The 61,762-nt window shown below is 40.6% G+C and overlaps 1 protein-coding gene and 1 pseudogene across 1 annotated transcript; both read left to right on the top strand.

Annotated features, from left to right (window-relative positions):
* Positions 1–1,048: 1,048 nt before the first annotated feature.
* LOC100730255 (male-specific lethal 3 homolog) lies at positions 1,049–21,120 on the top strand (annotated as a pseudogene).
* An 11,869-nt stretch (positions 21,121–32,989) lies between these two features.
* Positions 32,990–53,435, top strand: LOC100729980 (carcinoembryonic antigen-related cell adhesion molecule 21-like). Its single transcript, XM_063252828.1, has 11 exons — positions 32,990–33,076; positions 34,296–34,389; positions 34,476–34,605; positions 34,891–34,979; positions 35,928–36,287; positions 44,545–44,820; positions 50,596–50,726; positions 50,980–51,037; positions 51,495–51,547; positions 52,185–52,216; positions 53,151–53,435. Exons 2-7 carry the CDS (start codon positions 34,299–34,301, stop codon positions 50,721–50,723), a joined length of 1,074 nt encoding a protein of 357 aa, XP_063108898.1. The 5' UTR covers positions 32,990–33,076; positions 34,296–34,298; the 3' UTR covers positions 50,724–50,726; positions 50,980–51,037; positions 51,495–51,547; positions 52,185–52,216; positions 53,151–53,435.
* Positions 53,436–61,762: the final 8,327 nt, after the last annotated feature.

Here is a 61,762-nt window from a genome sequence, read left to right as displayed (position 1 = left end):
AGGTTGAATCCCCCAAGGGAGTTCTGGGGGTTCCTAAATCCAAGGCCGAGTTTCTGTTTGGGATGTAGAAACCCAACTAGGCATTCAGTCCTTGGATTTTTGTGTGCTCTGAGAAGGTATAATTTACTATCAGGAGACAGGTGACAGAAATGGCTGTAGGGCATAGAAAGGGGCCAAGTTGAGTGGTGAGTAGTGAGGGGGACTTGCCCTGTATCTCTGGTGCCACCAGCTTTGTCTCTGACCAGATGTTTCAGGAGAATCTGAAGTTCTAGGTGGGCAGATATGACCCACATGTCCAGGGGAGGAAGGAGTGTGGTGGGGGAGGTAACCGGCTTTGGGCAATATTATCTTTTAGGGCAGATTTCAGGGACAGAACTGCTCTCTACAAGTTTCTGCTGAGTTGTGCACCATATCCTCCCTGATAGAGTTGCTTGGTCTCTCTTGTCTACTTTGGTTACCTGTTCTCTTATCTCATGAGTGATGCCAGGAAAGAGGGGGCCAGGCAGAGAAACCTTGTTGGGCAGGGTCCTCAGAGTTTCAGGAAGTAGTGGTTGGTACAAAAAGGCATAAGAGAAGTACCTAGAAGTGTCTCTTGGGGTTAGGAATGGCAATCAGCCTGCATCTGCTCCCAAGCCTAAGCTAAATTCACTTTTCAGAAACTATTTCCCTGAGTATGCTAATGTCGCCCCCTGGAGGTCATGAGAGGACTCACATCAGTGTGAAGGGCTGCAGCAGGGCAGCTGACCAGGATCCAGCTGGCACTCACTAGATATTAAAAGACTCTTCTTCCCCTATTAAGCTCTTTTGATGCACTTGTCAGAGATCAAGTGAGCAACTGTCAGGGATTATTCTCACAATCAATCTGGATCCTTCGTAAATCTTTATGCAAGACCCATGTCATTTTATTACTACTGCAGTAAGTTATTAAAGAGGAAACGGTGAATAGCTAATGTTGTTTTCTGTATAAGACACATAGATGCCTCTGAGTTGCATTTTTGTTGAAATCCATAGAAAGATTGATTGATTTGTAAAATAATGAGGTCCCCATATGCGCCTGGTCTGGAACTCCTGGTGTCAGGTAATTGCCCCCCGCCCCAGCAGGCTGCTGGGCATCAGTGAGTCGGAGCCAGGCTGGGTTTTGCCCTCCAGGGTCATTTGGCAGTGTCTGGAGACAGCTGTGAGTGTCACACCGGAATGAGGGAGTGCTCCTGGCACTTACTGGGCAGAATCCCCAGATGCTGCTAAATACTCCACAAGGTACAGGCAACCCCACAAGGATGAGCAGCCCCAAATGTCAGTGGAAATTGAATCCTGCCCTGCACCCTCCCCCTGCCTACCTAGATCCTCCCCTCACCCCGTTTCTTCCCATTCTTCCCCTTGCCCTCCTACCCCAGCCCCACCCCCCTCATCTCACTTGCACCCTCTGCATCTGCCCTTTGTCCAAGCTCAGCTTCACCTCTCCCCTCCCTGGTCCCTTTGTGTCTGTGGAAGGATGCATCCACTAGAGGGTGAAATGCTCTTTTCTAAACTCCTGTTAAGCTAGCCTTCTCAGGGCCAAAGGCAGCTACACAGTCCCAGTTCTCACAAAAGCTTCGGGCACCAGGGACCCAGGGAGGAAACTCCCTGAAGGAGGTGGTGGCATGGACTGGTGGAGCAGGTCGAATGCCAGGATGTGCATCATTGTGGAAGAAAAGGCTCTTGGCACAAAGACTCAACTCCCAGGACAATGGCTATGAGCTGCTTTCCCTAAAGGCTGTCTCATTAGCACCTGTGGCTTTGGACTTGGCAGGGCTGCTATGGACTCACCCAGTCTGTACCTTCTGCAGATTCTTCCAGGCACGGTGTCTCCCATCACTGAAAGAATCAGGAGTAACGTGGCAGTCACTGTGGCAGGTCTCCTCATGGCCTCTGGGGCAACTCTGCAACACACAGTTCACACTCAGGAAAGGACTTCCCTAATGTGAGCTTGGCTTGCACTCAGGAGATGGAGATGCAGCCTGATTTCCATCCCTTGCCCCAGAAACCCTGCTAGGAACCTTCTATAGCCTGCCTACTCCTTCCTGCATGTGACTCATGGGCTAATGGGGTTCAGTGACCACACTAGCATGAGTGAGACAGTTGAGAGAGGCCATACACAAAGGACATATGCAGGCCTAGCCTGCAGTTTAGTCCATGCACTTAGAGAGCAAAGGTGTCCCTGAAACCTTACCCCAAAGGTGGCATTGCCCATAACCAATTGATCTACCACCTGCATCTTTTCCTGTCTCTAAATCATTAGACCAAAGGGTTTACATTGTATGGATAATAAGTGTTTGAAGAGGAAGGATTTTCTTTCATTTCTTTTGAGACAGAGTTGCAGTATACAGTTCAGGATGGCCTCAAACTCACAGCAATTCTCCTGCATCAGCCTCCAACTTGCTGGCCAGCATGCCATCACAGGCATGCCCCACCGTGCTGGGTCACAGAGGATGTGTTCTGTATATTTTTCTTTTATACTTTTATTTGGTTGTACTGGATGTTGAACCCAGAGCTTTTGCATTGAGCTTTATCACCAGATCGCTCTAAATTTTGAAACAGTTTCACTTAATTTCTTAGATTCATTGAACTTTTCAGAGTGCGGGGGAATATACATATGTCTCTGAGATCCACCAGTTTATTGTGTATTATGTACATGAAATCCTTAATATATGTAAGAATATATGATATATATATATAATATATAATATGTAATTTCCAAATATTTTCTTCCATTTTGTAAGTGGCTTTTGGCTTTCTTGACCATAACCTTTATTACATAAAAATAACCATGTTTACATAATAAATTGGATCTATTTTTCATATCTTTATTCATGTATTTAATTTTTAGTTTTATCTTAATTCCCTTTGTCATCCTATTTCCCTCTTCTTTCTCTCACTTTCTGTCTCTTGATTCCCTTCCCTTGGACAAAGTTCCTTCTCCATACTTCTTATTTATCTATCATTTATTTTGCTCCTTACTCATAATTTGTGAAATTGTTATGTGAAAAAACATATGGTATTTAAATTTCCATGTGATATATTTTATTTAACATTGTGGTCTCAAGGTATATCCATTTTTCTACAAAGGACAAAAGATTATCTTTATTGCAGAATAGTGCTCCATAGCAGGTAAATACCACATTTCCTTATCCATTTGTTTGTTGGTAAACATGCAGGCCGTTTCCAAGATTTAGCTATTATAAATTGTGCTGCTATACACATGTGTAAGCGTATGTCAGTATACGATGATGTCTTTAACTCTTTTGGGAAGATACCTAGAAGGCCATACTGGGTTGTATGGAATTTCTAATTTTAGTTTTTGAAGAATCTCCCTACAGATTTCCCTAGTGGTTGTACAGTTCCACCAATGATGTGGAAGGGTTCCATTTTCCCTGCTGCCTCACCTGCACTGGTTATTATTTGATTTCTTGATGATGACCTCTCTTTTTAGAGATAGGCTGCCTTGAACTCATAACCATCCTCTTGCCTCAGCCTTCCAAATGCTGAATTATAGGCAGGTCACCATTTGGTTTATGTCTAGATGTCCCCCCAACATCTCATGTGGTTATAGAGTTTTGCAGTGGTAGCCAAGTCCAGAGTGCTTGACTGATTTATGGTTCAAGGCTAGGATTAAGGGTGGGCGATTGCTGGATCAGCCTACTGATTGGATTGGCACTGTCCTAATCCCAGTAGACTGGATACTACATAAAGGACACAAAGAGGCTTATGACTCCCCTTGTCTTCTGCTGCAAAAAAATGTTGCTCCTCTGTCATGTTGGAGCCAGTCAATTATGGACTGAATCATCTACAAACTGCAAGCTAAATAAAGCCATTGTCCTTTAATATTGGGTATCAAGTATTTTGTCTCAGCAGAGAGAGAGAGAGAGCAACTAAGACACACAACCAGCTTCATTGTTGTTTTAATTTACATTTTTCCAGTGGTGAGTGTTGTTGAACCTTTCTTCATGTATTCATTGTCTAGTTGTACCTGTTTTTTTCAAAAAGTGTCTATTCATTTTGCTTGCCAATTTTTTTGATTGGGACTTTTATTTTGGCTGACCTAAATGTTTTTGTTCTTTGTATACTCTCAGTATTAGTCCTTCATCTGAAGAATAGCTGGCAAAATTCTTTTTCCATTTTGTATGTTGTCTTTTCCCTCTGTGGTTGTTTCTTTTTTCATGCAGAAGGTTTTAATTTGATATGATACCATCCCTTGATTCTTGGTAGTACTTCCTGTACAACCAGGGCTCTGTTCAGAAAGGCCTTGCCTATGTCTATGAATTCAACAGTTTTACTTACTTTATTCCCAAGCAGTGTAATGTTTCTGTTTTTACACTGAGTTCTTTGACTCATTTTGATTTTATTTCAGGACATGTTGAGAGATATGGACCTAGATGCACTCTTCTGCATTTGAATGGCCGGTGTTCCCAGCACCATTTATTAAAGAGAATGTCTTTTTTCAGGGTATGTTTTTGGTCTCTTTGTCAAAGGTCATGTAGATTAATAAGTCTGGGGGTGTCTGCATGTGCTGTTCTATTCCACAAATGCACATGTGTATTTTTGTGCCAAAACCATACTGCTTTTATCACTGTAGCTTTGCAATACAACTTTAGACTTGAGACTGTGATGCCACACACTTTTTTTTGTTTCCCAGCATTGATTTTGCTGTTCTGGGTCTCTACTAATTCTATAAGAATTTTTAGAATTCTGAAGAATACTGTTTGTATTTTGATTGACTTTATATTGAATCTGTTTATTAATTTTGGAAATATAACCATTTTTATTCTATTGGTTCTGCATATGCACAAAAAGCAGGTTTTTTTTCATTTTCTGATATCCTCTCATTTCCTCTTTCAGAATATCATAGTTTTAGTAGGGGTGTTTCACATTCTTAGTTAGGTGAATTTCTAAATATTTCCCTTTTTGTGCAATTGCGAAGGGAATTTTTTTTCTAATTTCAAGAGTGGGTTCATTATTAGCTATAAGAACATTTGATTTTTGTGTGTTGATTTTTTATCATGCTACATTGCTGAACTTGGTTATCAATTCCAGGATTCTCCTGGTAGATTGTTTTTTGGTTTTCTATGTAGAAGATTGTGTCATCTGCAAACAACGATAATTTGGCTTCTTGCTCTCTTGTACATATCTCTTTTATTTTTTTCTTGCCTACTTGTTCTTCTTATTGATTCTTAATTTTATTTTATTCATAAATGTATATAGCACCTAAAGTTTACATTCATCATGGGGATAAGCTACATGTACATAACACAACTTGTTTCTCTTTCTCATCCCTTTTCTTTTACACCCACCTCCATTTCTCCATCTCTAAATCTGCTTTCACCATTTTTATTCTTGTTGGTGTTAGTGTTAGCTCATGTTTATTACATATAATGTGTAGGTTTCCTGTGGGTACTTGGTACCTGCACAAGGCATATCTTAATTCTTCTTACATCCTCTTCCCCTTCCTCTCCCACTCACCCCTTATCCTTGGTCTCCTGGATGCCTTCCCGTTTGCAGGAGATCTAGCCCCTTGTTTTCTTCTATCCATCTTTTCTTCTGCTCTTGGTTTGTATTTTGCCTTACTCACATGAGAGATACCATATTTTATTAAACCATTTTAAATACCTTTTAAATAAAACACGATATATTTTGCTCAACATTGTATTTTCCAGTTGCACCCATTTTCCTACAGATGTCTTGAATTTATTTTTCTTTAAAGATAAGTAGTTTTCCAGTACATACAGACACCACATTTAAGTTATTCATTCATCTGATGAACTGCTCTAGCTTGTAATGCTTTGAGTACCACATTGAACAGAAGTGGTGTTAGTGGCTGCCTTTTCTTGTTCCTGAATTCACAGGGAAAATTCATAGTTTTTCCATATTGCAGATGGTATTGGCAGTAGATTTGTCATAACTGGCTTTCATCAGATTGAGATAAGATCCTTCTTTACTTATGATTGTGTCTTGAAAGAATGTTTGATTTAGTCAAAGTCCTATTCTACATCTATTGAGAAGATCATGTGATTTTCTTCCTTGCTTCTTTATGGTTATTGTTTTGGACTTTTCGTTATTGTTATTTGTCTCCTTTGTTTCTTGTTTTTCTTGTACTGTATTTTGTTTTGTTTTCCCCTCTAATACAGAAAGGATAGATGTACATGTTTAGGCTTATGCATGCCTAGATCTTCTCCTAAAAACTTTAAAACAATTGATTTTACTACACGTGATGGTATTAACGGCTACTTAGAACAAAATGAGATCTTGTGGTAGCCATTGCTGATTTCCTATCATCTTGTTTTGAAATCCAATACTGCTTTTCTTCTTTGTTGTGATTGGTTTTAGTGTGTTTTTTATTATTTGATTTCATTATGTGTGAAGATATGGACAGCTATTTTAGGGAGAACAAAAGACATTACAGTAGCCATTGTTAATTTTCCTATTGTCTGATTTTAAAACCCTGTAATACTTTCATCCTTTTGTTTTGATCAGTTTTATACTTTTGTCTGAATTTATTGTGTCTGAAGATATAGACAACTACGTTGAAGAAAACAAGAGACATGGTAGCCACTGTTGACTTTCTTTTGTCTTGCTGTGCAATCCTGTGATGCTTGCATTGTTTCGCTCTGATCTGCATGTTTTGTTTTATTCTCTTTAAAATAAAATGAAAATTTTTAAATTTAAAAAAGAGGGAAGTATATAGCAGTAAATGCCGATATCAGCAAAATAGAGCAAGGATGTATAAAAAAACTTAATGTTAAACCAAAACCTTGTAAAAAAGAGAAGAGCAGGCTAAAACAAAAGGCCATATGAGGAAGACAATGATAAAGATCAGAGTAGAAATTAACACACTGAATACTAAAAAAAATACAAAGAATCAGTGAACTGAACAGTTGGTTCTTTGAAAAATTGAATAAAATTGACAAATCGTTGGCTAACCTTCTCAAAAAAAAAGGAAAGACTCAAAACCACACAATTAGATATGAAAAAAGTAAAATCTCAACACACTTGGCAGAAATTCAGAAAATCACCTATACCTACTTTGATAACTTGTATTCTAACAAGATGAAAAATGCAGAAGAAATGGACAGATTCCTAGATACTTATGAATTATCAAAGCTACATCAAGAAGATATAAAAATCCTAAATAACCCAATATCAATAAATGAAATCAAAGATATCATTAAAAACCTATCAACCAAAAACAGCCCTGGTCCTCACAGATTCACTGCTCAGTTCTACAAGAAATTTAGTGATGATTTAAAATCACTACTTCTCAAACTCTTGAATGAAACTGAAAGGGAAGCAGCAATCCCAAATTCATTCCTGGAAGCAAGCATTACTCTGAATCCAAAACCAGAGAAAGACCCCAGTATGAAAGAGAATTACAGGCCAGTCTCCCTAATGAATATTGAAGAAAAAACCCTCAATAAGATACTAGCAAATAGACTGCAGCAAATCATCAAGAAGACTGTACACCATGATCAAATGAGATTCACCCCAGGATGCAAGGATAGTTCAACATATGTAAATCCAAAATGTAACACACCATATTAACAGAGCAAAAACAAAACAAAACAAAACAAAACAAAAAAAACAAAACAAAAAAACAAAAAACCATGTGGTTATCTCAACAGATGTAGAAAAAGCTTTTGACAAAGTACAGCACTCATTCATGATAAAAACACTACAGAAAACTGGAATAAATGGCCTTTATCTAAATCTGATGTCACCTGACAAACCAAAAGCCAACATCATATATAATGAACAAAAACAGTAAGCTTTTACTCTAAACTCAGGAACAAGACAAGGATGTCCACTATCTCCTCTCTTATTCAACATAATCCTGGAAACTATAGCAGGAGAAATTAGAGAAGAAAAACAAAAAGAATAAAGGTAGGAAAGGAAGAATTTAAACTATCATTGTTTGCAGATGACATGACACTCTACATAGAAGACCAAAAAACTCCATCAAAGACTTCTAGATTTAATAAGCAAATTCAGTAATGCAACTGGTTACAAAGTCAACACTCAAAAATCAATAGTTTCCTGTACACAAATAACAAACTCATTGAGAGACAAATCATGGAAACAATACCTGTTAGATAAAAAATTGAAATACCTAGAAATTGATCTAACAAAGAATGTAAAAGACCTCTACACTGAAGCCTGCAATACTCTGAAAAAGGAGGTTGAAGAGTATGTTAGAAAATGGAGAGATATTTGATTCTCTTGAATAGGAAGAACCAACATAGTGAAAATGGCCACTCTTTCTTTTTTTCTTTCTTTCTTTCTTTCTTTCTTTCTTTCTTTCTTTCTTTCTTTCTTTCTTTTTAATTTTGTCTTTTTCCTTTTTATCGGTAAGAGGGATCGAACTCACAACTGCCTGCTTGCAAGGCAGGCGCTTATGCCGCTGAGCTAAATCCCCAGTCCCACACACTTTCAAAACTGTTATACAGATTCAGTACAATCCCAATCAAAATTCCAATAGCATAGCTCACAGAGTTAGAGAAAACAATCCTAAAATTCATTTGGACTGAGAAGAGCCCTAGAATAGCAAAGGCAATCCTAGGCAACAATGACAAGATAGGGGACAGCACAATCCCTGATTTGAAATTATACTATAAAGTTATTGTGGCAAAACTGTCACACTGGCAAATAAAACAGACTCAAAGATCAACAGAACAGGTTACAAGATTCAGAGATAACCTCAGGTACACTAAGATACCTTATGTTTGAGAAAGATTTCAAACACATTGAATAGAAGAAAGCCTTGTTGGTAAATAGAGCTGGAAAAACTGTGGGCTTAATTGAGTCATGCCCAGTGACCTCCAAGTAGCTAGCAGGGGCCAGCTCAGTCCTGGGAGCAAAAAGTGGGCCAGATGACTTCCAACACATGAGGGAAGCTTTTCCAGCACATGCTGGAAACCCAGGAATATAGGCAAATGACAAAATGGAAGAGCAAAATGCCATCTAAAACTTCCAGCGCAACTCTAGCAAGGCTAGGAAACATGGACATAGAAGAAAACATAAGTCTTACACCTGCAATTCCTGAAATGATAACAACTGAAGTAAATAAACAGCTCCAAGAAGCTATAAAGGAACTCAGATCAGAAATAACCTCCCAGGTAAAAGAAGAAATGATAAGTGTAATGAAAGAAATGCTGAACACATCTAAAGAAGATATAGTTAAAAAATTAGAGTAACAGTGCAAAAAGATGGAAATCCTGAATGAACAGTATAAGAAACAAATAGAATGCATGAAGCAGATTCAGAGAGATATACAGGAAATCAAAAATTCCATTGAAAGTTGGCAAAAGCTCCTCAATGAAAGTGAAGATAGACCTCAAAGACAAGATTGCAGCTAGTGAACAGGAAAGGAAAGATCTTTTAAAAACAACAAGGAAACAGGAAATAGCAATTCAAGATGCAAGATGATGCAAAGAAAAACAAAATAAGATTGATAGGGATAAACAAAAAAAGATGACAACACAAATGATATCAAGAGACTATTTCACGTTCACTTGGAGAACTGCTGAGCTGCCGACGGATGGGCGGGCCCACACTATCAGCCTAGCCCAGCCTATTTAGCTGCCGCGCCTGGCCATAGGTCTGCAGAGGAGGAGCTGGGCAGATCTGGGGTGCACTCACCAGCCTCTCTGCGTGTCTGGAGGACTCTGGATATCTCCGCCCAGACTGGCGGAGTTCCCCCAGGCTTCCAGGTGCAGTGAAGGGGAGAGGTGGGTTTGAGGCTTCCACATCAGCCTCCCCATTCCGGCTTCACTTGGAGAACTGCTGAGCTCTGGATAGGTGGGCTGGCCCACACTACCAGCCTAGCCCAGCCTGTTTAGCTGCCGCGCCTGGCCATTCGTCTGCAGAGGAGGAGCTGGGCAGATTTGGGGTGCCTGCATCGGCCTCTCCATGTGTCTGGAGGACTGTGGATATCTCTGCAACCAGGGAGGGTCCACAGGTTCCTGAGGCACTGCGGCCTGTGGTGAGTACCCTAACCCGGCTGCGATTGAAGAACTGTGGAGCTTCCAAGGGGCAGGTGGGCGCACAGTGTCCCTGAGGCCCAGCTTGTCTGGAACTGCGGAGTTCTGAGCAGGCAGAGGAGGGCCACTGGTTCTGTAGGCCCAATGGCTTGGGGTAGCGCAGTGCCAGAGTCTCAGTAGCTCCAAACATAGAAGGGGATTTTCAACAGATCCTGAGGAAGCTTTCAAATAACACTTGAAACACAGAAATATAGGAAAATGACAAAACGAAAGACCAAATTACAACCTCAAACCTCCAGCCCATCTCAAGAAACCCTAGGAGCGATGTATATAAAAGAAAATATATCCCATCCACCTCATATATTGGACACAATAGCCACTGAAATTGACAAGCAAATCCAGGAAGCTTTAAAGAAATTCAAACTCGAAATAATCTCCGAGATAAAAGAAGAAATGATAAAATAAATGAAAGAGATTCTGAATATATCTAAACAAAACACAGATAAAAAATTGGAGGAACTAAACAAAAAGATAGAATCCCTAGACGAGCAATATAAGAAACAAACAGAATACATAATGCAGATGCACAGAGATATACAGGAAATAAAAAACTCCACTGAAAGTTGTAAAAACCGCCTTAATGAAAGTAAAGATAGAATTTCAGACCTTGAAGACAGAATTGCAGCTAGTGAACAGGAAAGGAAAGATCTTTTAAAAATAACAAGGAATCAGGAAACAACAATTCAACAATTACAACACAATGCAAAGAAAAATAACATAAGAATGATAGGGATTAATGAAAAAGAAGGAGACAACATAAAGGATGTCAAGAGGATATTTAGAGAAGTAATAGATGAAAATTTCCCAAGCATGAGATCAGAAACCGACATCAGGATCAGTGAAGCATATACAACTCCAAACAGTCATAACCAAAATAAAACTACACCCAGACATATAATAATCACCATCCCAGAAATCCAACACAAGAATAGATTATTAAAAGCTGTTAGAGAGAAAAGACAGATCACTTATAAAGGAAAACCTATCAGAATCACAGCAGACTTCTCAGCACAAACAATAAAGTCAAGAAGAGCATGGAGTAAAGTATTCCAGAACCTAAAGCAAAATGATTTCCAACCTAGACTGATGTATCCTGAAAAACTATCATTCAAAATTGATGGTGAAATATGATACTTCCATGACAAAGAACAGCTGAAGAACTTCATGAACACAAAACCAACCCTGCAAAAAATATTGAAAGACAGTTTAGATACACAAAGGAGAAAACCACTAAGCAAAGCAGATAATTAAACAGAACACAAAGATAAAGAGGCAACAGCAGAGAGATAACATGTCAACAATAAACCAGCATTAAACAGTAATAACCACTAATGTAAATGGTCTCAATGCACCAATCAAAAGAAACAGACTAGCAGAATGGATCAAGAAACAAAATCCAACCATATTCTGTTTACAGGAGACCCATCTAACCCAGAAGGATACTCACAGACTGAAAGTCAAAGGATGGAAAACAATACTTCATGCAGCATGAATCCAAAAAAAGGCAGGAGTAGCCATTCTGTTTGCAGACAACGTGAACTTTAAACCAACAATGACCATAAAGGACAAAGAAGGTCAGTACATACTCGTTAGGCGAAAACTCCAAGAGGAAGAGATAACTATCATCTTAAATATATATGTACCAAACTCCAGAGCACCCAGTTATATAAAACAACTATTAACAGAAATGAAAACTCAAATTATCAGTAACACAATTGTAACAGGGGACCTTAATGCACCATTGACACCACGGGACAGATCAATCAGACAAAAAATGAGCAAAGAAATAACAGAACTGAATCACACCTGCGAACAAATGGATTTGATAGACATATACAGAATGTTCCACCCAACAACATCAGAATACACATTTTTCTCAGCAGTACATGGGTCACTCTCTAAAACAGACCATATATTAGCTCACAGAACATATTTAAACAAATGCAAAAGAGTTGAAATCATCCCTTGCATGTTATCGGATCATAGCGCTCTGAAATTAGAAATTAATGATAAAAGATACTGCAAAAATCCCGCAAACACATGGAAAGTGAGTAACACACTCTTGAGTAATCAGTGGGTCACAGAAGAAATTAAAGAAGAAATTAAACAATACCTAAAAGAAAATGAAAATGCAGATACAACTTACCGGAATTTGTGGGATGCAATGAAAGCCATCCTCAGAGGAAAATTTATTGCACTGAGTTCCCACATCAGGAAAACAGAACAAATACAAATAAATAACTTGATACTACACCTCAAACAACTAGAAACAGAAGAGCAAGTCAAGCCCAAAGCCAAAAGAAGAGAGGAAATTGTAAAAATCATAGCAGAAATAAATGCAATAGAGACTAAGAAAACAATCCAAAGAATCAATGAATCAAAGAGTTGGTTCTTTGAAAGAATAAATAAAATAGAAAAGCCCCTAGCCAACCTTATTTTAAAAAAGGGAAGAAAAAGCTCAAATTCATGCAATAAGAAATGAAAAAGGTGAAATCACTACAGACCCAATAGAAATACAGAAGATCATCAACACCTATTTTGAAATCCTCTACTCTCAAAACTTTGATAACACAGAAGAAATAGACAGATTCTTAGAAGCATATGAAGTACCAAAGCTAGACCAAGAGGATGTAAAACTATTGAATAACCCAATCTCTGTTAATGAAATTGAAAATGTAATTAAGTCCTTACCCACCAAGAAGAGCCCAGGCCCAGATGGATTCACTGCATAATTCTACAAGAAATACAAAGAAGACCTAATGCCGACACTCCTCAAACTATTCAATGAAATTGAAAGGGAAGCAATCCTTCCTAAGTCATTCCTGGAAGCAATATTACTCTAGTACCAAAACCTGAGAAAGACCCAACTAAAAAAGAGAACTATAGACCGATCTAATGAACACAGATGCAAAAATCCTCCATAAAATATTGGCAAATAGGATGCAGCAAATCATCAAGAAGATTATACACCATGACCAAGTGGGATTCATCCCAGGAATGCAAGGATGGTTCAACATATGTAAATCAATAAATGTAATCCACCATATCAATAAAGCCAAAAGTCAGAATCACATGATCATTTCTATAGATGCAGAAAAAGCCTTCGATAAGGTCCAACATTTATTCATGATAAGAACTTTACAGAAAATTGGAATAGATGGCCTTTATCTCAATATAATAAAGGCCACTTATGACAAACCAACAGCCAGCATCATACTAAATGGCCAAAAATTGAAAGCCTTTACTTTAAAATCAGGTACAAGACAAGGATATCCTTTATCACCACTCCTATTTAATGTAGCACTGGAAGTACTAGCCAGAGCAATTAGGCAAGAGAGAGAAATAAAAGGGGTAAAGATAGGAAAAGAAGAAATTAAATTATCATTTTTTGCAGATGACATGATACTCTACAAGAAGACCCCCTAAACTCCATTGAAATACTCTTAGATTCAATAAATAAATTCATTAATGTGGCTGGATACAAAATCAATACTCAGAAATCAATAGCATTCCTATACACGAACAACAAAATCACAGAGAGGGAAATAAGAGAAACTGCACTCTTCACATTAACAAGCAAAAAAATGAAATATTTAGGAATTACTCTTACGAAAGAAGTGAAAGACTTATACAGTGAAAATTATAATACACTGAAAAAGGAAATTGAAGATGATCTCAGAAAATGGAAAGACATCCCTTGCTCATGGATAGGAAGAACAAACGTTGTGAAAATGGCCATTCTCCCAAAACTGTTATACAGATTCAATGCAATCCCAATAAAAATACCATCAACATACCTTATAGACCTAGAGAAATCACTCCTAAATTGCATCTGGAATCAGAAGAGACCTAGAATAGCAAAGGCAATTCTAAGCAGCAAAGACAAAGCAGGATGCAACACAATCCCTGACGTGAAGTTATACTACAAAGCAACAGTAGTAAAATCAACATGGTATTGGAATCAAAACAGAGCCGAAGATCAATGGAATAGAGTAGAAGATACAACCACAACAACAAACACACTCAACCACCTTATCTTTGATAAAGGAGCCAAGCAGGTTCACTGGAAGAACGACAGTCTCTTTAGTAAATGGTGCTGGAAAAACTGGCTCTCCATTTTCCAAAAACTAAAGCTAGACCCATGTCTATCACCATGTACTAAATTAAAATCTAAATGGGTCAAAGATCTGAATATTAAAACGGAAACACTAAATCTATTGGAAGAAAAATTGGGTAGAAACCTTGAAGACGTAGGAGTAGGTAGAGCATTCCCCCTGAACAGGACTCAAGCCGCACGGGAAATACTTCCCAGAATCAATAACTGGGACCACTTCTTATTAAAAAGTTTCTGCATGACAAAAGAAATCTCCAGCATAGTGAAAAGAAAACCCACAAACTGGGAAAAGATTTTAGTGAACTCTCTCTCAGACAAGAGACTCTTGTCTAAAACATATAAAGAATTAAAAAAACTCAGACCCCCCAAAATTCAAAGATCCAATCCAAAAATGGGCATCTGAGATGAATACGCACTTCTCAGATGAAGAAATGCAAATGGCAAATAAATACATGAAAAAATGTTCATCGTCATTGGTCATTAGAGAAATGCAAATTAAAACCACACTGAGATACCATCTCACTCCTGAAAGAATGGCCAGGATCAAGAAAACCAACAACAACAAATGCTGGAGAGGCTGTGGGGAAAAAGGAACTCTCCTACACTGTTCGTGGGAGTGTAGACTGGTACAGCCTTTGTGGAGGTCAGTCTGGAGATTTCTCAAAAAGCTGAGATTGGAAGTCCCATTTATTCCAGCTATTCTACTTCTAGGCATATTCCCAGAAGAACTGAAAGCATCATACCACAGTGATATATGTGCGCCTATGTTTATAGCAGCACAATTTGTAATCTCCAGATCTTGGAAACAACCCAAGTGTCCATCAACTGAGGAATGGATAAAAAAGTTGTGGTATTTCTATACAATGGAATATTATTCAGCTATAAAGAAGGATCACATTGAGATATTTATCAATAAATGGGCGCAGCTTGAGACCATACTCATAAGTGAAATAATTCAATCTCGCATGTGTGAATACCGAATAGTTTGCCTAATGTAAGTAATGATTCAAATATATTAAAAAATGTGGTAATCATGATTCCCCATTATGTGGCCTTGAAGCCTTATAAAGTTTTCACTTATTCATTGGAAAGGCTTTATTCTTGGCTTCTTGATATGGAAATATTTGAAATTATAGTATATGAAGTTTTATTCAAATATTTCAAGGAAAAAGACACTATAGTAACTACTATTAAGTCGGGTTATTTGGTGGTGAAGCACTAGGTTGCTGAAACTGTCATGCTTTGACCTGTATTGTTATACTATTATGTCCTGTTATCTCAATCTCTCCCTTATTCATTAAAAAATTATTTAGTTATTTTTTTTAATTAAGGGGAAAATTTTTAAAAATTAGCAGGATATATAATAGTAACTTTTTTTGATTTCCTATTAACTTGTTTTGAAGTCCTGTAATACTCCCACTATCTTGTTTTGACTGATTAGACTCTGTTCCACTCTGTATGATAGTATCAAGTTTGAGGGTATAGACAACTACTTTGAAGGCAATAAGATTCACTAAGATGCCCATTCTGGTTTGACTATTGTCTCCTTTGGAAGTCCTGTCATGTTTACAAGGCTTAAGTTTTATTGGTCTTGTTCTCTATTGTTTTGTTCAACTTTATAATATCTAATGAGATAAACAATTCTTTTTTAAGGAAACAAGAGACATTGTTGATAACCATTGTTGATAACCTTGTACTCTGTTTTACATCATGTGCTATGTCTATCCTTGGTTTTGACTGACAGCTTTGTTTTGCCATATTTGACTTTATTCTCCCCCCCCCAAAAAAAAGTAATAAGAACTAAGGAGTAATAAAATCCAAAATGTATAAATTTTGTTGTAAAAAAGAGAGGGGGAAACAAGAGCTGTAAAGGATATGACAGCAAGTGTGTTTAGGGGTGTTAAATAGCTGACCATATTAATGTTTTTGGTTGGATCACTGAACATCACTGCTTGCGGTCTCACTGTTTGAATGTCCACTTTGTATGCTTGCATACTGTGATTTGAGCAACTATCTCTAAGATGATAATATATAATCTATTAACTGGTGATTTCTTACTGTTTTTTTTTTTTTGTAGTTCTGTATTACATGTACCCTTGCACCGCTTTGTTTTGTTTTGTTTTTTCTCTTTTTCCTTTTAAATAAAATTAAAATAACAGAATAGCAAAACTAATGCTGGAAAACAAGAGCAAAGTTGAGGTATCACAGTCCTGGATTTAAAGTTGTATTACAAAGTTCCAGTGATAAAAACCAACCAACAAACAGTATGGTCCTGACACAAAAAGCACATGTGCAAGAGTGGAGGAGAACAGAGGATTCAGACACACACAGACATCCTCATCTATCTGATCTGTGACAGAGGGGCCAAAATTGTACACTGAAGGGAAGACAGCCTCTTTACTAAAAGTGCTGGGAAAAATGAACCTCCACAGGCAGAACAGTGACTCAAGGCCCGTATCTCTCATCACGCTCTAAATAAAATCAAAATGGGCCAAAGAACTAAGTGTCAAAATGAAGCAACTAATCTGCTGGAGGATAAAAAAGATAAAAACTTTTGAAGTCATAGGCATAGGCAAGTGCTTTCTGAACAGGAGCCTAGTTGCAAAGAAGTAGCACCAAGAATCAAGGCATGCTGTCACATCAACTTAAAACCAAACAACATAGAAACCACAACAGAGTGAAAAGACGATGTACAGAATGGAAAATATGCAAGCTATTCCTCAGACAGAGGACTAATACTAGAGTACGTAAAGAACAAAAACAATTAGTTCCCCCAAAACAAAAGGCCCATTCAAAAAATGGGAAACTGAAATGAATAGACACTTCTGAAAAGAAGTATAGGAAGCCAATAAATACATGAAGACATGTTGCATAACACTAGCCATTGACACAATTCAAATTAAAAGAATTGGGCACAGTGGCATGCAGCTGTAATCCCAGCATTTCCAAGGCTGAGGCAGGAGGATTGCTGCAAGTTCAAGGCCATGCTGACTCAAAAAAAAAAAAAAAGCCACAAAACACAAAGCAAAGCTACTATACCCCCCAAAGCATGGCCATCATCAAGAAACCAAATAATAACCCATGCTGGTGAGGCTGCAGGAAAACAGATCCTTAAGCATCATTGATGGAAGTGTCAACTAGAACAAACACTAGGAGAACCCATATGGAGATTCTTCAAAAACTAAAAGAAGAAATTCTACTGAACCAAGCAATTCCCTTCTAGGTATCTTCCCCAAAGAGTTAAAAACATCAAATTATAGTGATATGTGCATGACCATGTTTATAGCAATACAATTTATGATAGAGAAATCTTGAATGTCTACCAGTAGATAATTGGATAAAGAAATCCAGGGGAAGGAATATGGTTTTTACACAAAATGGGGTACTATCATGTGGTAAAGATAAACTTGAGTCATTTGTAGGAAAATGGATGAGCCTGGAGCAAGCGAGCCTCGTCTGGGAACCAGCACCATGTGCAGGCCACCTGCGGACTGGGAACAGCTGGATCCAAGCCTTCCCTGTGAGTCAGTGCCATGCACAGATTTGTGGGGAGTGAGAACAGTGCCACATCAGCAAACAATCCTGATCTGGGAGCCAGCACCATGCACAGGCTGCCGTCAGACTGGGAACAGCCTTTCTGGTGAGCAGACTAGCAAACAAGAATTACCAATCCCTTTGCCACCATAAGTGACCAACTTATCTAGAGAAACACAGGCTGTGGTGATAGCTATTGAGGTGAAATGCAATTGGATGCCTGTAGTGCTTTGGTGTTTCACTAATGTGGCAGGTCTAGGGCCAGAGGTCTGATCATAGGTTTACAGGATAGCAGTACACACTGTGGCATCTAAGGGGATCTCCTTCTGAGGGTTGCAGCCATTGTTGGTTTCCTATGGTCTTGTTTTGAGGTCACGTATCATTTCCATTGTTTTGCTGGGTTGAGTGTTACTCTCTTTTCTTTGATTATGTCAAATCTGATGGTAGGAGAAGCTGTTTCAAGTATGGCAAGATATATTATGGTAGCAATTTTGGGTTTACTGTTGGCTCATTTGCAGGTCCTTTATTGCATTCATTGTTTTGTTCTTACTGTTTATATTCTATTCTGTTGTTTGATTTTTACTATCTCCAAAGTTACGTGCAGCTACTTGGAAGACATCAAAAGGCATTATAGAAGCTATTGTTGATTTTGTAGTGTTTTGAAGTCCTGTATCTCAGGACTCAAAACTGGTTTGTTTTGATTGGTTTTATTCTGTTTTATCCATTTTAAAATAAAAATTAAAAATAAAATTGATGTGCCTTGAGATTGTAATGTTAAGTGAAATAAATCTGACACATGAGTTTAAATATCACATGGCTTCTCATATAAAAGTTTCACAATGATAAGTAAACATTCAAATGAAAGATAGATCACAAGGATGGAGATAGATTATTCTTGAAGGGGAAGGGAATCAAGAGAGAGAGAGAGAGAGAGAGCAAGAAAGAACTGGAAATGGGATGAAAAAAGGAATTAGAATAAAATTTTAAAAATAAATACATGAGAGCCTGCCATTTCCCATATGCCATTGGGGCAGCATTGGACAGCAAGAGCACACTTATCAAGATGGATGGGTCACTTAGGTTGTTTCCAAGATCTGGCTATTACAAATTGTGCTGCTATAAACTATTTTGTTATGTTTGACACTATTGTGTATGAAGGTGTGCTCAACTATTTCAAGGAAAGAGACATGATGGTAGCTACTATTATATCAGGTTGTCTTGTGGTGAAATACTGTGCGGCTTAAATTGTTCTTTTCTGATCTGCTTTGTTATGTCCCCCTTTTCTTAATCTCTTTAAAATAAAAAAGATGGATAAGTCTATGGCAGCCATGAGGCATCACAAAGTTAGAGAACTGCTGAATTATAACACAGAATCAGAAGGGAAACAACTCTCATATTGATAGAATCTGCCAGAAGAGCCATCTACAACTCTATGTTGTATTGTTATCTCACAGATCTCTTCATTCAAAATTCATTTTCCAAGTTTCCATTAGAAACAAAGACATTTTCTGGATAGAAAAGGGAAAAAATAAAAATAACATCACTTCATGATGAAGTTTGCATATTTACAAATTTTAATCAGCTTTTTATTAAAAGATAAATGGATAAGGTTATTTCAGTCAAAAAAAGGAAAAGTCAGTTTCTCAGTAATAAGACTGGAATATATGTGAACATAAACAAGAGGCATTCAGTACCCGTTAAAAAAAATTCCAACATCTACAAAAAGGATATTTTCAAATCACTGCTTACAAACAATTAAGAATACATAAATCTTAGGGCTACTTAGACAACAAAAATATACTGTAGATCATTTGAGGATCCAACAGATCTACAAAGATGAAATTTTATTAATTACATAGAAAAACACCATAAAATTTCTGTAACATTGCTCATAATGTACTTAGCATTCCTCCTTAACTCCATGGCTGTATGAAAACTAAACTAGAAATTCATTACCTGTGGGTCCACTACAAAAATGAAGTACTGACCAAAAGGAATACCATTTTTATAACTTGTATTACATTCCTTTTGATCAGTAAATAAGCCTAAGGAAAGGTGTGAAATTTATATTCCATTCCAAGGAGAAAGTGCTGTCCTGTGAGCCTGACCCCCAAAGGGTCAGTGCTGTAGGATACAAAGACCCTTGATGTTACTGTTGGGGGAGATGAAAAAGGCAGAAAGATCCCAGAACAGCTGCTCCATTTTAATGGCTGGAGTAGAAGCTGGGATAGATGGGGAGCAGAAGTTCATGTGCTTCATGATACAGATGAAAATCGTAGATTACAGTGTTAATTGGCAAGAAAAGCTAATTGCAGCTGAGAACTAGAACGGCAAATAAAAGAAACAGAAGAAAGAATAGTAACTCTAGACATTCCTGAAGTTGTAAGGAAGCAACTTGATGATGATTGTTATAACACTAACAGAAGGAAGCAGTTAGTGAACTCCCATGCAGGCCCACATGCTAACTCTTTTACAGTCCTATGTGAAGCATTTTGCTGTCAAAGCAGCCTTGTCAGCCAAGGAAAGGCCTCAGCTCCAGCACACGGTAGCAGGTGCCAATGTGAATACTCATTGTATGTGGCAAAAAACAAAGTTGCCCTAAGTAAGGAGGTGGTGGGTGGGCTGAGGGTAACCTTTGATCACGTTCTCTCATTGCTCTTGCTCGACCCATATGAACAGGCACCATATACAAAGGTGACTTCAATTAAGACTTTTGTTTCAGTTAAGCAAAGTGCCACAAACACTGATAGCAGCCAGGAATGGCTCTCTCTCAACCCACCTTTATTGATTCCATCCACACTGCAGTCTACAGACTGTGATGAGCCTGCATCCCCAACGGGCACAAAACGAAGCAGAAGCACTGCAGTCCCTGAGGTGGTCCCCGTGTGATAACACCCACTGCCACAGGCTGTCCCAGAGCAGCGCCTGGCCCCAGCCCATGTGTCGACAGTGGGACACATCAGCCAACAAGCCTAGACTGTGCCTGCATCTGGAAAAGAAGATGCCTGTGAACAGCAGATCACCTTCCTGCATCCCTGTGACCCCTAATGGGGAAAGGAGGGCTGTGTTTGCTGGCTTTCTAGGGAGAAGTTAAATAGATGAGGTTTTCTCTTGGGAGCTTGTGCCTGACATTTATACTCTCCAAGTGACTGGCCACCTTCACCCTCTTACATTTATGGTGCACAACGTTTGCCACAATTGTTTATTATACTTCCAGAAGTCCTGGGAAAGGCGTTGTTTCCTGAGAAGAATCCAAAGGCTTTACTCAAGCTCTTGGATCTCTTCCTGAGGTTCTTAGCAGAATACCATGCCTACCTCCTCCCAGTCAGCCTATGTCACTGCCTGCAGTTGCCTGCAGGGGACACCTCATCCCAGAGAGCCCTAGGGCCGCAGATTAAAGCCTGATGGTTCTGTAGGACTGCTGCTCAGCTGGCTTTGTCTTCCAAAATTCAGGGTGCACAAATCTCAGGCCCGCACTGGGACTTCCAGCAGAGGTGGGCTCTGTGATTTGATTTGTCCACATATTGTAGTATTTCTGTTAAGAATTACTTCCTGGGTCCCCAAATGTCCTCTGACTTAGCCCTTGCTATTGCACAGGGCATCTGTGGTGACAGGCAATGCATTTTTCATGACACATCCACAAAATGGGCTATCTTGGTAAGCCTTGAAATTCTTATTGAGAACCATATTGTTTGGTTAGTTGTTAGCATACAAATATTTGGTTTTTGAGACAGCATCTTGCCAGTTAAGGCTGGCCTTGAACTCACTGTAGCCTAGGTTGTTCTCAAACCCATGGTAAATCTCCTGCTTCAGCTTCCCAAGTGCTAGAAATATACACATGTATCAGCACACCTAGCTAAAGAAAACCTTTTTCCAGCCTGTTTTCATTCTTGAAGTGAAGCTGAATGACTCTGTGCAATCTCTTTTAGTTTGTACATGGAAACTACCAGGAAATCCCAAAGTCTTGTAGAAGGAGTCAATATCAATGGGAAAAGAAAATGTACAGCTGTACATTTAGAGTTCCCTCTATGAAATGCTATTTTCAGTACTTAATGTAGTATTGCTTGTCTTGTTTGAGATTTCATAGCCATTCTTGGTTGAGTAATGTCATGGTTCACTTTCTAGAAAATGTTGTTTTTAGTGATCTAAATAAAAAAGATTTCTGGTTTGAAAAAAAATAAATGAATAACAAAATGAAAAATATATACATTGTATTTTATCAAGATTAAAAATTTTTGTATTAAAGAATAAGGTGAAAAAAGTGAAAATCCACCTACAGAATGAGAGAAAATATTTGGAAATCACAGATATGATAAGGGTTTCTTGTGTATAATATACAAAGACCTGTACAACCTCAGAGACAAAAACCCTAATTTATGAATGGGAAAAGAACCTAAACAGACATGTCTCCAAAGAAAATGCACAAATGGTCAACAAGCGCATGAAAAGATGCTCAATATAATGACTCCTTATGAGAATGCAGATGGAAACCACTCTACACCTACTAATTGCTACTGTAACTATTTAACAAGAAGTTAAACAAGGAGCACTGGGGAAACTGCACAGAAACTGGAAGCCTCACACATTCCTTAAGGGAACAGGAAAAGCAGCAGCCATTGCAAAAAACAGAGCCAAGTGCAAGGTCATGTGGCCTGCACGCCCATCAGATACGTGCTGGATGAATGAAACAGGGGACCTTCACCTCAGAAGATGGCCACTTCCATGCCTGCTATGCCACCCCCGAGATCCTCATCTCCTTGTACGAGTATTGCTATTAATCATCAGCTTCCCCTCCTCCTCCCAGAACCTTTGATTGCAGTGAATTAACCTTGCTGCATTGACGAGGAGACTCAGTAACCCCTCATCCAAACAGAGGACCTCAGTAGGCATCCATCAGTGTGGTGATTTTGCCCCTAGAATAGAGGTCTTTAGAGGGTAAACAGGAGCAGTACTGATGTCCTCTCCAGCTGTAAGACTTTGGTGAGCTAGGCAAGAGTGTGGGTAAGTCCTTCCTCCATACAGAGAACATCAGGAGGGTTGAGGAGTGTGCAAATAAGTCCTCCCCCAACCTGGAGAAAGCTAAAGGAACTTATGAAACACCCAGTGACACAGTAGGGTCTCAGCTGAGACAAACACTATAGATAGGGAGATCTGGTGGCTTGGAACAACCTGAAGACATAGTAACAACAAGAACTAAGGATTGACTTACATCAATACTCCTAGGCTAGTCAGACTAGGAAGAATATAGGACTCACCCAACAGGTCCTGCAGGAAGAATTCAGGTGACTGGCCCTCATCTTCATTGTGGTATCCAGCAACTGGACAAACATCAACCACACAGTAGTAAGACCTTAAGGTACACACTACTGGCAGTTTCACCAAAAAGTGAAAATGACAAAATGGAAAAGCAAAATGCAATCTAAACATCTAGTTCATCAGGAGCATGTACAGGATACACTGAAATAGAGGACTTTAAAAGTCATACAACTAGAATCTATGAAAAGATAGCAAGTGAAATAAACAAAATCAAGAGGCTATAGAGGAAATCAAATTAGAAATAGCTTCTCACATAAAGAGAGAAATGACAACTTTAATAAAGGAGTTGGTCAGCATAGCTAAAGAAGATACAGATAAAAAAAAGTACAAGAGCATGGAAATCTGATTGAAACATTGAATAAACAATATAGAATACAAGCAGAATGCATGAAACAAATTCAAAGAGATATCCAAGACATAAAAGGTTCTACTGAAAGCTTGCAAAACCATTTAAAATGAAGCTGAGGATAGAATTTTGGACCTTGAAGACAGGATCTCAGCTAATGATCATGAAAGGATAGAACTTTTAAAAATAACAAGGCAGCATGAAATGACAATCCAGCAGCTTCAAGGTGATGCCAAGAGAAACAACATAAGATCAGTAGGCATCAATGAAGATGCAGGAGTCAACGCAAATAACATCAGTAAACTATTCATGGAAGTAATAGCAGAACATTCCCCAAATATGGGAAAAAATCTCATATGCAGATAGGTGAGGAATATAGAACACCAAACAGTTACAACCAACATAAATCTACAGCCAGATATATAATAATTAAGATCCTAGACACACATCATAAAAATAGAATACTAAAAGCTGTTAGAGAAAAGATACAACTCACCTATCAAGGAAAGCCCATTAGAATCATGGCAGACTTTTCAGCACGAACCTGTAAGTTAAGATGACCTTGGAGTGAGGTATTTCAAACCCTGAAATAAAACAAGTTTCAACACAGACTGATGTACCCAGCAAAACTTTCATTCAAATTTAATGGAGAAACAAGATACTTCCATGACAAAGAACAACTAAAGAAATTCATGTCCATCAAATCAACTCTAGAAAGAGTACCGAAAGACATACTAAGAGAGATAAAAATGACAATTTCCAGAACAACAACAGAAAGAAACCACCAGACAGGGCAAGCAATTCAGGGGGAAAAGCAGAAAATCAACAACAGGAAAACAACAACAAAGTTAAGCAGTGCATATGGATCAAGAAACAGAATCCCACAATATTCTGTATGTAAGAAACACATCTGACACAAAAGGAAACTCATAGATTAAAAGTCAAAGGATGGAAAGCAGTATTCCATGCAACAGGAACCCAGAAAAAAAGCAGGGGTAGCTATAGTATTTGCAGATAATGTGAACTTCAAACCAAAAATGATCAAAAGAAATAAAGTCACCAGTACTTTCAGAGGAATAATTCAAGAGGAAGAGCTAACAACCAGAAACATAGATGCACCAAGTACAGGAGCACACAACTATATAAGACAAATACTAATAAATATGAAAAATAAGATAATAACACAATTGTAATGGGGAACCTTAATACTCCATTGTTACAAAGAGATAGATCAACTAGACAAAAAGTCAGCAAAGAAATACAAGAACTGAAACAAAGTTGTGACCAAATAGACTTACTAGATATTTACAGAGTGTTCCACTCAACATCAGAATGTACATTCTTGTTAGTTGCATGTGGGACATTACCCAAAATAGGCCGTATATTAGTTTATAAAACAGTCCTAAATAAATGTAAAGGGGTGGAAACTATGCCATGCATATTATCAGACCATAGTGCACTTAAATTTGAAATTAATGGCAAGAGAAATTGCAAAACCTGCATAAATACATGGAAATTAAATAACAACTTCCTGAACAATCAATGGGTTATAGGTGAAATTAAAGAAGAAATTAACCAATACCTACAATTCAATGAAAATGCAGATACTGAAACCTGTGGGATGCAAGAAAGCATCCCTAAGAGGGAAATATATACCAGTAAATTGTCATATCAAGAAAACAGAATGAGCACAAATAAACAACTCAATGCTACATCTCAAGCTTCTAGAAAAAGAAAAGCAAGTAAAACCTAAAGCTCATAAAAGAGAGGAAATTATAAAGATCAGAGGAGAAATTAATGCAATTGAGACTAAAAGAAGTACAAAGAATTAATGAATCAAAAAGCTGGTTTTCTGAGAGAATAAACAAAATTGATAAACCTCTAGACAACCTTACCAAGAAAAAGAAAGAAAAATTCAAATTCATGCAATAAGGACAAGAAAGAGGGAAATTACTACAGATCCCATGGAAATCCAAAAGATCATAAATATCTACTTTGAAAATCTTTACTCACATGGGGTGGAAAACACAGAGGAAATGGGCAGGTTTCTAGAAACATGTGAACTACTAAGGCTCAACCAAGAAGATATGGCAGTTTTAAATAACCTAATATCAGCTATTGAATTGAAAATGTAATTAAAAACTTACCAACAACAACAACAACAAAAAAGCCCAGGTCGTGATGGATTCACGACTGAATTCTATAAGAACTGTAGAGAAAATTTGATGCCAATATTCCTTAAACTCTTCAATGAAATTCAGAGGGAAGCAATCCTTCCTAAATCATTCCTGGAAGCAAGTATTACTCTGATGACAAAACCAGAGAAAGACCCAACCAAAAAGGAGAACTATAGGCCAGTCTCACTATTTAACATTGATGCAAAGGTTCTCAATAAAATATTTGCAAATAGAATGCAGAAAATCATCAGTAAAATTGTACATTACAATCAAGTGGCATTCATCCCAGGAATGTAGGGATGGCATAACATATGCAAATCAAACAAATGTAATACACCACAGCAGTGTAAAAAAAAAAAATCACATGGTCATCTCAATAGATGCAGGAAAAAGCTTTCAATAAAGTCCAACACTTGTTTATGATAAAAAAAAAACTCTATGAAAACTCAGAATAGGTGGTATCTACCTCAATCTGATAAAGGCCATCTATGACAAACCAACAGCTAACATTATACTAAATGGACAAAAATGGAAAGTTTTGTCTAAAATCAGGAACAAGGCAAGGTTGTCCACTATCACCATTTCTAATCAATATAGGTTCTGGAAATAGCAAGAGCAATCATATAAGTGAGAAATAAAAGAAATAAAGATAGGAAAGGAAGAAGTTAAATTATCACTATTTGCAGATGACATGATACTCTATATAGAAGACCCCAAATACTCCATCAAAAGACAGTAGCTAAAAAACAAATTCAGAAGTGTAGCTGCATACAAAGTCAACACTTAAAAATTAATAGCATTCCTGTACACAAAAACAACCTCACTGAGAGACAAATAATGAAATAATGCCTTTCACAATAGCATCCAAAAATGAAATACTTAAGAATCAACCTAGCCAAAAATGTAAAAGACCTATATGCAAATTTTATACGACTCTAAAAAAGGATATTGAAGAGGATATTAGAAAATGGAAGGATATTCCTTTTTCTTGGCTAGGAAAAACCCAACATTGTGGAAATGGCCATAGTCCCAAAACTGTTATATAGATTTAATGCAATCCCAATTAAAATACCATTAGCACACCTTACAGATCTAGATAAAGCATTCCTAAAATTCATTTGGAAACAGAAGAAACCTAGAAGAGCAAAGGCAATTCAGGAAACAAACACAAGGTTGGAAGCATCTCAATTCCTGACTTGAAAATATACTACAAAGCTACAGTGATAAAATCAGCATGGTACTGGCAAAAAATAGACCTGAGTATCAATGGAACAGATTAGAAGATACAAACACGAAAACAGAGCTCCAGAGATTCGGCCATGGAGGGACTCAGGCAGCTTATTTGCCTGCCCTCTTGGTAAGCATCCACAACGCGGGCCAGGAGGAGAACAGAGCTCCAGAGATCTGGCCATGGAGGGACTCAGGCAGCTTATTCACCCACCCTCTTGGTAAGCTTCCACAACGCAGGCCAGGAGGAGAACAGAGCTCCAGAGATCCGGCCATGGAGGGACTCAGGCAACTTATTCACCCGCCCTCTTGGTAGGCACCTTCAGCTTGGGCCTCGAGAAGAACCATTACCTGTGAGCCTACTGCCAGGAGAGCTGAAAATCAAGCACCCTTCTCCTACCTGCCCCCTCCGCCCTTAGCTACTGAGGATAGATGCTTCAACATCTCTTGGGAGGATGACCATATGCAGTAGCAAATATGGGGGATTTCCTTCTATCTTCTGTTTGAAGGCATAGGTTGTTTTCACTGTTTTGTTACGTTTCTTTTGCTCTATTCAGTATTCTCAATTGGTTTTACAATGTTCCATTTTTTGTTTGATTTTATAATACGTAATTGACTGGACAGCTAAAGAGATATACCATAGTACTTATTACTACTATCCCAGTATTCTATTGTGAAATCCTGTACGAATTTCACTGCATTGTCTCGATTGGCTTTGTTCTGTCTAGAGCTGTTGCATTTTTACTACTTTCAAAATTTAAAAAAATACGTTAAGACTCATGCATGTGTAGAATCTATAAACAGTTTATGAGAACTCATCTTATGACAATTGATGAAATGAACAGATACTTTGAAGAAAAGGAGACAATAAAATAGCCAGTGCTGATCCTGGAGTGTCATAATGTGAAACCTAGCAATAGTGTTATTCTTTGTTCAGAGTGATATTAACCTGCTTGTGTTTATTCAAAGTCAACATAATTGAAGATATGGGTAACTGCATGTATGTTTAAGTGTACAGGATTGATAACCATATTCCTAAGTTTTTGTTGGATAGTTGAACAGAACTGGTTGCAATCTCACTGCTTGAATCCCCACTTTATACGCTCTACTTTAGTATCTTGAATAACTATTTGTAAGAAGACAATCTGTAATCATCAACTAGTGATTTCTTACTATTTATTTTTTCTTTGAAATTATGTATTATTTCTACCCATTTTCTTTTTTTTTTTTTTTTGGTTTTTCTTTATACAGAGAGGATAGATATATATGTAGAAATTCACACATGAGGTTTTTTTAAAAAATTATTTACGGGAACAGATTATATAATGCAAGATGTAATGAACAGATACTCTGAAGAAGAGACACTAAGAAACCCAATGCTAATTTTGTAGCTTTATGATATAAATTCTAGCAATACTATTATTCACTGTTCAGAGTGATATTTGTCTAGTCTCTTAAGTTCAATTTCAGCATATGTAAAAATAAGGACAGCTACTACAAAGAGAATAAGAGATGCAATGGTAGTTATTGTTGTCTTCCCCAATGTTAGATCTTGAAGACCTAAAAAGCCTTCATCATCCTGTAATGATTTGATTTGTTCTATAATGTGCAATATGTATTTAATGTGCGTGAAGATGGGGACAACTATTTGTAAGAGACTAGAGACAATTAGATAAACAGTGAAGATCTCTAGTGGACTTGCTTTGAAATCCGTATTTCTTTAAATTGTTTTTTTAACTGTTTTGTTCTGTTTTGATATGTTTAATCTTACCCTCTTTGAGATATAAAAGAAGTGTGTAGGACTGATAACCATATTACTGAGTTTTTATTCGATCATTGAACAGAGCTGTTTGCAGTGTCACTTTTTGAATGTCATTTTACATACTTTAATTTTGTAACCTGGGATGACAATGTGTAACTTATCAACTAGCGATTTCTAACAGTTTATTTTTCTGTAATTTTGTATTATTTCTACTTTTTTATCTCCATGTATTTTTCTTTCCTTTTCTTTAAATAAAAAATAAAATAAATTTAGTTTTAAAAAGAAGACACTACAGTACCCAGTGCTGATCACGGAGTGTCATGATGTGAAATCCAGCAATACTATAATTCTTTGTTCAGAATAATTTTAACCTGCTTTAGTTTGTTTAATCTAAACATAAATGAAGATATGGATAATTGCATGTATGTTTAAATGTATAGGATTGACAACCATATCACTAAGTTTTTGTTGGACAGTTGATTAGAACTTTTTGCAGTCTGTTTGAATTCCCACTTTACATGTTCCATTTTTGTACCTTGAACAACTATTTGTAAAACGACAACATCAACTACAGATTTCTTACTGTTTTTTTCTCTGAATGTATGTACTATTTCTACCTATTTTTTGTTTTGTTTAATCTTTCTTTAAATAAAAAAAAAGAAGATACAAACACAACTACAAAGACACTCAGCTACCTTATATTTGACAAAGGGGTTAAACATGTTCACTGGAAGGAGGATAGCCTCTGTAATAAACAGTGTTGGAAAAATTGGCTTTCCAAATGCTGAACACTGAAACTAGACCCATGTCTATCATCATACACTAAACTAAAGTCAAAATGGATCAAAGATCTAAATATTAAAACAGAAACACTAAATCTGCTGGAAGACAAGGTAGGTATAAATCTTGAAGACATAGGGATAGGCAAACAATTCATGAACAAAATGCATGGGAAGTACTTCAAATAGTCAGCAACTGGGATCTCAGCTTATTAAAAGTTTTTACACTTCAAAAGAAATCACCAACAAAGTGACAAGAAAACCTACAGGATGGGAATGAATTTTAGCCAGCAACCCCTCAAAGGACTTATATCCAGAACATACAAAGAATTGAAAAACATCAAGCCCCACCCAATTCAAAGATCTTCTACAAAAATGGACATCTGAGATGAACACACATTTCTCAGATGAAGATATACAAATGGCAAATAAATACATGAAGAAATGTTTACCATCACTGGTCATTTGAGAAATGCAATTTAAAACAGCACTGAGATTTCATCTCACTCCAGAAAGAATCGCTGCTATCAAGAAATCAACCAATAACAAATGCTGGTGAGCCTGTGGAAAAAAGGAACACTTTTCCACTGTTGGTAGGAGTGTAGACTGCTGCAGCCACTGTGGAAATCAGTATGGATATTACTTTTTAAAAAATTAGGATTTGAAGTTCCATTCAATCCAGCTATTACCCTCCTGGGTATTTCCCCAGAAAAATTGAAAAGGTCATGTCACAGTGATATATTTGCACCCATGTTTATAGCAGCACAACTTGTAAAAGTTAAATCTTGGAAACAACCAAAATGCCCAACAACAGCAGAACAGATGAAAAAGATGTGGTATTTTTTGTACAATGGAATTTTACCCATCTATAAAAATGGGTGACCTTGTGGCTTTTATATGTAAATGGAAGCAACTTGAGACTATCCTCTTAAGTGAAATAAATCAGACTCACATTTGTAAATATCATATTATCTCCCTACTACAAAAAGTAATAAAAAACAGAAATAGTAATAAGATCAAAAACACATAATAGATATTGTAATAATGAAAGGCAAAGAAAGTACTCTAAAGAATATAACTGTATGTATGGTTAATTGTGCAAGATAGATAACCATACTACTAAGTTTTTGTTAGTACTTGGAACGGAACAGTTGTACTGTCATTGTTTGATTGTCCACTTTTTATGCTTTGATTTTTAACTTGATCAACCACTTCTAAGTTAACAATATATAGTTCCTCAACTAGTGATTTCTTAGTTTTTTTTTTTTTTTTTAGTTCTGTATTCTACCCTTAAAAAAAGGAAGGTACAGGAATTCATAAAGGATATATTCAGGGAGGAGTAGTTGTAGGGTTTCAAGACAGAAAATCAATATTAAAGTGTGACATTCTGTAATCCATTTTAAAGTGAAATTTGTGAAATCTTATCTGAAGTTTGAACCCTCCTTCCAACTGACATCTTCCACCACTGTTAATGGTATGATATTATAAATTCCCTATTTCTGGACAGTACTAATTTTGAACATTCTTTGTGATGAGCATGTTCCAATTTTGAAGTGAGTTGGGCTAGGGATTTAGCTCAGTGGCTTAAGTGCCTGCCTGGCAAGCATGAAGTCATGAGTTTGATCCCCGACACCAAAAACCAAACCAAACAAAAACAAAAACAACCAAACAATTTTGAGGTGAGAAAATATGGGCATCATTGTTAACAGAAGTGTAATTTTCATCAAATTTCCCTTCTCTCTGGATCCTGGAATATGCAAGTTTCCTAATCCAATTCTTGTCCTCTGATTTCATTAATTATAGTACAGCATAGTACTGGTTGTCAATTTCTCTAAGGATAGAAATTCTTCAGGAATGTCTAATCAAAATGATTTTTAAATAAATTTAATTTCTTAGTACAAATCCTATATTTTGAAAGATTTCACAGCATTGTAATTTGAACTACAAATTTAATTGAAATTCTATTCAAAAAAAGAGGATGAAAAAGGGATTCAAATAGTTGCCCGCATGGCAACACTTTCCGCAACATTCTTCACCATAGGCAACTTGGGGAAACACCCTAAGCGTCCCTAATGGATGAATACCTAAATAAATGTGGCTCATAAATACACTTGAATGTTAGCCATGAAAAACAAAGTTCTGATGCCAGTTCCAACATGGGGAAACCTGAAAAAAAGCAAGAACCACAATGGCACCTGTTTATGTAGTTTAATTTATATGAAATACCTAGAATCCCAGAGGCAAATTCAGTAGCTTAGAGGCTACCAGAGGCTGGGTGGGAAGGGATGAGAAGTTACTCATTAATGGCTAGACTTCCAGTTCAGGTATGAGAAATTCTGGATATTGCAGCAATTATTATAAACATAAATGTAATTAGGGGAATTTATATTTTTAAAATGTTTAGGACAGCACATGTTGGTCATCTATCATTTGCAGTGATATTTTAAAGTCTCTGCAAGGCTAGATGGCACACACCTGTAATCTCAGCCCTGTAGAAGGCCAGGGCAGGAGGACCTCAAGCTTGAGCTGAGCCTAAGAAATGTAAGGTAACCGTGTCTCAGAATTTGGAATGGCGTAGAGATATAGCTCAGTGCAAAAGCTCTGGGTTCATTCTCCAGCACCAGCCAATAAAAATATTTAAGAAAGATATATCAAACACATGTAAGATGGCCAGCAAAACAGGTGCATGCTTGTCATGCCCTCACTTGGGAGGTTGAGACACAAGGATCACTGCAGGCCCCAGGCCAGCCTGAACTGCATAGAGAAATGCTGTCTCAAAAGGACAAACAAGAAACAAAATAAATAAAAATGCAGCCTCCTCAAATACTCAACTACTAATCTATACTTACAATATAGACCCTTCAGGTCCAAAGATTTAGAGACAGGAAGAACTGAGGCAGTAGGAGATCAGGTGACTCTGGGCAATGCCATCTGTCGAGTAAGATTTCAGGAACGCCTTCAATATCTAGGTGGATGGACTGAACTATGGGTTGGGCCTGTCTATGTCCTCCCTGGATGGCCTCTCCCAACTGCCTTGCTGACTCTGCTGTGGTCACCCTGCCCCCTTACTCTATGGGTCATTGCAGAAGTGTGCAGGCTGCATTAACACCCCTGATAAACCAAGGTCCTCAGACATGCAGGAAGGAGTAGGTGGGGCATGGGAGGTTCCTGGCAGGGTTTCTGGGGCAAGGGATGGAAATCAGGATACATTTCTACCTCCTGAGTGCAAGCCAAGCTCACATTCAGGGAAGTCCTTTCCTGAGTGTGAACTGTGTGTTGCAGAGTTGCCCCAGAGGCCATGAGGAGACCTGCCCCAGTGACTGCCCCATCACTGCTGATTCTTCCAGGGAACAGAGGACCCTGTGCATGGAGGAACCCGCAGAAGGTCCAGTCTGGACGAGTCCACAGCAGCCCTGCCAAGGTGCAGATACAGATTCTATTGAGACAGCCTCCAAACAGAAACTCACAGTCATTGTTCCCAGTGATCACATGAGAACTTTTGGGCCCTGTCACTCAAGCCACTGTGCCAAGAGCCTTCCCTTTCACAGTGATATGCACGCTGTGTCACCAGCCCATGCGACAACCTCCTCCAGGGAGCTTCCTCCCTGGGTCCCTGGCAACTGACCCAGAAGTTTCCACCTTAGACCCTTTGTGAGTAATAGGGCGGGGCAGCTGCCTTTGTCTCTGGGAAGACCAGGGTCACAGGAGCTTAGGGCACAGCATTGAGCCCTCTAATGGACGCATCCTTCCAGAGGTACAAAAGGGCCAGGGGAGGGGAGAGGTGAAGCTGGGCTTGGGCTCTGCAGGGCAGCTGCAAAGTATACAAGGGAAATGAGGGAGAGGGGACTGGAGTAGGTGAGCCAAGGGAAGAATGGGAAAAAGCAGGATGAGGGGAGGATATAGGTAGGCAGGGGAAGGGTGCAGAGCAGGGTTCAATTTCTGCTGATATTTGGGGCTGCTCATCCTTGTGAGGCTACCTACCTCTTGTGGGGTGTTCAGCAACAAGAGGAGATTCTGTCCAATAAGTGCCAGGAGCACTCCCTCTCTCAGGTGTGACAATCAAAAATATCTTGAGACACTGCCAAATGCCTTTGGAGGGCAAAACCCAGCCTGGTTCAGACTCACTGATGTCCTGAAGCCCAATGGGATGGGGGCAATTACCAGACACCAGGAGTTCCAAAGTGGCAGAATAGAATGACCTCACTATTTTAGGAATCAATCAATCTGTCTATAGATTTCAACAAAAATGCTATTGAGGAGTCTTTGATTCTTATACAAAAAAAAAAAAAAAACCATTAGCTAGTCACCGTTTCCTCTTTAAGAACTTACTGCTGTGCTACAATAATAAAATGACATGGGAATTGCATAAAGATTTGAAATGGATCCAGGATCATTCAGAGATTAATCCTTGACAATGTTGCTCACATGATCTCTGACAAGTGCATCAAAGGAGCTTAACGGGAAGAAGAGTCTTTTAATATTCAGTGAGAGCCAGTTGGAATCTGGTCAGCCTCCTTGGCGCAGCACCTCACACTGGCTATGAGTCCCCTCATGCCCTGCAGGGGGCGGCATCAGCACACACAGTACACACTCAGGAAAACAGTTCCTGGAAACTAAATTTAGCTTAGGCTTGGGAGCAGATGCAGGCTGATTGCCATCCTTGGTCCAAAGGGTACTTCTGGGTCCCTCCCACATGTGTGCTTTGTCCCAACCACTCCTTACTGGAACTCTGAGGACCCATTTATGTCAAGAGCTTCAGCATAGCTCCTCATTCCTGGCAGCACCCTTGGGGTAAGAGAAGGTATGAACACAGATGACTCAACAGAACAGAGGATAGAGGCCAAGCAACTCACTCAGGGAGGATACAGGTCACACCTCAGCACAGACTTGTAGAAAGGTGCACTGTCCCGGAAATCTGCCACCAAGAACAATGTTTCCCACAGCCATTATTGCCCTGCCTTCTTCCTCCCCAGGACATGCGGGTCATTTCCATCCCTGCCCATCAACAACTTCAGCTCCTCCTGAAACATCTAATTAGAGATCAACTAGTGACACCAGAGATACAGGGTAAGTTCCCCTCACCACTCATCACTCTCCATCCCCTAGAGCCATTTCTTTCACCTTTCTCCAGGCAGCAAATTCTACCTGCCCAGACTGCACAAAAACCCAAGGAAGGACTGATGCCCAGCTGGATTTCTATATACCAAAGGGAAACACAACTCTGGATTTGGGAAGCCCAGAAACTCCCTTCGATGGTGACATCAAGATAAGGACAGTGCAAAGGCCAGTAAGGAGTTGAACCAGTTCTTACCTTGGGTGACAGAGTCTCTTGTACTCAAAGTAAGGTCTGTGGGAATGATATTCAATACAGACAAAGGGGTAATACACAGGGAAGGCCCAGAGTGTAGGAGAGTGCCAGGGACACAGACTCCACCCCCATGTCACATGACCCAGTGGCCTGTCCTTGCTCTGGGAGGAGGCTCAGCTCAGAGGAGATAGCACAGCAGAGCTGACCCTCCTGAGCAGCTTGCTTGGCAACCTTTGTTGAGCCAAAGCTCTTCTCCACAGGAGGACAGAGCAGGCAGCAGACACCATGGCGCCCCGCACAGCCACTTCCTTCATAGGGATTGTTCCCTGGCAGGGGCTCCTGCTTACAGGTGAGAGGGGACAGTCCCTGGGATGCTATACCAAAGGGTAAACCCCTAAACACTGTTTGGAGAAGGACGGGAGAGGACACAAAAGAGGATCAGAAGACTGAGGAACAGGAAACTCGCAGTGCATGGGTACTAAAAAAGGAGGAGGAAAAGCTCCATTTTTCTCTGTTATAAGTTAATTGTCACTGGTCACGACTCTCTATGCAGTTCAGGCTGCCTTTGAACTTTCTTTGTAGCCCAAGCTGGACTTGAACTGGCAGTAAACCCTGCTCAGCCTCTCAAGTGCTAGGATTAAGGACATCTGCCACAAAACGTCAGGCCACTACATTTTAAATATTAATGTCAACAACAAAGTCAGGGTAACTCTAATAAAATCACAGCTGGGGTATGAAGTATTGTTCTCACCCATCGCCACCAGAAACTGCAAACAAACCCCTGGGCACACAGGGCTGTCAGAGCCATCGCTCATTCATCCATGGTATCTGAGGTTGTTCCTGACCCTGGGCTCCAGCAGAATCAGACAGCTCCCTGTGCTCACCAAGCTCTTGTCTTAGAGGGAGTAAAACTTATCAAAAAGGACATCTAGAAGGGGAAGGCAGGTGTTCACAAGTGCCACAGAAGGAAAAAGCTGTAAAAGGTAAGAAATAGAAGAATCAGATCTCTGTGTGAGGGGTCAGGGAAGGAGTCTCTCCCAGGCTTCCCTGAATGTGAGTAGGACCAGAGGGCAGTGATCTGTGAGCCATGCAGACCCCTGGGGCACAGTGCTCCAAACAGGGAATGCCAAGTTCAGGAGAAAGGAAGGAGTAAAGTCCCACTGCTGACCTCAGCCTAGTAAGAGACACACCCATGCTTGCAACAGTCACACTAAGCAATGAAAACATCTCAGGACTCAGGGCTCCATCTCTCCATCCAATAGTTTCCACTTTGATGAATTTCTCTCTGTCTCTTTAGCCTCACTTTTGACCTTCTGGAGCCCACCTACCACCGCCCAACCAGTTGTTCAAGCAATTCCTCCCAATGTTGTTGAAGGAGAAAATGTTCTTCTACAACTCATCCATGCGGCAACAAATCATTGGGGCTACAAGTGGTACAGAGGGACAATAGTTGCTTCCGACATGATGATTGCAACATTTTCCAAAGTCAGTGAACAGAATACTACAGGAAATGCATACACCGGTCAAGAAATAATATACTCCAATGGATCCCTGCTGATCCGGAACATCACCCGAGAGAACGCAACAAACTACATCGTGGAGGTTATACTAGATGATTTGATAGTTCTTCAGGCATCTGGAGAATTTCGTGTATATTGTGAGTTATTCTCAATGAATTATGGATGTGGGGTGAGGTGAATTCTACTTTATACACACAGAAAACTGTCAGTCTTGGATGGTGCCCCCCGCTCCGCCATATTGCATCTCCATGCTGGCCTTTGAGCCCATGGTGCATGACACATACAGTGGAGATGACCTTTAATAGGCTGCAATTCTTTACCTAAATCCACCTTGCAGAAGGAAGGAGAGTTAGGTGCAGTAACTTGACCCTCTCAATCCATCCCCGAAGTCATTTCTCATTTAGGTGACCTTGAGGATCTCAGTCAGGGTTTGACGTGAAGGACATTTCAATCCCATGCTTGAGACCTCTGTCCCAAGATCCTCACTACAGTGATCCTGTGGATCTTGGGCTCAGAATTAATGTGACCCACCAATTAGGAATGATGGCAGGCAGTAATTCAGTGGCTTTGTGAATCTCATACTTCTTTAAAGCTGGTCCCTAGAGCAGAGAGTGCACAAACACAAGACCCACGTATGGGTAAGCACACCTGGGCCTTCCTTTCTCTAAGACTTGGCATAGATAGCTCAGGTATGCAAGTGCCTGAAGCCATTAACTAACTTGACTGACTCGTGAGAATCCACAGGAAGCTCAGTGTTCCTAAGGGCAAGAACACAGGAGAATGAGGCTCCTGGAATTTCCCTGTCCACTGGGAACTGTTCCAGTTCATCCTACAAGTAATACATGCCATTTATTTAGGCAACTACTGTATGCCAATATCATATAACTGTGTTTCAGAATAATTTAACATGGCAAACTAACAACATGGCAAACCAGATACCTTATGTATCCTTATGACAGGGAGATGAAGACACAGCAAAATACAGTTTCTGGACCAGGCTCACACACACTAGAGATAGCAGCTCAGAGGCATTACCTAGCTCTGTAAAAACACAGCCATGTGATCTCCACTATGGAAGATTTCTTAGATGTCTGTGAACTCCAGTTATTGATTCATGTTTTTTAAAGTGAATCATCTCCAACCCAGAGTGAGTCTGGTTGGACTGAGATCAAATATAAAGTTAATCAATTTTTTTGTCTTTTTTGAGATGGGGTCTCACTATGCAGTTCAGGCTGGCCTTGAGCTCACTTTGTAGCCCAGGCTGGTCTCGAACTTGCAACGATCCTCCCACCTCAGCCTCCAGAGTGCTGGGATTACAGGCATGAGCCACTACTCGGGAGTGCTGGGATTACAGGCGTGAGCCACCACGCCCAGCTGAGTTAATCAATTTTTGCTCTGGAATTAAATCACCTACTTCAATGCAATATTTAGTGCTCTGTGCTCAGGAGACTAACCCACAGCCACCCTCACTAGATTTAGAGTCCTATCTTCCTGATTTGTTAAGGATCATTTAAGTTGAGTATAAAAGAGATGGCTTTGCTCTCTTGCTCCATACTAGATCATGAAACCAACATGCCCAGGATTTACAGCAAAGTCAATAGTTTTGTGATGAAAAATGGGAAAAATAAGCAGTGAATGAATGAATGACCTAGATCCTTTCAGAGACTGGGATTTCTACCTAGCATCCTGAAAGGTTCTAGCCACAGTAGCTTCCTGTCCTGCTCACAGGCTGAAATACTTTTTCTCTTCCTCTGATCACCTGCTCCTGAGCCACCTCACATAATGATACTAGAACTGCTGGGCTGTGGTAAGCCTTGCAGGAGTGTTCTGACTGGTTGAGACAGCCCACGGTCTCTTGGTATCTGGTGTCTGTGAAGTTACTGAAACTGCACTGCTCCCTGCCATGGGCATTTCTGGCTCTCTCAGCTCTTTCCCTGTCCCCATCTTCTGGTCTCTTCAGCTTCTGTACTACACAGATTGCTGCATCCTTTCTCCCAGGCACATAGCTGGTGGTCCGGATTCCTGTCACTAACAGCAGGGGCCAGACCCACCCTCTGGGACAAAAGAAAAGGTCAACTGGCCCTTTAAGGCTCTGTCATGAGGCAATGTCCCCTGCTGGGGCTGAGCCTCCACTGTGCCCTACACTGGGGCTCCCTCCTTCCATAGAGCCAGTAGCATAGGCCACAAGATAGGTCCCAGCATGTCTCTGACTCTGCTGACTCAGCCAGGGGGCCAGAGGCAGAGGGATAGACCTGCAAGGCACAAAGCCCCAAGTTGTTCACCCATCTGTTTGTTGACTCCATCCTACTCCCCATGTGGGGTTCACATTCCTTTAGAGTTCCTAACCACCTCCTCTAGAGCACACTGGCCTGACAAGCACTATTTCAAGAGTTTGATGCCTATGTCATTAACACTTGTGTTCCCATGACACTATCATCACAAGTCTGGTAGCCTAGTAAGATGCATCAGCCATGGTCACTTTAGTTAGTCTCTGTCTGATCTTGGAGATTTTAATAAAATCTTAGTGGTGATTCCTGGGGTCAAAAAGAAAAGTCACAAAGATTTTACATGCCTAGTTGGGCTCCTATGTACTTTGGCTTATTCTCAGATGCAACTGGAAATATGGACTTCTAATGTTACTAATGTAATGTCACTTCTTGAAAGTTGCTATCATCCCTTATTTTATACTAGGGATGCCTCCGACTTCCCCTCTGACTAGGTTTATCCACCCAACCAGGCTCGTGGGACTGCTCATCAGAGAGTGGCGAATTTCAAACTGGCTTCAGGAACTATCTTTGATTCATGTGTAACCCAGAATGTCCTCAGAGCTTGGTCTAAGACCCTATGGTTCTTCTAGAGAAATATTTTGTTCAGGAATTGGACTTAGATTCGTGGATTGAAATGCAAATTTCCCAGAAAAATAATTTAATATCTGATATTGCTACCCAAACCTGTCAAAGCCCACAGGGCCTTCATATACCACCTACAGTGGGACGGGGGACATTAAACTCCAAGGAAAAGAACTTGATTCAGCTTTCTCAACTTTGTCTCGTTCTCACACTCCAAGATCATTCATTAGACTCATGCTCATGTCAGTCACCAACAAACTGTGGGGAGAATCTCCCCACATTATGGCCTCAGGCTGATTCCTGGGCTGAATGCCAGGCTTGGTGCTGCTTTTCTTGTGTATGATTTCTGCACACAAACATCCTCAGTCTGGGCTGTGGGGTCTTCTGTAGGTTTAAGCTCAATGGCAGATCCCATCATAACCCATCTTGAGCACAGCCTTGTAAAACAAAGCATCAGAGAAAACACCTGAAGCTGAGCAGTAGAGGTCTCTGCAACTAGAGTGTCTCAGCACACACATGACCCAAGGAATACTATGTGCCTAGTGGTGAGGCCAGGAGAGGCACTAGGGGTCTATCCATCACCAAATACTGCAGCTTGATTCTAACATGAAAAGGACTGTGTGCTTCTCAGACAAAATGTAGGTGTCCTCATGTCCTCTGAGTGTTCAGGTCTTCACGCCTCTGGCTCTGAGGTGCACTCCTGTCTGCTTCTTTAAAGACTCAAGTTGGCTGAGAGGTGAGAGAGCTCTGCTGTGGTAGAAAATGCTTTTTCCCAGTTCAAAGGCACCACATGAGGCAATCTGTTTTCAGCACAGCGATCTTGCCCAAACCCTACATCACTGTCAACAACTCCCACCCTGTGGAGGGTGAGGAAGCTGTAGCACTGACATGTGAACCCAAGACTCAGAGCACAATTTACTTGTGGTGGATAAATGATCAGAGCTTTCAAGATGGTGATAGGCTGAAATTATCTGATAGCAGTAGAGTCTTATTTCATTGAATGTCACAAGAGATGACACAGGATTGTATGAGTGTGAAATTCAGAATACAGTGACCTCTAACTGAAGTGACTCGATCTCCCTGAATGTTTCCTGTGCATAACTTTTATTCTACTGTGATCTCAGCTAAACTCCCAATAAACAGGGCCAGAGGCAGAGGCCAGTGTACTCAGTATCTCTCTTAGGTCCAGAAAACAGGCTTTTTATAAGGATAAAACAAAAGAAAGGAAAACAGAAAGAACAAAGCAGATCAGAACAAGACAATGGAAGCAACACACGATTGCAAAACAAGACAACAGGAAATCAACAGTGGATACCATGTCTCTTGTTCTCTTAGATATAGTTGTCCATATCTTTGTGCACGATTAACTGAAACAAAATTAAACACTACAAAACTGATCAAAACAAAAGAATGAATACGTTACAGGCATTCAAAACCAGACACAGGAAAATCAGCAATGGCTATCATAATGTCTCTTGTTCTCTTCAAAATAACTGTCTGTACCTTCACCCATATTGAAATTAAATAATAGAAAACAGGCTAAAACCAATCAAAGCAAACAATAAAAGCATTACTGAACTTCACCACAAAATGATAGGAAATCCGCTATGGCTACTTTAATGTCTCCTGTTCTTCAAAACAATTGTTCATACCATCACATGTAATAAAATCATTTCTTGTAAACTCTTTAGGAGAAGTTCTATGCGTGTATAAGCCCATACATGTACATCTATCCTCTCTGTAATATAGGAAAAAACAAAACAAAACATAACGAATTATGAGAAAATCAAGAAACAAAGAGACAAAGACATAATAATAACAAAGAGCCCAAACCAATAACAATATAGGCTTTCAATACAAGGTGGTGGGAACATAGCTAACCTTGTTTTACACAGTTATCTTGAGAAGAGTTCCTCAGGTTACCAGATGTAAACATGCAACATTGATCTAATCCTAGGAATGTTAACTGTTTTGTCCCAAGAACTAACTGAATTAGTAGCACAACCATCTTAGCTATCTTAAATTTGTACATGCAAATTTATATATTTTTCTTTTTCCTTTCCTTATCTCCTTTTCCCTGAGCTTTTTGTTCCCCTTTGAGCAGTTTCTTACCCTTTCACTATATTTATTGAAGATTTTCTGTCTTATGTACTCTTTTCAGTTTCTTATACTAAGAAGATGACATGGTATTTACACATGTCACTTTGATTTATTTCACTTATGAGTGTGGTCTCAAGTTGCATCCATTTATCTATAAAAGCCTCAGTGTAATGCTTCTTTATAGCTCAGTAGTATTCCACTGTATAAAAATACCACATCTTTTTTTATCCATTCCTCAACTGACAAGTATTGAGGTTGTTTCCAAGATCTGGCTATTGCAAATTGTGCTGCTATAAACATGGGTGCACTTGTATCACTGTGGTATGATGTTTTCAGTTCTTCTAGGAATATGCCCAGAAGTGGAATAGCTGGGTGTAATGAGACATCTAGTCCCAGCTTTTTAAGAAACATCCTGACTGACCTGTACAGTGGAATGCACCAGTCTACACTCCCACCTACAGTGCAGGAGAGTTCCTTTTTTTCCCCACAATTTCTCTAACATTTGGTAGTTTTTTTTTTGTTTGTTTGTTTGTTTGTTTGTTTGTTTGTTTTTACCCTGGCCATTCTTTCTGGAGTGAGATAGGATATCAGTGTGGCTTTAATTTGCATTTCTCTAATGACCAATAATGCTGAACACCTTTTCTTGTATTTATTTGCCATTTGTATTTCTTCAGCTGAGAAGTGTGTCCCATATGCGCATTTTTGGATTGGGCTTTTCAATTTTGGGGGGTCTGATTTTTTAAATTCTTTTATATGTTCTAGATATAAGTCCTTTGTCTAAGGCACAACTGACTAAGATTTTTTTTCCCAATTTGTGAGTATTGTTTTCACTATGTTGGAGATTTCTTTTGATATGCAAAAGCTCTCTAGTAAGGTGGGATCACAGTTGTTGATTCTTGGAAGCTTTTCCTGTGCAGTGTGATTTTCAGGTCTTCAAAGTTTTTTGCCTAATTTGTCTTCCAACAGATTTAGTGTTTCTTTTTTAATAGATCTTTGTTCCATTTTGACTTTAGCTGAGTGTGTGGTGATAGACATGAGTTTAGTTTTAAGTTTTCCCATATGGCAAGCCAGGTTTTCCAGCAGCACTTATTAAATGGGCTGTCTCTCATTCAGTGAGCATCTTTGTCCTCTTTATCAACGATAAGGTTGTTGAGTGTGTTTGTAGTTGTGTTTGTATCTTCTAATCTATTCCATTGATCTTCAAGTCAAACAGGTCTCACTCCTGGACATCTGGGCTGGCTGTACAATCCTGGCCCTACCATCTAGGCTGCCTGACCATCAGCCCACAGCAGGAGAAAAGGGGCCTCTCCTGATTGTAAGGATTCACCTAATCACCTGTTATCTAACAACAGGTGATGACTCAGGTTCAGCCAGCACAAAGGGTTATGACTGGGACTTTTTTCGGTGTATGTAGTACTGGGGATGGAAACGGGGACTGATGTACCCTAGGCAGGTGCTCTGGCACTGAGCTGCACCTTCTCACCTTTTAAACAAGGTTATGACATGGCTCAAAAGGATACTCTGCCTTCTACAAGCCAGGAGCTTCCCCTTCCCTCTTATGACATCATATGTGGTTTTATTCTGTTCACTACAGATGGCCTAGATGTCCCCATCATATTTCCCCCAGAGTCACATTTACATCCAGGGACAAACCTCAGGCTCTCCTGACACACAGCCTCTAACCTACTTGCACAGTGTTCTTGGTTTGTCAATGGGAGACCACTGAAATCCACACAGGAGCTTTCCGCCCCTTACAACTCTGCAAATAGCAGTGGATCTCACACCTGCCTTGTCTCTAACCTGCCACTGGCCTCAGTAGAAGCACAGTCAAGGATATGACAGTCACTGGTAAGTGGATCCTGGAGTGATAGCACCAATCTCTAGGGTAGTGTTTTTGTTGTCTGGAAATAGTGGGAAAGAATTCACTTCCCAGCCTGTGTCCCCAGACACAAGCAAATCCCCATCCTCCCTGGGCATTAGGCCCCATCCCCAAGACTATCCTCCCGTTGGTTGCCTGTTTCTTATGGCTGAGCTGGAGTTCAGTGTGAAATAAAGAAAGACTGTTCTTCTAATCCCACAAAGCCTAATTGAGTGGCTGGAGATACACAGAAACTAGGATGGGGGACATCTTTGAAGTCAAGTACCTTCTTTTGCTCAGTAAGTCATTCCTTCTGTCATCTTTTTATCTTTTACCTCCTCTGTGAGCTACAAGGAACTTACAGGGCTTTGATACATCTTTGCACTGTTTTTCTCCAGTGGGAGGAGAAAATCCCTCTTGGACAAGGTACAGCAGCTCAGAGCTCTGCTCCATCTCTGTTCCAATCTCACCCAGGGAATGACTCTGCCCTTACTGTCTCTGGGGTAAGACAGGACAGTTGGAAAGGGTGTCAGGGTGGTGTGTCCTCAGTCTGCTAAATCGTGTCCCCAGTGGGCACCTGCAACTTACAGGCAGACAATGAAATGAAAAAGTGCAACTCAGGGCAGATGCCTCAGAGCTGGGTCCTGGCTCTGAAGTCCCAGCTGTCTGAGCTGAGAATGCACCTGAAGGTGATGCACCGTGGAGAGCAGTGCTTCCCTATGGAGTCCTACATGGAGGAACGGGCAGAGTCAAAGGGCTACATTTGCAGAGAAAATAGTGCCAGCCTTTTGTGAACCCCGTGACCATTATCTCTGCGAATTTCCTTCACTGTGGTATTTAATTCGCTGGTCAGGAAATCAAAGTCTTTTTCAAATTAAAGTCCTGAGATGTTCTTCAGGTATGGGTGGCTCAGCTTTTACTGTTACAGAAAGCACTGGCAAAACACTGTTCAAAAGTCAGTGGGAGGCTTAGCATGGTGGTTCACACCTATAATCCCAGCACTTGGGAGGCTGAGGCTCCAGGACTGTTGAAAATAGGAGACCAGCTTGGGTTGCAAAATGAGCTCAAGGCCAGCCTGAACTGCATCGTGAGACCTTGTCTCAAAGAAAGAAAACATCAATGGGTGGCTATTGTGGCTTTTCTGATGGTAAATCATGCTACTTTGGCCAGGATAATCTTTTAATCTTGCTGTTTCCTCTTTTATTGTGTGCATGCTTGTTATGCAGAGATAGTCCCCTCCCACCCTTCACTTTTGACTTTCTTGAATTAAAAAAAGGTCAATGGGAAAAAATATTTGACCTTCCAATGAGATTTCTGGACAGATTGGCTAATAACAGGTTCCTAACATGGATCCTTCAGAGAGGTCTTGGGAAGCGGATGGGCCTCCCTGGGTGTGCTGGGTTCAGAGGGAGGGAGAGCCTGCTCCTTACTGTCACTGAGCCAAGGCATGCACCCTCTGTGCAGGAGCAGGGCTGTCCTCAGAGTCACCTCACAGCACTCACAGTGGCCCAGAGACTTGGCTAAATATCCAAGGAAAGGGCACAGGCCTGAGGCCCATGCTCAGTGGGTTCTCTCCTATGTCCACAGCACCTGTGTCGCAACCCTCCATCAGCACCAGCAGCGGCACGCTCACAGAAGACGATTCTGTGGTCCTGGACTGCCACTCAAGGGACACTGGAATCACCTTCTCGTGGCTCTTTGAAAAGCAGAAGCTGAGGCTCAATAAGAGAATGAGCCTGTCCACCATAGGCAACTCCCTTACCATCAGCCCTGTCAAGCCTTGGGATGCCGGGGAGTATCAGTGTGAGGTCTCCAACCCTGCCATTTCCAAAAGGAGTGAATCCCTCTTTCTAAGTGTGACCGGTGAGTGACTTCTCCTCTCTTACCTCTTCTGGGGAGACGTTCTCACCCAATAATGTGTAAGATGGATACAAGTCACAGGGAATGTCTCAGTTGAGACACAAATATAGTGGGAGCTGGGGATTTAGTTCAGCGGCATAAGCACCTGCCTTGTAAGCAGGCAGTCGTGAGTTTGATCCCCGGTACCGATAAAAAGGAAAAAGACAAAAAAAAAAAAAAAAAAAAGAGAGAGAGAGAGACACAAATATAGTAAAGAGACTTGAAAAGTGGTTCAGAGCTTTGGCTCTGACTCCACAGTCACCTCCAGTCTTCACAGGGAGTTTGTTCCAGGGGCCCCACAGACACACCAGTACCTGTGGATACTCTAATGCCTTATGTTCAACTGGGGTAGCACTCGCACATGACTGTGCGAATTCTCCCACATATTTTTGATTGCTTATTTGTAGTACTAAGGGTTAAGCTGAGAGCCTTCCTACTGAGCTACATCCCTACTCCCCCTGCACCCCCTTTTTTTTCCTTTGGTACCAGGGATTGAACTCATGATCTCATACCTTCCAGGCAGGCAGTGTGCTGCTGAGCTGTATACTCTGGCTTATTTTTTTTTCTGTCCCTTTATTTATTTTAGCCAGTCTTATTAGATTATCAAGTTGCCAAGTCTGTGCTTAAACTTGTGATTCTCTGGCCTCAGCCCCACGGAGTGCCAGGTCTACAGACATGAGCCACCACACTCAGTTCTCCCATATATTTTAAATCATTGCTAGATTATTTCCAATACCAAATGCAATGTAACTCATTCTTGTGATCCATTTTTTAAAGGAATAATGAAGAGAAAAATGTCCATACATTTTCCAAGTAGACTCTTTTTTTCTGAAGAGTTTCAAACCTTAGTTGGCTAACTCCATGGGTGTCAGGAAGCCAACCACACTGAGTTTCTTATACTGAGTTTGGCATTGATTGTGTCAACTTGGGCAAGGTTTTTTTTAATTGGCCTATTTTTCTGTTAACATTCCTTTGCTATGTGGTAAAATATACACAACACTTAATATTTTAACCATTTGAAAAGCACAGTTCCTTGACATTCAGTATATTCATATTGTTATGTAACATTGCCACTATCCATTTCTGGAACTTTTTCATCTTACCACACTAACACTTTATACCTAGTATACAACAACTCCCCATTCAACCACTGCCCAGCCTCCAGCAACCCACTTCTTTCTGTATGTGTGTATATTTGTCTCCTAAACCTCTCACAGAAGGAGAATTGCACAATATTTGTTCTTTGTGTCTGGTTTAATGCTCTTAGCATAATGTCTTCAAGGCTTATCCATTTTGTATGTATACCAGAAGTTTGTTCCTTTATTTTTATTTTTTAAGACCACGATAGACTAATGTATGGATATAGTGCTTTGTGGGGTATACCTCATGTCACTTACTCACTCATCCATCAATAGACTTTAGGGTTGTTCCCATTTTGGTCGATTGATAATTCTGCTATGAAAAAATATGCAAATATCAGCTCAAACCTTTGATTTCAGTAATTTCAGCTGTGGAATTACAAAATGAGAAGCAATATTTTTTGAGGAAGCCTATACTGAAATCACAGTGACTGCCCCATTTCACATTCCCACCTACCACAGGCACACAAGTCTCAATTTCTCTACATCCTCAAAAAGACTTGTGTTTTGATAATAGATATCATACTGGGTGTGAGGTGGTTTTGATTTGCCCCTCCCTAATAACCAATGACATTCCACATCTTTTTATATGTTTACTGGCCATTTTTATATCCTCTTTAGAGAAATGGCTGCTCAAGTCTGCTTTTTACTTGGATGGTTTGGGGCTTTTTATTATTGTTAAACTGTAATGCACCCCAACTTATCTGTGATATTCTTAGTGTTGTTGCCTATGCTTTTGTTTTCAGAGCCAAGAAATCATTGCCAAATGCAACATAGCGAGGGTTTTCTCTGTATTTGCTGCTAAGGATTTTACAGTTTTAGCTGTTACATTTAGGTATTTGGGCCACTTGGAAATAATTTTTATATATTATGTCAGGGAAATGTTCAGCTTCTTTTGCATGGAGATTCAGGTTTCTCAACATCTTTGATGAAAAAAACATTCTTCTGCATGGAACAGTACTAGCACCCTCATCAAAAATAATCTGCACACAGGATTATAGTTTTATACATAGAATAATTTCGAGTATGCTGTGGCACAGCAGGATAACTATGTAATTCAACATAAGCATCAAAGACAATTTTGAACGATTGTAACACAAAACATGATAAACATTGAGGTGATGGAGCTGCTACTTGCCCTAAACTGGTTATCACACATTCTAATATATATATTCAATGACACACAGTACCCCGTGCATATGTATTCTTCTTACATGGCAATTAACATTTTTACATAATTTAAAATCATTTGGCCATCCATGGGAGTATTTATTTGTGGGGTTTTCATTCTGTTTCACTGATTGTACATCTTTGTTCATGCTAGGAGCACACTGCTTTGATTACTGTAACTTTGTACTAAATTTTAAAATCATGCAGTGTGAGTCCAATTTTATTCTTCATTTTCCATTGTTTTAAGTATTTTGGGGTCTCTTAAGATTACGTATGAATTTTAGGATGGCTTTTTCTATTTCTGCAGAAAATGTCCCTGGGTTTTGTTTGTTTGTTGTATTATTGGTGGTTGAAATTGAGGCCTTCATACTGAGCTACATCCCTGGCTACTGCTACCACCACCACCTTTTGTGCTCAGGGTCTCACTAATTTGCTCAATTGTCTGAGCTGGGTTTAAACTTGTCATCATCCTGCCTCAGCCTCCCAGACCATAATTACCTGAAAAGCTCGCAGAGATTTTGATAGTACTTGCACTGAATCTATAGATCATTTGGGGTAGACTTATTTTCTTAACAAGACTGAGTCTTCCAAAACCTAAACATAGGTAAGGTACAGTGGTACAAACCTGTAATCCCAGCCCTTCAAGAGGGGGGTCAAGAGGAGGCCAACTCAAACTACATAGCAAGACCTTGTTTCCAAAAAACAATAGAATAACTTCCCATTTATGTATTTTCTAGTGATTTCAGCAAAGTTGTATAGTTTTGTTGGGTACAAGTCTTTCACCACCTTGGTGAAACTGACTGGTTTGCAGTACTGAGATTTAAACCCAGGGCCTTTACACTGAGCTAGCTCGCCAGTGTTTTTGTTGTTGTTGGTTTTGTTTTGTATTGTGGAGCAAAGTATTATTACCTCAGCTTTCTAGAGTACTAGGTTTATAGCCATGGACCACCACAGCCAACTTGAAGTTTACTTCTAAGTACTTTATTCTTTTGGATACTCTTATAAAAAGATTTCTAAAACTTTCCTATTACATTGCTCATGGTTAACATATAGAAATAGAACTGAGTTTTGCATTTGATTTCATTTGTCAGTAAAGTTGAATTTGTTTATTAATCATAACAGTTTGGGAGTACAATTTTCTATCTGTAAGTTGCCATTTGGAAATGGACATAAGTTAACTTCTTTCTAATTTGGATGTCTTTCTTTTTCTTGCCTTGCTCTTGCTAGAGTCTAATTCTATATTGAATAGAATTAAATGTTGGTATCTGTATTGTTCCTAATCTTAGTGGGGAAATTTTTAGTCTTTCACCACTAACTCTGATGTTCACTGTGAGTTTTTCATACAAGGCCTTTTACTTCTTTCTATTCCCAGTTTGTTGCTCAATTTGTTTCCTTTTCTTAGTTTTATTTGTTTTCCTGTACAGATGATAGAACCCAGAGGGTTTCTACCACTGAACTAAATTTCTGGATCTTTTAATTTTTTTCAAACAGGATCTTGCTAAGTTGTCAGCTTTAGCCTTGAATTTACAACCTTCCTGCTTCAGCCTCCATAAGAGCTGAGATTACAGGTGTTTGCTATGGTACCTAGCCTAGTTTGAGTTTTTTCTGTTTTGTTTTTTTTTTTTTACATAAATTTTAACAAATGCTTTCCCAGATTCAGATCTGTCCTTATGTTCTATTTCTTCATGATTCTTTGTGCTTCTAGGAAATTGCCCATTCCACCTGTGTTAACAAATTGTTGTTATAAAATTATTCACAGTACACTTAAAATGCTTATTATGCTGAAGCATTGATAATGTCTATTTTACTTCTAGTGTTAGTAATTTGAAACTTCCTATTTCTTAGTTAAACCACTTTGAGGTTGTCAGCTTTAAACATCTTTTTTGAAGAACCAACTTCTGGTTTCATTGATTTTTGTTGGCTGTTTTTCTGTTCTATTTTATTTATGTTTATCCTGAGCTTAATTGTCTTCTTTCCACTAGTTTTCATGTTAGTTTATTATTTTTCTATATCCATAATTCCTATTTGATTGTTAAATTGGGATCATGTTTTTTAAATGTAAGCAACTACAGCTATGAGTGTCTTGTGTAGGATTCTTAATATATCTGAGACTCAGATAACCCAAATGTGAATCATAATAAAAGTACCTGCTTCACAGTGTCTGTCATGGTTTATATTGGTGGCCCCTAGTCCTCACGCGTTTCCATCGTGCATTTGTGATTGCTTCGTTGACTAGCACTTGGATGGATGGTGTCAGTGCTACACCCACCTAGGAGTTGGAGCCAGCATACAGTGTAATGGCAGGAAGAAGTTGTATTTCTCTCTCTTGCCAGTTTCCGCCTTGCTGTTTGCAGTTGCCATGAACTGCGGTCCCACCATGACACCTGCCTTGGAGCCAACTGAACATAAACTAAAACCTCCAAAAAACTGTAAGAAATAAACCTTTGCTTTCCTAACTTTGGACAATAGGTATTTCATCTCAGTAACCAGTAAAAAGTAACTAAGACAGTACTGTTCTAACTACTTCATGTAATAACCAGCTATTCAGGAAAATGGCACAGGCAGAGAAAAATTTCTGTAAGTATTACCTGCTATTACTACTATAATTATTATTAGTCTTGAAGTCGGGCAGCCAGATATGCTTCATGTTAGCCATATGAAGGTAGTAAGCTTTTCAGCACTCTAAGCCCAAAGTGTCATCCATAAAATGGACATAATGTCTACCTAAGAGAGGGAGCCCGGGAGAGCCCTCAGATCACAGTGCAGGTTTCAGCTGTGTATAGAGGAAACCGTGTAAACAGCAGCTTTAGACTGCAGTGCAGTTAGATCTCAGAGAGTCTGCACAAGGCTGAGGGAGAGTTCTCAAGCCAGTTCTCCAGCAGAGGAAAGGCTTCCTTTTGCTTCTGTGACTAACAGGGTAGATCACTTACTTGCTCTGGGGGCTCTGTCGGCTGCAGACCTAGGCTTCCTTATGCCCCTGCTGACCGTGGTGGGAAGCATGGCCTCTATGCAAAGGAGGTGACGAATTCTGAGTGCGCTATCACCTGTGCCTGCTGTCAAATAAGCCCTTGCCACAAGAGAGCTGATAGGCACATATTTGTGGCCAGCTCAAACAGAACCCTGTGAAAACAGATGGAACCACAAAGGATAGGAAGTTACAACATACAGAAATTACTATTCAGCCTTCCTCACATTTCTGAAGCCTTCAGATACCTGCACAAAGGCCTGGATGGAATTGTGGGAAGATAAATCACCAGTAAGTGAGGTGGATTACAAGGCCTGCCAGTCACCTCACTGCAACCCTTTCCGCAAACCATGTACTTCTCAAAGGAATAAACAGAGCTATACCATGTTAAGAATTGTGTCTCAAGACATCCCTCTATAAATCAGTTTCACATTCATTGCTTTTTCTCTTTTCTTTCCATGGCAGGTAAGCCAACAAAACCAGAGCCTGCTGATGCCTCGATGTTGCCCAATATCAGTACAATGCTTGTAGCTCTAGCTATTTTGATTCTCATAAGTGCCATGGCATACAACATTTTTTTCCGACAAAAGTGATGGGTATGATGTCCTTTCCAACTCTTCCATTTCTTCCAAGGCCATCGTCATGCTTGCAAGAGGGACAGGACTTTTATCCCTCCCTCTTCGGTCTGGACCACCTCTTCAGTTGCCTAAACTCCTGCTGCTCAGTCTTAAATCTAGTTGGTCTTCCTCCTCCTGTCCTCATGCTCTCTGTATTCCACTGTCTCTTGGGTGTGGTTTTTCTCATCCATGCTTCAAGAAACAGATCCACTTATGTTCTCTATCCTTCCAGTGAGGAACCCAAGGTAGAAGAAGCTGAATAAGCTATGCCGACAGAGCCTCCAGAGCAAGTAAGTGATCTACCCTGTTCGTCACAGAAGCAAAAGGAAGGAGAAGGGAATTTAAGAGAAAGTAGAAAAAAATCAGGTGGCCAATAAACACAAAGCAAGAAATAACCTCTTCTGATGTAAAACAAAATAGGAGGGGCACAAACGTAAGGGAGGCACAGAAGGGTCAACAGAGACTAAACCTACACGATTGGGGATGTAGCTCAGCAGCATTTCCCTGGGTTTGATTCTAGGACCGGGAAAAAAAAGCTGTAAAGTGGACATCTGGAAAAGGAAGGGAGGAAGCAGAAATTATGGTGAGCATGAAGAATGAGGACTAAGGAAAAACAATGCCAACTGTAAAATGAATTGACATCAGGGAGTGTCAAGGAATTATCTGCTGCCAGGTGTCCTTCCTAAGCCAGGGACCAAAGGCCCTGCACATGGGAATAGCAGTCACACTGTCTCATGTCGTTTTTAGGAAGAGTAACCAGAATGATCTCACAGAGCACAAACCCTCAGTCTCCCATCGCAGTAAGTAAAGCCACTCACCCAATCAGAATGGGTATGTTCGACCACGTGTCCTACACTGGCAGAGAACACTAGATTCACCAACTTTTCCTCTCACTCTGAATTGTTCTCCACTTCCCTGCCCTAAGATGACACAGCTCCTTAAACCCTTCCTACTCACAAGAGTCCCCTGAGTCACATCCTGCAGAGAAGCTCACACCACCTGAGCCAAGCAGGTGCCAGAATTCATCTTTACCTGTACTTCTTCCCCTTTGCCTCTGTTAGGGATGTGGGCCCTCTCCTCAGGGAGACTTCCCTTGGCTCATGGGTGCTCTGGGTGATAAGAGCTGTCATTGGCCCTCCTTACCTTTGGAGCATGCTGCTAACATGATGGGGGGAGGGGATCAAGGCCTTGCGAACCAGTAGAAATGATCAGAGGTGGCTGGAGGTCTCCTGTGTCTCTACTCCCCACCACTCATCTGTGTCTAATGCCCTTGGTCTGGGCCACAGATTCTGAGGGAAAGCAAGTTCCCTAAGTTATCATGGGGTTCGTCCCCAGACCCCTTAACAGCCACAATCTGCTACCTTCTCCCACTAAATCATAGGCCTTAAATCAGCTTTGCACTTCCATGGTGTAGTAACTCTGCTTTTGCTTCCCCAGGACCAGGCCTCTCTGATAACTCCCCTGACAAGGTAAGCACAGCCAGGCTCACTGGCTCATTTTCTCGTGGAAATTTTCCTGGGGAGAATGGGTTGTTTCTGAAGACACATATGTGAGATCAAGTTTGGGGCTAAGATCCTCAGTACAGCACCAAAGAAGGATTGGTTAATCACTTCCATGAGTCCACCTCACAGCAAGAATGTGGACTTTGGAGTTATCCACACCTTGGTTGTGTGTAACTCTTAGCAGCTTTCTGACGCTTAACACATAACATCATCTCTTTAATCCTCAGTTTTGTTAACAAGGAGATTAAAGTGTTGACATGTGATAACTTGTAAAACAACCAGTGTAATGACCAAAACAAGAAAGTCACCATTTCTTCCTCCTTTATCTATCTAAAGTCTGATCCTGCCCTTACTGTCAAAGGATAATTTCCATTCCACTGGACCTGGAGTACTGATTCCTTTATTTCATAACAATTTTATAGTATTTTTTCAGCTGAAGCTTTCAATAGAATATACACATATGCTAAAAATGTGTTCACATCATAAGAATAAAATTACAGGGTGTGAAATTTCACAAGATGAACACACGCATGAAAACATCATCTCAATGAAGACACTATATTTCTACCCAACAAAAAGATCTTTCTAGTGACTTCCCTACGAGCCATGACCACAGTCCTAACAGCACACCCTTGTAGGCACCTGTGTTCTTTCAGTCAGTGTTGTTTTATGAGATTCGCCCATGTTGCATATGTCTGTGATTTGCTCCTCCTCACGGCTCTATTACCATATTCCACTGTATCACATCATCACCATAATTTATCCCTTTAAAGGACCATTCAGCACCATGGCAGCAAGCAGAGATCAGCCCTTTTCCAAAGCTAAATGTTTGGACATTGAGGTGACAGCCACAATGAAGTTCTATGATAGTAATTTAATTGAGGCTGCTTTTACGTTACAGGTGGATGAAATTGCATATTCTTCCCTGAACTTCAATAACCTGCAACCAAAGCAATCAACTTCACACTCCCTGGTCTCTACAGTATCAGAAATAGTTTATTCAGAAGTGAAAAAGAAGTGATGCAACCTATCCTGTCACAGCACTGCTGACCTACTCCATGGCCTCCCTGGAGATTTCTTTACACTTGGAGGAAAAAGAAAATCAGCCCCCTACTCTGTCATCCCACATGCAGCACCTCCAGGCTGCAAGGCCTTCCTCCAATGTCAATAAATGAAAAGCAACATCGGGGAGTCTGTAGGAAACCCTACTTCCTTGTCATTGAAAGATGGCAAAGTCAACTTTGGGAGACAGTTGTCAGAAGTTCCCTGCTGCTCCCTTTTCCCAGTCTAGATTTGTTTTAAAGTTATTTATTCAGAGTATACTCATTTTCTTCCATCCCACTTCTGTCCTATCAGAGTGTAATTGAATTTGCCATCATTTGAGGGTTATTTCTTTTCTACTTAATTGTGTGTGCCAGGAAAAAACAGAAAAAGGATGGTGGGGGAGGTAGAAAGTAAAGTCAATAATGGCTTTGCCTTTGTCTCCAAATTCTCATGTGAACCTTCCATGCTCAAGAAAGTCAGATAAGCAACCAGTAGTGTCCTTGGAAATTCTATGCTTTATCTCCTGGCACAGGGTCTAAAACACCTTGCTGTTTTGCTAGAATACCACCTAAGCACTTTGACAAGCCTATCTCGAGAGAATTCACTAAAAACCACTGGGGAAATGATTTGCAAAGCCTCACAGGTAACTCTGAATGGGAAGTGCAAAAGTGCACATAAATCTTTAATACCTCTGAGGGTTTGGAGTGTTGTAGTGATGGACTGTGAGGAGAGTAAAGAGTCAGGACACTGTATTGATAATATTATTTTATGACAGTCACTCAGAACTAAAACAAAAAAGTGCAGGAAATGTGTCCACAACACTAAAGACCAAGAATATTTGGGCAAGGGCCTGGATTCTACAGCGAAGTCCTGCATGCCACCAGCTGAAGACCTGGAGCCCATGACAATGCCTCCCATGAGTCTAACTGGAAGTCTAGAGCCCTGGAGAAGGTTACTGAACGAAAGTCTGTGTCACAGATCTGTGCTGGGTAGGCCCAGTGGTCCGGGTTGGAAGCTAGAATGTCTATGTCAGCAGGGTGAATGAGCTGTGTTGGTAGATTGAGGGTTCTATTCTGGAGCTGAGATGCCACACTCAGAAAAAGGCCCAAGGCTTCCCTGAAAAGCACTACAGCCTTCCTCAGTGACACTGCGGTCCTGAGCTCCTCTGTCAATGAAAACAGTCTAATACGTGCCAGAAAGCCAAGCATGACAAGTTTCTCCTGGAGATTAAACCACCACACATCTTCCCCTCTGAAGCCAGGAAGCCATGCTCCACGTAAGAACCAGAGCTCCCCCAAAGTGAACCACAGCAACTCTCGCCAACAAACTCTGGAGCTCCTCTGATGGTAATGGTTGAACTCATATTGGGGAAGCTATTTCATGATGAGCTCCTCCAAGAGAACCACCGGCTCAGAAAATAACACTTAGGAGAACCCACAACACCACACTTTTCTTCTCCACATATCTATTTCTGCTGGTAACTCTCCTCAGGTGGGCCAACTACACTCAGCAGCATGCTGACTTAATTCAGTTGGTGTTAAGTTGACCACCAGTTCTTTATCCATTACACAGAGCAATTCACTTTGAGACATGCAGTCTTCTGGAAACTCAGAAGAAGAAAAGACTTGTCCTTCATTCAGTATTTAAAATTATTGATAAATAATGCACAACTGGAGACATGTAAATTTTCCCTTTTCTGAGACATTTTACCATTTTAAATTTTGTAACTGCTTATTTCTACAAAAAGGTTATTTTTAATTAGTTGTATAAGCAGATCTTGCCACACTGGTATGTAGGAAGCCATCAAAATTCCTCAGATCCCCTTGGCCAGGAGCCTCTCAAGTTTTTTTTTATCAAAGACTTCAAGAAAAAATAAGAAGAGGCTTTGCTCATTTACGCCAAAATGGACCTGGCTCACTTTGAAGCCACTTCAGACCAGCTGCATTTCTGATCCTTATTGCAGTTTGTGCATTCTCTACCTGTCTGCCCTAATGTCTCAGGGCATCTTGACCTCTGCAATGGTGTGTTTGAGCTCTGCAAAGTGGGAGCACCCTAAAGGGAACCATAGGCTCCTGCTGATAGCTTTGTTTACAACCTGGGAAACTCCCCTGGTGCTGATGCCCTTAGGATTGAGGGCCACAAAAGGCCATAAAGGCATGAGGGTTACCCCACCCTGGGGTTTCTGATTGGCCTGGGGAACTTACCTCTCCTCCCTTGGGATCTATGAGTCCGAATGGGACTTAGAATAAAAAGGGACAAGAGAAGAAAGACAAATGTATTTCGCAGAAGCCATTTGGTACTACACAGAGGAAAGATCTTTGGGACTTTAAGGGGAAGGTTTTATTTGATGTTCACTTCTGGATCGCATGCTATGCCTAACAGGTCTCCTCTAATAGAATTCACTGGGAGTTCTCCTACTCAGGTACCTCTTCCAGGGATTTCTAGCCCTGACACTGACTGCGTGCACTTTCAGTCTTCCAAGTGTGCTGGATTATTTAATTTTGCATGGTTAAAGCCACTTCTGATGATTTGTAAAATTTTCTCTATATTTATAATAAAAATATATATCAGATATGGATATGCTGCTTCATGTTAACACTGCATTAGACAGTGTCTTCCTTATAAATAAAAGAAAAAATGGGTCACTGAGGAGTCAAAGGAAGCCCAGTTTGAAATCTGTAGGTATGGATGCAGAGATCAGAGAATTAGCTAAATCCATTTGCACCTCCACTGCCACAGTGAGGGCAGCTGGGAGGAACCTGCTGGAAGGAACTGCTTGTCTTCCTCTGGGAAAGAAGGTGACTTAAAAGTGAGAGACTTCTTAGACTCTTCATGAGGGGCGGAAACACCTCCCACACAGGTGACTAGTGAAGCAGAGGCAGCCACACAACTGTCGCTCTCAAGCATCTCCACAGATGGTCCTGTGGAGTCTCCAGCACCCTTCCATGTCTTCCTCTTCACCAGTTCCGTGTTATGCCCTCTTAATTATCCTGAACAGCTTTCATTTATTCCACTTTAACCTATTGTCTCATTTTCAACTCCTGGAAGCAGCTGAAATGTGTGTGATGTCTTTTCCTGCCTCATCCCCTGTTTCTCATTCCTTAAACCAGGGAGGCAGAAAAAAGTAAGTCTCCATCGCTTGATCAAACTCAGAGGTAGTTTCATGCTTTCACATCATCTAAGTCCACAGGTAACCTTCCTTTCTGGGGCTTCTCCCTGCAACCTAAATATTCCTCCTCACACCACAGCCAGGGCCAGGCCCTTCAGGTCTCCCTCCACCCTGCCCTGCCCTGGGCTTCACAGCCCTCCCTGCGGGGGGCTCCTTCATCTACTTCCTACTGCTTCCCTGAACTCCTGGCTGCCATGTCCAAATGCAGTCTACACAACTCCTGTAAACTGGCTCCCCTCGGCTCACTCCTTTCTCTGACTGACTCCCCCAAAGTCTCCCAGCCCTGCTCTGTGGTCCTCACATTCAACACAGCATCTCCTCAAACCACGTCGATTCTAAGGTCTCTCAGCTGTGTCATTCTCTCCATTCCTGTAACCTAACTGCACCAGGCTTTCAAAACTGTGGGAGGACTGGGCTTCTTTCCCCAGTCTTTCCACAGAAGTCTTCCTACATACCGCTGCCCTGTTACCTTCCTAACAGCTGGTATACTTCCTACTCAAGCATTGACCATGGCCTGTAAGTTCAAATATTTTCTATTCTTTCTTATTTCCCTCACTAGCACTCTCTAATATAATCCCTCCACTCTAGGTACATCTGTCCCCTACAAGTCCCTGCTTGGCCTAAGAATGCTGTTACAGATACATCTAAAACAGTGGTCAACCCATAGCACAGGTGCTGTTTTTCTTTTAAGCAAAAGATATTAACACATGAGGTGATTTTCTCAAAACCATAGCATTCAGGTTTAATTGCACTGTTGGCACTTTGCAATACATCAGTGGCCAGGGGTTGCAGTGGGGCACTGGTCTCTAAGCTATTTGCCATCACTCCTCTAAGATGTCCCCGAAAGTCACAGGTGTTCAGCAGAGGGTGGAGCTTTTGGAAACGTGACTGGGATCATGAAGACTCTGACTTCATGTGGATCAGTGTATAGATAAGTTCGGAAGCTGAGTGGGTTCGCTAGGGGAGGTGTGAATTGGATACACCAGGTCAGTAGGAGCATGGCTTTGAACATTACATGTGATCCTGGCCCCTTCCTTTCTGGCTCCTTCATTCTCTCTCTTTCTGGCTGCCGGGTTGGAGCAGCTCTTCCCTGCCACACCCCTCCATTTCTGCCTTTCTGCTTCCAGCCAGCTGTTAGGAAATGCTTATGAAACTGTGGCCTGAAGCACAGGTGACATTGAGAAAAACAACATGTAGCTGGAAGAACATTCAGGGTGATGGTGTGAGATAAGTAATCTATCCTGCCAGTCACAGAGAGGTACTCAAGGAGAAATGGATGGCAAGTGGCTAAATTTCAAGGGCTGACAGTAGCAAGTATTTCGAGGTGGGGATTAACTAGTGCTCTTATTAATTGCTGCTGGAAATAAAAGTGGGACAACCACGCTACCGAACAGTTTGGCAGGCTACTGTGCACTCTCTGGCTTCAGTGGCCTGCTGTCACCCTGAAGCATATTTCTCTTCCTACCTTAAGAAAATGTAAAACCGTGCTTTTAAAAAGTGTGACAGTTTTCTTACACACAGAAAGATAAATGCCTATAATCTTGCAATCCCACACCTATTATATTACATATTAATCTCCATCTTGATTGATTTATAGCCTGTATTTATAGCCTGATTTATAGCCTGTATTACATCTTCTACGATCCTGATTGCTGCACAAGGTAACGTAATGGTAGACATGAGCTGATACCACAAACTCGGTTCTAGGGCTTAGGCTCCCTTTTAGAATCCCACATCCCACAGCACCACATGGAGCTGTTTCTGCTCTCAAAGAAGCCAAACATGCCAATTCATTGGAATGTGACAGAAAGATTAATACCAGTGTCCTCTGCAGACATCATAAAGGACTACAGACTGCGTGACTTAATTTTCCAGTGCTGAGGATCAAACCCAGCATCTCTCTTACACATGCTAGGCAAGGACTCTACCACTGAGCTTCCTCAGCCCCAAAATGGATGGATGTGTATTTCACAGTTCTGCAAGTCCAAGATAAGGTCTCAGCAAATTTGGTTTCTTTGTTCTTTTCTTTCTCTTTCTTTCTTTTTTAAATCTTAGATTTATTTTATATGTAAAAGTTGTGCACATTAATAAATCACCATGTGATGCATTAATACCCACTTTGTTTAATGTTTAAATTAGTTTGAGTACACACGCATTTCCTCAAAGTGTTTTTTGTCTTTGTTTTATTTGGTGGTGTTCTTTTGGTACTAGAGATTGAACTCCTGGTGTTTGCACTAAACTACATCCCCGGCTCCTTTTTATTTTCTATTTTGAGACAGGATCCTGCTTAGCTGCAGTGGAAGCTTGAATTTACAATTCTCCTGGCTCAGCCTCGAGAACGGGGGATTACAGACAATGGACACCACCCCTGGAAAGACACTTCTCATTTCAAATTCCTCAGCTTTTGTTGCTGCTGCTGCTGCTGCTGTCCTTGTTTTCCCATCCAGAGTTCCCTTTGGAGCCATGGCTGCTCGTGGTAGTGCAGAGGCCTTGCCCCTGGCTGCACAGGTGCAGGGCTTCTGGGCCATTGTGGGTCCACAGGGGTACTGGCGCGACAGGCCACAGGAAGCCTGGCCACAGTCCTGGAACTCCTGGAGCTTCTGCCTGGTATGGATTACAGGTACTCCATGAAGATGAAACTCCGAGTGAAGGAGTCACCATAATCACCAGGCTTGTAGGAGCCTCTTGCTGTCCGGGCTGTGCTGTGGCTGAATCGTGGCTGTGGTGGTCACTTTCATGGAGTTTCTCACCCAAGGGGATTCTGTGGTGCTTGAACAGCATCGAGTTGTACTTCAAGCTCTTGCCTCCAGTGTCTCAGAGATGTGGTTTGGCCCGGCACAGGGTGACCTGTCTAGGACCCTGTCCAAGTGGTTCCCCCAGTTCTGCACCCCTAGCAAAGGACCCTCCATATCTGGGGCTCCCTGAGACAGGAGCACGACATGTGCAGAACCTTATCTTTGGCTATGATCACCCCACTGTGCACCAAGGAACCGGAATTTCTTAATAGATAATAGGGAAAGAGATGAGAGACCTGGAAATGCCCATGGCAGGGAGCAGTGCAGTTTCAGTGACTTCACAGACACCAGAGACCAAGAGACCGTGGGCTGTCTCAGAACCAATCAGAGCACTCCTGCAAGGCTCCCACAGCCCAGCAGCTCCAGCATCATTGTATGAGGTGACTCCTGGGGTGGCCTTAGGAGCAGGTGATCAGAAGGAGTAAAAGGGTACCTCAGTCTCCAAGAACAGGCAATTACTGTGGCTAGAGCATTTCAGGGTGCTGTGTGCAAGTCCCCATTTTTGAAAGGGTCTAGGTCATTCATTCCCTGCTTATTCCATCCCTCATTTGCCAAAAAATGTATTGACGTGGCGATGCATCCTGGTCATGTTGGGTGCATGGTCTTCTGGGGACTGAGGGAATAAAGCTATGTCTTTTTTACCGCAGAGAAATGATCATCTGTTTATCAAGGAGATAGAACTTTAAGTCTAGTTAGAGAGGCTGTGGGCTGGTCTCCTGAACGTGGAGCCCTAAAACATTGCTTTGAAGTGAGTGGTTTAATTGTAGAGTAAAAATTTGTTAATTCTACATTTGATCTCATTGGTCCAAGGAGACTCTCTTTGTGAGCTGGTAAGAATTAAGATTTAAAAACATGAATCAATAACTGGAGTATGGTTCACAAGCATCTAATAAATCTTCCAGGGTAGAGAAGACACAGCTGTGTTTAGAGACAGGTGGGTAATATCTCTGAGCTTCTATCCATGGTGTGTGTGACCCTGGTACAACAACTGCATTTTGTTGTGTCTTTGTCTCCCTGATATAGGATGCACAGGAAATGGTAACTGTTCATTAGGTTTTTGGTAAATTACAATACTCCCAACTATCTACCATTGGCAAAGAGTAGTTGCCTCAATGAGCAGCATGTATTAATTGCCACCACACAATAAATTGGAACAGTTCCCAGGGAACAGGGAACTACCAGGAGTCTCATTCTCCACTATTCTTCCCCTTGGGCACACTGAACTTCCTATGGGTTCTCATGAGTCAATTATGGCCTAAGGCACCTGTCCATCTGTGCTATCTAAGCCACATGTCAGGAGAGAGAACTGCCCCGCTCCCCTTACTGAGACGTGTCTCTTGGGGTTGTGCATGGGCTGCTTTACCGACCAGCCCTGGGAAACTATGAGATTCAGACAGCCAGTGAATTATTGTTCCTCCTCATCCCAAAACAGTGGGTCAAAATCTCACCCTGAGCACAAGCTTCCCAGAAGCACTTGGAGTGATGAGCTTGGACCAGAGTTCTGATCAGGAGTTCCTCAGAGTCACTCTCGGGGTCATGTAAATAGGAAGCTACTTGGGAGCTGGACTGAGAGGCTCTCCCTGGGTCAAGTTACTCCATTCAACAGTCCTTCCTTCTGCAAGGGGGATTCAATTAAAGAATTCCACTCCATTGTAGGTCATCTCCACTGTATGCATACTGCATTCATGCTCAAAGCTGAACATGGGCACGTAATGTGGCAGGGTGGGTCGCAATCCTGGACTGAGAGTTTTGTGTGTATTGAGTAGAATTCCCCCCATCCCACATGCAGAGGTCATGGGGAATAACTCACCGTGTACACGGAACTGTCCAGGTGCATCTTCAGTCTCCATGTTTACCTCTGTGACTTGTGGGTGGAGAATCCTGTGTCCTGTTGGGTGAGGTTCTGGATCAGCACAGATCCATTTGGGCATATTTTCTTTCGACTGCTATATGCATACCATGTGCTACAATCACACTGCCAGGAGTAGTTATTTTCCCTTTGTACCATCTATAATGTTCTCTGGCAAATTGTGGACAAGTAGAAGAACATCTGCCCCTTCAACAGCATCAAAAGGCACTGATTCAATAGTCTGTTGGTCAGCTGGGGGTGGGCTCCAGAAGATCAAAAGAGAGACTGAAAGAGACAGACCAAGAAATTCATCAATACTGGAAACTACACGGAATGGAGAGATGAAGTCCTGAGTTCTGAGATGTTTTCATTTCTTAGTGTGACTGCTGCAAGCATGTGTGTGTCTCTTACTAGGCTGAGGTCAGCAGTGGGACTTCACTCCTTCCTTGCCCCTGAACTTGTCATTCCCTGTGTTTGGAACACTCTCCCCCAGGGATCTGCATAGCTCACCACTCACTGCCCTCATACCCTGGGCACGTTCAGAGCAGCCTGAGGAGATGCCTTCCCTAACCCTTCCCATAGAAATCTGGTTCTTCAGTTGCTCACCTTTTCCTGCTTTCTCCAACCCCCGCCCCACAGTGGCTCTGTCTACACCT

Source organism: Cavia porcellus, unplaced genomic scaffold (assembly GCF_034190915.1).
Source record: "Cavia porcellus strain 051 isolate PalLab524CR breed Dunkin Hartley unplaced genomic scaffold, mCavPor4.1 scaffold_7, whole genome shotgun sequence".
Classification (NCBI taxonomy): domain Eukaryota; kingdom Metazoa; phylum Chordata; class Mammalia; order Rodentia; family Caviidae; genus Cavia; species Cavia porcellus.
The sequence above is the reverse complement of the archived record's forward strand: the minus strand, read 5'-3'. Positions and strand labels throughout refer to the sequence as shown.

Coding starts and splice junctions, on each gene's coding strand:
- LOC100729980 (XM_063252828.1), top strand. CDS start 34,299: ATGCGGGTCATTTCCATCCCTGCCCATCAACAACTTCAGCTCCTCCTG. Junction 34,390..34,475: donor AGTGACACCAGAGATACAGG/GTAAGTTCCCCT, acceptor CTACCTGCCCAG/ACTGCACAAAAACCCAAGGA. Junction 36,288..44,544: donor TGGAGAATTTCGTGTATATT/GTGAGTTATTCT, acceptor CTATGTCCACAG/CACCTGTGTCGCAACCCTCC.